Below are 72,089 nucleotides of genomic sequence, written 5' to 3'. Positions count from 1 at the left end.
CCCCAGCGGTGATTGGTGTCTCCTGGTATTTGATGCTCCCCACCAGATTTGATTTTCCTATAGGCCTGGCCTTTCTCTTTTGAGATATTATATCGGATGTCCGTCCATTGATTCTTGGACCTGTTTGTGTTAGATATGTCTGTCTGTCAGCATTAATCATACATAAACCATGTATATACATGCATAATCATAGCATTCAAATATTCATGTTGCATTCTTTTCCATATATCTTTGCTTGTTATCTCCTTCTATTGGTGAAATATTCTTCCCCAAGCAGATGTTTGTGTCTGATCTCTCTATTTAGAGTCAACCTCATAAGCAGAAAGTGTCTATTTTTCCCTCTTTATTCCCCACTGAGTTATGTCCTCGTGGATGATTATTGTTTCAGTTTCCTCCCTAATTGTGTATTGGGATGGAATTACTCCCCTGAGTTATATCCTCATCGGGTTGAGTCTCGTTTGATTGTGTCTTTCTAGTTTGTTCCTACACTGACTCCTTTCTTGTTATCCCCTGCAGTTCCCTGTGGATCCGTTGTTCAATTGCTCAGTAACCAGTAATTTTTTATCCTTTCCCCAGTGGAACTTTGTGGCCTTCTACCCAGTAACCGGTACTTGTAAGTCATATATATGTGGTTTTCTACCCAGTAACCGGTAGATGTAATCCCCTCTTTGTCGGTTATCAATATCCAATATTCGGTGTTGATATTCCTTCATTTTGAGTATATCACCCAGTAACCAGTGATATCTCTCTCGGATGATTGCTGTTGTCAAGCAATTTATCCCCTGCGAGTCATCTTTCATTTACCCTTGTTTGGTAATGATTGTTTCTCCCTTTGATTGTTCATCATTTTATAACCAGCAATCGGTATCCCAATGTCCTTTCTTTTCGGTCGATTTATCCTTTATTAACCCAGTAACTGGTTATGGATAATCTTTCATGCGAGTATGTTATCTACGTTTCGACGGTAATAGATAATATATCTCATGCACTTTTGAGTCGATGTCTTTTTCTTTCCCAGTCGAGTAAGATTCATATTTCCTTATGGAATCGAATGTCCATTCTGTCAAGCAAGTTTGCTTTTTAAGCCCTCCCTTCGGATGATGAGTGTCTTGGATATGTTCCCAATTCACGCCTGGTTGGTCACCTATTATATGCCCAGTAACCGGTATCCCTGGTGTTCCTTCCTTCTACTCCCTATTATGACTTTTTTTTGTCCCCTGTGGAGTCAGATTTTCCTGAGATGAGATGTGCCTTTTGGGTCTTCCTCAGATGTTTCGGATGATTGATATCTCTCACCCTTATACCGGTCTTAGATACTCTTTCTCCGTGAGCGTGTTGTTCTCTCACCCAGTAACCGCTGTTTTGATAACATATCTCTTTTTGAGTTTATTACCCAGTAGCCGGTAATATCTCGTTGTTTCTTCCTCAGCTAAGTACTTTGTGGACATCCCCATCTGAGTCCGGATTTCTATCCGAAGTATCCTTTGTGGATAGTTTTGCTGTATTGACATATTCCCCAATACATGCATCTTTGCGTCAACTCGAGTCTTTCCATTGATTTATTTTCATGGAATCCCTTCGTGTCTCCCAGCAAGTTTTCTAGTCGTGACCTTCTCACGCATTCTACCCTGTTTTTCCCCAGAGTCTCTGTCTCCCTAGTGCGTGTGTTACTCCTGTGGACTTTCAGTCGTTTCTCCTGATTTCTTTTCCTTTGTGTCCATATTCCCCCACAGAATATTCAGTTTTCCATGCATACATTTGCATCATGAGGTCTCTTAGGGACCAAAATTCGTCTCTTTGTTATTATTTAAGCTCATTCTACCTCCTCGAGACGAAGATTTTAACCTTCATATCTCCGGCTAGAATGACCTTAAATAGGGGCATTTGTAAGACCCTAATTTTGACATTAAGATCCCTCATGGCATCATATCATTGCTCATTGCATTGCCTCAAGGATCCTAGCATGTGTGGCTCCTTAACCCTAGGTTTGGGACTTGTGTGAGTTGGTTTGAGACCCCTAAGCATGCTTGAATTGTATATTATTGCTTTTCTTATTTTGTTATTAACCAAAAGCACAAAAATATGTCACTAACTCTTTTTGTTTTGAAGCTCAAGTGATCACATGTGCCCTTGCTCCTAGGAGGCTCCTATGCTTAACGAAGTGGCTAGATGAGGACGAAAGCAAGCATGATAGTGGTTCCCAAAGCTATCAATCATCATATATGTCTCCCAAGTATCTCAATTTTCCAATTTGATCAAGATGAACCAAAAGGCTTGAGGATTGTTTCTCAAGGAAACCCTAATTCAACCTATGATCAAATTTAATCAAGGGAAATTCTTCCATTCATTATTTTATGCATATATGAGCTTATATGAGTATTCTAAATCATTCATTCATCAAGATTTGAAGTTTGGCCTTCAGAAGTTGACCAGTCAAGTCATCTGACTAAATTGAGATCCACTGAGACCTAACTTTTGATGTATTTGTCAAATGAAGATGACCCCAAGCGGATAAATGTTCTTAAGAACCATATGAACAACTTTCAAGTTCAACAAAAATTCATTTGAAACTTGGAAGGTCATCATTCATTTCAAAACATTATAGGTCATTTTGACTGAAACCCTAATTTTGGGTCAACTTCCCAAAGACCTAATTTCTTCATTTTTATGTTTTTGAGGTGAGACCAATTGCATTGGAAATCTTAAGTTGTCTAATTCAAATGTTATGTTAGACAAAATTTCATAATCCTAAAATAAACACATGTGATGATACATAACATTATAGGTCTCTTTGGACCAAAACCATTGAATTTTGAAAATATCCAACTTCAAGTGCCCATAACATTCTCATCAAAGATCCAAATGATAAAACATTTGAGTCTAAATTGATCATCTTGAAAAGATATACAACTTTTATGTTGGAGTTTTTTCCATTTGAGGCTTACATCATTGAGACATAAGGTCTTGAAGTTGGGTACTTTTGGCAAAAAATTTCAATGGGAACTTATACATGTTTTGTACCTCAAACTTCTAGGCCAGTTTTCACAAATATCGAAACTATAAATGGATTTTTGCCCAACATAGATTTAGTTCCTTATGTCAAGGTCTTTCCAACCATTACTCACATGCCTATGTTTGGATTTTCTCTGTTTGACTTTCGAAGAGGTGAATATTTATGTCCAATTATGCATTTCACTTTGAATCTTCATGCACAAGCAAATACAAGGCCAATTGCACGTCTATTTCACTTCAGAATGATATCAACTTGCAAATTCATTCAATTTTTGGCCTCACATGCACCTGTACAGGCCCATGCATGGAGGACCCAATGATCATGCACACGAGTATTTTCCCTCATTGCTTGCAGTTCAACTATAAATAGAAGCCTTCCCTTATTCAAATCTCAACCTTAAGGCAATCCGAAGCTTTACTGAAATCAAAACCCAACCATACTCAAAAGAATTCTGATTTTTATTTCTCAATTTCAAACTTGAATTTCAACATAATCAGTTGATCTTCAAGTTCTAATTCCTAAGCCTTGCATCATCATCATCTCCTGATCAAAGCATAAGCTAGAATTTGAGTGGATCGTGCTGTTTAAAGCTGCACTTCAAAGGTTTATCATCTAACTGTTTTAATTTATATCTTGCTCCATGCTGTGAATTGCTTGTGTTCAAACTCTTTTCTGAAGTCCTCGAGGAAGAGGCAGGCCAGTGTTGGTCTTGTTTTCATGTTTTGAAGCATTTCAGTTTGCACCTTGAATTTCAAGCTCAGATTTCTCACTTGATAGAAATCTTGAGGATAATCCAAGGTTACAGGGGTGACGTACATCACCCCAGCTTCATTTTGGTACCTGGCTCATGCATTTTGGTTGAGGTTCAAAAACCTGCAACTGGTGGTCGGAGTTGGTTGGTGCGCCGGAGAAGATGGTGGTTTCCACCACCATCCCCACGTAGATGAGTCTAATCCCTTGGATCTCCTTCCAACGTTTTAATCATGGCCTTTGATCTATTTGACTTATTTTAATTCAGTGTGTGGCGCGCTTGACCAAGGCCTATGGTAGGATAGCGCTTCTGAGCGCTTGGATGTTGCCACGTCAATTAATGAAATTGATCCAAGGGGCGCTGACTTTTCATATTTTCTATTTTCTGTTTTATTTTCTTTTAATTCCATTTATTTTCAAAAATTCATAACTATTTTATTTGAAGTCATAAATATATGAGACCAATGGCAAAAAATTTCTTGAAAAATCTAGTTTCATAATCTGATTTTTAATTATTTTTGTGACTTCATTTAATATTTTTTGTGAATTATTTTGTTTTTAATAGTTTTTAATTCATTTTAAATATCTTTTGATATCCAAAAATTCCAAAAATATTTTCTTAACACATATGGATCATGATAAGTCTGTAAGACCCTAATTTTGATCCTAAGATCCATCATGGCATCATGTCATTGCTCATTGCATTTGCCTCAAGTATCATAGCATCTTGGTTCCTTTACCCTTGGGTTGGGACTTGTGTGAGTTGGTTTGAGACCACCAAACATACTTGAAATGTATATTATTGCTTTTCTTGTTTTGTTTACTAACCAAAAGCACAAAAATATGTCACTAATTTGTTTGTTTTGAAGCTTAAGCAATCATGTGTGCCCTTCCTCCTAGGAGGCCCCTTTGCTCAATGAAGTGGCCCGATGAAGATGAAAGCAAGCATGAAAATGGTTACCAAAGCTCTCAATCATCATATATGTCTCCCAAGTATCTCAATTTGTCAATTTGATCAAGATAAACCAAGGGGCTTGAGGATTTTTCCCAAGGAAACCGTAATTCATCTGTGCATTGACTATGCCTTGCTCATGAAGCATACTCAAGCTATGATCAAACCAATCAATGGAAGTTCTTTAATTCATTATTTTGTGAATATATCAGCCTATGTGAGTATCCTCAATCATTCACTCATCAAGATTTGAAGTTTGGACTTGAGAAGTTGACCAGTCAAGTCGTTTGACTAAATTGAAATCCATTGAGACCTAACTTTTGAAGTGTTTGTCAAATGAAGACGACCCCAAGAGAAACAATGTTCTTACGAACCATATGAACAACTTTCATGTTCATCAAAAATTCATTTGAAACTCGGAAGGTCATGATTGATTTCAAAACATTATAGGTCATTTTGACTAAAACCCTAATTTTGGGTCAACTTCCCAAGGACCCAACTCCTTCATTTTTTATGATTTTGAGGTGATACCATGTGAGTTGGAAAGATTAGGATGTCTACTTAAAATTTTATTTTGGACAAAATTTAATAATCCTAAAAGAAGTACATGTGATAATACAAAACATTATAGGTCACTTTGGACCAAAGCCATTGAACCTTGAAAAAGTCCAACTTCAAGTGCCCATAACATTATCATCAAAAATCTAAATGATGTAAAATTTAAGTCCAAATTGATCATCTTGAAAATACCTACAACTTTTTTGTTGGAGATGTTTCCATTTGAGGCTTGCATCATTGGAACAGAAGGGCTTGAATTTGGTCACTTTTGACAAATTTTTCAAAGACATGTTTTGTACATCAAACTTCATGGCCAATTTTCACAATTTTCCAAACTTCAAATGGATTTTTTCCCAACATAAATTTTGTTCCTTATGTCAAGAACTTTCCAACCATTACTCACATGCCTATGTTTCGATTTTCCATATGGGACTTTCGAAGAGAGGAATATTTGTAATCAATTATGCATTTCACTTTGTAACTTGATGCACAAGCCAATGCAGCTCAGAATGCACATCCATTTCAACTCCAAGTGACTTCGGCTTGCATTTCCAATTGGTTTTGGGCCTCACATGCGCCTTTACAGGCCCATGCATTGAGGACCCAATGATCATGCACACGAGTTTCTCCTCACCTTGCCTTGCATTCCAACTATAAATAGGAACCTTACTTCATTCAATTATCTACCTGAAGGTGCCTAAAGCTCTGCTGAAATCCATACCCAACCTCACTTAAAAGGAATTCTAAATTTTTTCTCTCAATTTAAAACTTGAAGTTCGACTTCCTTGGTTGTTCTTCAGTTTATAATTCCTAAACATTGCATCATCATCATCTCAAGATCAAACTGCAAGCAAGAATTTGGCTGGATCGTGCTCATCAAAGTTGCACTTCAAAGGTTTACATCACAACTGTTTTGATCCAGAACTCATCATATATTGTGATTTGATTGTGTTTGTTTGGTTTTTTGAAGTCCTCGTGTGAAAGGCAAGCTAATGGTGGCTTTAATTTTGTTAATTGATGCATTTAAGATTGAACACTTGGATTTTCCATCTCAGATTTCTCCTTCCATAGGGATCTTGAGAGAAATCCAAGGTTACAGGGGTGATGTACATCACCCCAACTTTAATTGGGTATAAGGCACGTGTGTTTTAGTTGAGGTTGCAAACCCTACAACTGGTGGCCGGTTTCTGTTGGCTTACCGGAGAAGACGGCGGTTTCCACCACTGTCCCCACGTCGATGAGTTATGGCCTTTGGATCTCACTTCTCCGTTCTAATCGTGGCCATGAATTATGTTTACTATTTTTCATCCAACGTGTGATGCGTTTGATTGAGGAACACCATGTGCGCGCGCTTCTGGACCACTTGATTGTCCACGTCAATTAATGAAGATGAATCATGCGCTCCTGATTTTTTCAATTTTCCTAATTTCTGTTTTATTTTTCTTTTCTTCCATTTATTTTAAAAAATCCATAACTCTTTTATTTGGAATCACAAAAATTCGAGACCAGTTGCAAAAATTTTCTTTTAAAATCTAGTTTCATAATCTGATTTTTAATTATTTTTGTGATTCCATTTAATATTTTTTGTGAATCATTTTGTTTTTAATAGTTTTAAATTCATTTTAATTACTTTTTGATATCCAAAAATTCCAAAAATATTTTCATAACATCTTTGGATCATGATAAGTCTATGAAAAATATTCTCATCAATTTCTTAATTGATTTGGAATTTATTTGATATTTTAGTCCATTTGTGTTATTTTCCTTCATTTTTAATTGTTTGAAAATAGTTTCTGGTTTCAAAAAATGTTGAAAAAATTTGTCAAACCTTGTTTGACCATGTTAGACTTATGATAATTCAATTACACTTATCCAAGTTGATTTGAATTGAATTAGAAGTTTGACCATATTTTGTTCATTTTATTTTATGTGTTATTTTAATTCCACAGAAATACCAAAAATATGTTTGACCTTTCTTGACTTCTAATCTTCATTTCACTTTTGTTTACCATTGATTGATGTTGATTCCATTCACATTTTATCTTTGTGTTTTGTTTATGTCATTTGATTTCTCATTTTCTATTCATTTCATTTCATCTTCATCTTCTTCTTTTTATTTTGACCAATGAGTTAATGATTTGTGGTTAACCTGGACATATGAGAGACTTAACCTTCTTTGATCCAAATCAAATTGAACTTGATCAAGATAGGTTGCTCTTGGTCAAGCAAAAAACCTAGAATCCATACAAGGTCATTCTTCTTTTCTTTTGGCATGGCAAGTTGTAGGAGCTTGGCTTACTAGTCATGATCTCTAACATATGTTTATTTGCCTATAGTTTTATTGACCGGTGTCAGATAGGTGTGACTACTACATTAGTCCACTTACTGCTCATTTATTCATATTGTCTTTCCCCTTTGCTCATTTGAGCTCATGTTTATGTTTATGCCATTTTGCTTTTGCTCATTTGAGCTTACTATTGTATATAATATATTGTTGCTTTGTGTTTGTTTTGTGATTGTTTGTGTGAACCTAATGCAAAAATGAGAATGTATTTAGAATTAGGACCTTACATATGCTTAATGGAGTTCAAGAGCAACTAGGCCTCATGCCTTTAGAATGCTAAACTTGTTGAAGAGCAACTAGGCCTAATGCCTTTTGAATGCTAAATCTTGAAAGTTGACTTGAAAGGACCTCTAATCTAAACTCATTCTTTCTCCATTCCTCTTATTGCATTATGAACTTTTTGATTGTTTATTCTTGTGTGATAGGGATTCCAAACTTGAAATAGTAAGAAGGACCATTGTCATGAATAACCAAGTTAAGAGAAAGACAAGCCAATTGGAGATCCTAGGAGCTTGAGTATTTAATTGTTTTGATTACTGGTTGCTTGCTAAGTCCAAAGGAAAGGAGCATCTTGAATCATCTTTATGATCTCAAGAAAGGAACTCCAAGGGTTTGATCTCTTCTCTCATCTTTGTATGCTTTAGGAATAGCTAGTTCTCTTCTTATCCTCACTCTAACCAAGCCAAAATCTTTTCTTCCAAACTTTGACTTTGTTTCAAACTAGAAACCTAGGCCTTATGCCTTTGACTTTTCAAACTCTTTTCATAAATACTAATTGTGAATAAATCTTAATCCAACCTTGACTTCATTTTGTAAATACGTCTAACTTTCAAATTTACTCATTTCAAGTTGATTTTTTGGTTCCAATAGCCACCTTTGTTAAGACCTCTTCATAAACTTTAGTCATAGGTTTGAGTTATCATAGTGGTTGATGTAAATCTCACCTCATCCTTAGTGATTAGATTGTAAGTCTTCCATACTTATTATAGGGTGGATACCTCACTAGTATGTTGATGATCTCCTCACATGCTGGATTCTATGTTTAGGTTGAGTTTTCTCCCTTTGATAACAAAAGACCTTAAGGATTTTGATCAAATCAATTCACCAATCTTTGAGATTTTTACCCCAAACTACGAGGTTTTGATCCTACCTTTGTGATGGTACGTAGGCAATGGGTTTATCCATTCAAACAACAAAATTGAAAATAATGTATATTGTTCTGTCATCTCCCCAATCATGTTTGCACAAATATTTTCACAAATACCAACCTATCATACTACTTTGCAAAAAGGGCTCCCTTAGAGTACTAAGGATGTTTTGGGTGCGTAAAACCTTCCCATTGCATAACCAAACGCCTTACCCAGATCTCTGACATTTTTATTAGTTTTTGATTTGATAAAACTTCTTGGTTTTTATTCGCTTTCTAACTTTTCCTTTGGAAAAATAGAAGTGCGGTGGCGACTCGAATTATATGATTTACTTTTGATTTAGTCAATAGATCTAAAGGTAACGAATACCCCGCTACAAAGTCTATGAAAAATATTCTCATCAATTTCTTAATTGATTTGAGATTTATTTAAGATCTTAATTCATTTGTGTTATATTTTATTGTTTTTAATTGATTTTAAATATTTTATGTTTTCAAAAAATGTTGAGAAAATTTTGCAAACCTTGTTTGACCATGTTAGACCTATGATGATTCAATTGAACTTGTTGGAGTTGATTGGAATTGAATTTGAGGTTTGACCATTTTTTAACCATTTTAATTTTGCATTTATTTCAATTTCAAAAATACAAAAAAAATATGTTTTATTTTGTTGACTTCTAATATTCATTTTTTTTTCTGTTTTACATTGGTTGATGATGATTTGATTCACATTTGATCATTTTTTTTTATTATGTCATTTGAATTCTCATTTTGTTCATTTCATCTTCATCTCACTTCTTCTTTTTATTTTGGCCAATGAGTTAATGATTTGTGGTTAGTCTTGACATATGAGAGGCTTAACCTTCTTTGATCCAAATCAAACTCAACTTGATCAAAGATCAAGTGAGTTTCTCTGTGTCCAAGATAGGTTGCTCCTTGGTCAAGCAAAAAACCTAAAATCCATACAAGGCTTTCCTTTTTTCTTGTGGCATGAAAAGTCATAGGAGCTTGGCTTACTAGTCATGATCTCTAACTTGTGTTTATTTGTCTATAGTTTTACTAGCCGACCTCAAATAGGTGTGACTACTACATTAGTCCACTTATGATTGCTTAACATAGCGCTAAATTGTCTTATGACACACTAACATTAACTACTAACTACTAACTTTAAATTCAAGCATTTAATTTCATGCAATTTATTTTAATGCACTTTATTTCTTGCTCATTTATTCATATTGCTTTTCCCTTTGCTCACTTGAGCACATATTTTATGTTGATGTCATTTTCCTTTTGCTCATTGGAGCTCATTATTGTATATAAATATATTGTTGCTTTGTGTTTGTTTTTGTGATTGTTTGAGTGAACCCAATGCAAAAAGGAGAAAGGACTTAGAATTAGGACCTTACCTATGCTTAAAGGATTTCAATAGCAACTAGGCCTCATGCCTTTAGAATGCTAAACTTGTTGAAGAGCAACTAGGCTTCATGCCTTTAGAATTCTAAATCTTAAAGTTGAATTCCAAGAACCCCTAATCTAAACTCATTCTTTGTCCATTCCTCTTATTGTGTTGTGAACTTTTTGATGTTTGCTTTTGTGTGATAGGGATTCCATCTTGAGATAGTAAGAAGGACCATTGTCATGAGTAGCCAAGTTAAGAGAGACAAGCCAAAGGAAGATCCTAGGAGCTTGAATATGTATATTTGCTTTGATTGATTGTTGCTTGCTAAGTCCAAAGGAAAGGAGCATCTTGAATCATCTTTATGATCTTAAGAAAAGGACCTCCGAGGGTTTTATCTCTTCTCTTATATTTGTATGCTTTAGGACTAGCCCTTCTCTTCTTCTCCTCACTCTAACCCAAGCCAAACTCTCTTTGTGCAAACTTTGACATTGTTTTCAAATTATAAACCTAGGCCGTATGCCTTTGATTTTTCAAACTCCTTTCATTAATACTCATTGTGAATGAACCTTAATCATGTTTTGACCTCATTTTGTAAATAATTCTAACTTGTAAATAACACTCACTTCAAGTTGTTTTTGTGGTTCCAATGGCCATCTTTGTTAAACTTCTTTTCATAAACATTAGCCATAGGTTTGAGTTATCATAGTGGTTGATGTAAACCTTACCTTATCCTTAGTGATTGGACTATAAGTATTCCATACTTATTATAGGGTTGATACCTCACTAGTATGTTGAAGCTCTCCTCACATGGTGCATTGTTGGTTTAGGTTGAGTTTTCTCCCTTTGATAACAAAAGACCTTAAGGCTTTTTATCAAATCAATTCACCAATCTTTGATATTTTTACCCCGAACTACGAGGTTTTGATCCTACCTTTGTGATGGTACATAGGCAATGGGTTCATCCATTCCAACAACAAAATTGTAAATATAATGTATATTCTTTTCTCATCTCATCAATCTTGTTTGCATATATTTTTCACAAATACCAACCTACAATACACATTTGCAAAAAGGGATCCCTTAGAGTACTAAGGATGTTTTGGGTGCTTAAAGCCTTCCCATTTCATAACCAACCCCCTACCCAAATCTCTGACATTTTCGTTCGCTTTTTAACCTTTCCTTTGGACAAATAAAAGTGCGGTGGCGACTTGAATTGTATGCTTACTTTTGATTTAGTCAATAAATCTAAAGGTAACAAATACCCCGTTACATTATCCAAGCGCATCACAGTGATATTGGGGACTTCATTCCAATATTTCACCACAATCATTGAAGCAAGTGTAGAAAGAGCATCTGACATCCGATTCCCATCTCGAGGAATATGATGGAAGTCAACCTTAGTAAAGAAAGTTGAAATCCTCCTCGCATAATCTCTGTATGGGATGAGGCCAGGCTGATTCGTCTCCCATTCACCCTTAATCTGGTTAACAACAAGAGCCGAATCACCATAAACATCAAGATGTTTGATCCTAAGATCAATACATTCTTCCAAACCCATAATACAGGCCTCATACTCTGCCATATTATTCGTGCATTTGAAAGTTAGTCTTGCTATGAAAGAAATATATGTGCCCTGAGGAGTAATAATCATTGCCCCAATACCATTTCCATATTGATTAACAGCACCATCAAACACCATGCCCCATCGGGAACCAGGCTCTGGCCCTTCATCGAGCGTAGGCTCATCGCAATCTTTCATCTTCAAATACAGAATCTCCTCGTCAGGGACGTCGTACTGCACAGACTGATAATCCTCAATTGGTTGGTGCGCCAAATGGTCAGCCAAGATACTACCTTTAATAGCTTTATGAGCTCGATACTCAATATCATGCTCAGACAACAACATCTGCCAACGGGAAATCCTCTTGGTTAAAGCACATATACTGGCGTAAACGCTTAGCGGCCCAAACCAAAGCACAACATATCTTCTCAAGCGTTGAGTACCGAAGCTCACAATCAGTGAACTTCTTACTCAAGTAGTATATTGCATATTCTTTCTTCCCTGACTCATCTTGCTGACCCAATACACAACACATGGAGTCATCAAGCACAATCAAGTACATAATCAATGGTCTCCCTTCAACAAGCGGAGACAAAATCGGAGGCTCAGACAGATACTCTTTGATACTGTCAAAGGCCTTTTGGAAATCCTTGGTCCAATCATGACGCTGATCTTTCCGGAGGAGCTTGAATATAGGCGCACATGTGGTAGTCATGTGGGATATAAAACTCGAAATGTAATTCAAGCGGCCAAGAAAACCTCGGACTTGCTTCTCGGTTTTGGGCACAGGCATCTCTTGTATTGCTTTGACCTTGGAAGGATCAACTTCAATACCTCTTTCACTTACAATAAAGCCCAATAACTTGCCGGAATGGACTCCGAATGTAAACTTGTTCGGATTCAAGCGGAATTTGTACTTCCTCAAACGCTGAAAAAGCTTTAACAAGTGTTCTACATGTTCAACATCCATTTTAAACTTCGCAATGATATCATCAACATACACCTCGATCTCCTTGTGCATCATATCATGAAACAAGGTAGTCATAACGTGTTGATAGGTGGCTCCGACGTTCTTAAAACTGAAGAGCATGACTCGATAACATAATTATCCCCAAGGTGTGATGAATGTTGTCTTCTCCATATCCTCGGGTGCCATTTTAATCTTATTATAACCGGAAAATCCGTCCATGAATGAGAAGACATTGAATTTAGCTGTATTGTCTACCAACATATTAATATATGGTAGAGGAAAATCATCTTTCAGACTAGATTTATTCAAGTCTCAATAGTCCACACACATTCGGACTTTTCCATCTTTCTTAGTGTCGCAGCCTAAAAAAATAGAAAGCGAAAAAAAATCAACCGGCGAACAAAGGAAATGACAGAAGAGTCTCCACCGTGCGTTATTTATCCCAAAGGAGGGAAAGGAAACGCTCGAAGTAAACCTGGAAAAAAGACAGGAAAAGATAAGGTCTCGCAACCAAATCTTGGGTTCGGGAGTCGATTATGCGAAGGGAAGGTATTAGCCCCCCTACGGGATCCACTCTTGTTACTATTGTCTAAAGGGTGCGGGTTTATCTAATGTACTATTTACTAAAAGAAGGGTCAAAAGAAAATGACTCGCACGGATGTCGTATCCACTGCATACGTATCTCGTCTGAATATGAGAATCAGAGTCTTCGTAGCTCGGCTACCTATGGGTTAGGGGGATGTGTGCTCGGTAAGACGTTGCGTCTTATGCCTAAGTATCTCATCTAGAATGAGAATCAGAGCAAAACGTAGTTCGGCTAACTACGGGTTGGTTTTGGGCAAACGACGTTACTACGCAATCTACCGGATGCTCGACCTTTAGAGACTTACTCGCCTGTAGTAGAAGGAGTAAACGTGTTATTAGGGGAAGAAAAATCAATGAGTTTGTTTGTTTAGGGATGCTCACGCAAAAAGGAAGTCCTAGACGAAGGAACCGCGCTACCTTACTTGACATGCAAACGAGAGACTATACGAAGCCTAGCAATCCTATGGGGAGACGATCACACCATACAAAACAATCATGCATAAAGTAAACACGCCAACAAAAGGGGCTCAAACATACATGGGTGGGGGTTTAGTCAAGAGGGGTCATATCAACCTCGACAAACAAGCCATGGGAGGGTAATTGAATGGGCTCTTAATCACTGACACTAAACGTCGGGGTGAGAAGATCAAAAGGGTAATGAGGATAAGACCTCATGACAAAAAGTGGGGATTCAGAAAGGTGGAACCCTCTCCACTGACCGACCGGACAAAAGATCTTGGGCTTTTGTTCTGAAGCATCGACACGTAGTGTGATCTTAAAGAACGACGCACTGAATAACGGGGGATTGACTACTAATCCCTTTTATCCGTCATTTGTCTCTTCATGGAGGTCTTTAGCACTGGTGCCTCTTCTTGGAGGTCTTTAGGCACAAAAATAAACACACAAAAAGATTGCCTCCTATCGAGGTCTTCCAGCTAAGAAAGCGGTGAAATGTGGGAAAAGTAAAGGGATCAAGAGATCTACCGCACGGATAAAAATCTGAAGTAATAGCAACTAACGACACAAGAAACCCGGAGATCCCTCAAGCTAGCACCATCAAAGAAAGCGAGTCAGTACAGGTAATCGGAATAAACCTCTAGGTGGTATCCCACAAATAAAGTGGAATACCAAGCAAGCCATCTCTTCTAAAGTCATGTGAGCCCTCATAAAAACTCAACAAATAGGTTAGAGTAACAGGATGGAATAAGGAGAAAACAATGCCATGACGAACACAAAGCAGATTAGAGCAAACAGAAAAAACAAATGTTGTCGCGATCGCTGCTGCTTCGCTTAGCGAAGCTTCGCTGCATGCTCGCCTAGCGAGGTGCTAGCGAGCGCCTGCGGGTTTTGCGTTCTTCATGGATAACAGTATGATCTCGAAAACCCCAAACCCCGTGGTCTCCATTTTATAAATTAAGTGATTAAACATTCAAGGTATTGCTTTATACATTCATGCATATCTAAACCCGTGGGCAAAACCTAACGATACCTCATACATTCAGAGAATTCAAATTGAAAGCATAGAGTAATGGGAATAAGGGCAAAGCTGATTAGAGAGATCGATTAAAATCGAATGGCACGGCTGGGTTTGCAAAGCAATGTTAGGGTTTGCGTGAGACGGAGGTGAAAAAGTGTGTGAGTCAGGGTGAACCTTTCAGAGCTGTCTGAAGGTTGCTGCAGATTAGTTCGTCTCTCTCCTTCTCTGCCTCTTTTTTCCTTTTCGGTTTTATTCCACTGAAACTCTAGAATTTATAACCTGATTTTCGTGGCTTGGTGGGCTCAAATAAGGGCAACTCAAGCCCAAGATTTTCTGTTATTTTTCTCAAAACGCGTGGGCTTCGCCTAGCGAAGGATCTGCTCGCCTAGCGAGCATGACAGTTCAAGGTTCGCTGGGCGTACCATGTTGCTCGCCTAGGGAGCATGACAGCTCAGGGGAAGATTTTTGCTCCTTCGAGATTAGCGTTCTGAATGATGAATAGACCCCATTTGAACCTGTTGGAAGTAACTCAAGTCTTTCCCTTGTGTTGACTGATCACCCGGATAGAACCCACAAAGTGTCTTGGATGATGTTCAAGCTTCTTGGATCTGATTCTCATTGACATGATGAAATGCAATACGAAATATTAAATGACCTAAAAATGAATGCATGAATGAGGAGGGAAAATTTTGGGGTGTTACAGCTGCCCCTATTTAATCATAAGCTAACCCGAGTAGGATGAAAGCGAACAACTTATCAGACAAACAGGGTGAGCTGTGATTGAATACCAAAGACAGACCGAAAATTTGTGCTCTGAGAACACCACAAAAAAGCCGAAATACACCGCGCTGTTTATTTCTCTTCCGATCCTCTGGCTGAATCTGGATCAGTCTTCTGACTTAATCTTGAGTTTCGATCCTTTGGCTGAATCTATTTTCGGTCTTCGGGCTAGACCTGACTTCGATCTTCGGGCTAGATCCTCTCTGATCTTCTGGCTAGATCTTCTTTCTTTGATTCTCTGGCTGAATCTATTCCGATCTTCTGGCTAGATCTTCTTCGTTTCGATTCTCTGGATGAATCTATTTCGGTCTTCGGGCTAGACCTGCTTCGATCTTCTGGCTAGATCCATTTCGATCTTCTGGCTAGATCTTCTCCGATCTTCTGGCTAGATCTTCTCCGATCTTCTGGCTAGATCTTCTCCGATCTTATGGCTAGATCTGGATTGATTTGATGATAAATTCCCATCATCAGGATCTCACATCTGAGGCATGCGCTGGTTGACCCTCTTTCAAAATCTACACCCAATCTTCATGTTAGATATGCAGCTTTGAGAATATTCCACTTTTTGGGCTTCGTACATATTCTTCAGGCTAGAACATGTTGTAACGACTCTTCAATTAGACTTTGTTTTTAAATTTCGATCCACGGGCTGGATCCCCTTGTATGTTGATTCTCTGTTGAGCTTTCAATCTACTCCTCTAGCTGGCTTGCTGGGGAAATAACACTTGTAGGCGACTGTTTGGTTGAATCTTCAAGTTGAACCTTAGGCTGGCTCATTGGAAAATGATTCCAGGCTGAAACTTCGAAATAACCCTCATGCTGGATCACAAACACTTGATCCTCTAGCTGAATCTCATGACTTTGGTTGTAAAGTAATTCTTCAGTATGCTTTGAAGAACCTGTTTATCAGCTTATGTGTATGCTTGATATGCATGCAAATGCAAATGTTATGCATGGTGCAAAAATAAATCTGCTTGGGGAAGCAAACTCCGGTAGGGAACGAATCGCTGCATCAATCCTTGAATGCTCTGTGGGGAATGATCCGTCTGTCGGGACCGGGGAGCCACCAAAAATAAATCAACTTTTTTATTATTTTTTTTATTTTATTTTATTATTATTTTTTTTGGAAAGTTGACCTTGCTGGGGGAGCATCAACTATGGGAACTTTGTTTGGCGAGGCTCTGTGAGGAGAGTCTGTAGGGAATGCACTTCCTCGGGAAATGTCGTAGGAATCGACCTTTGCGGGGGATATGAACTTGCCAATCGTCCTCAGGCTGGGGATCAAAACAAATCTGTTAAAAATAATCGGCTGGGGAATGAGATGAACACTGGGGACACCACCCTCTTGTTTGTTGGGTATGCAACTGCTCCGCTGTTGCTAGGGATACTAGGTGCAACTCTATTGGGGGACATGCTCTGTTGAGGAGAGACTTTGTCAACCGCTTGGGGATGAGGATTTATGAATTGGCATCTGGTTCCTGTGACCTACAATCACACACGTATGTCCCGGGGGAATTACTCGGTTTGAATTCACCGTCCGGGATTAAGCACATTCAAAGCAATTTTAAATGTTTTCTTGTGCAAATCATCTGCAACAGCCACCATTATATTCAGATGCAATATATTTTATCAAAAATTCAGACATCTTTTGCAAACAAACTGATAAATAAAAAATAAAGAGGCTCTTTATCTGATTTATTCGACTTTTATTGGCTGAAAAATTTGTGCCAGGAATAGGCGAGTACATCAGGAAGCTGATCCCTGAAAAGAGGCGATCGCTATAAATTGAACAAAAGAAAACTATCCTAATGGCAATGTGGATACGGGGTCCCACTGAGTTTTGACTCCGCTATGGCTCGTATGACCTCAAGACGCTCTGCTCATCTTGCTTTCTGAAGTGGATGATTAGTCGATCTTTAACCTTCGAAGATTGCCGGATTGAATGAAATGGTGATATAACACGGATGAACTCAGATTGCAGTCATTCGCTTATTCCTTTTTTTGCGTGGACCGCCCCTTTGGGTTTTCAATCCACTGGGATACCCTTTTTTTCCTGAGCCGCCCTTTCGGGTTTTCGACTCACCGGGTGTATATTTTATTATTATTTTTTATATCCCTAATTTTTGCCTGAACCTCTTTATTCTGTTTTTTTTGGTTCGTCAGGATGCCCTTTTTTCTGCCTAGACTCTTTTTCTTTTTGTCCAGCAGATCAATTATGCGAAGTTTTTTTTAACTGCGTCTAAGTTGACAGGGGATGGGAAGTCTTCACTATCCATGGTTGTTAGCATCAAAGCTCTTCCAGAGAAAACCCTTTTAACCTCGGGGCGATCTGTGTTGGGAGGAAGAATTCTTTTGAGTACCAATTCACCGACTTGATACTCCCGAGGGCGCACTTTCTGATCAAATGCCCTCTTCATTCGTCTCTGATATAGTTGGCCATGGCATATAGCTGCTAGTCTCTTTTCCTCAACTAGGCTCAGCTGATTTTATCGAGAACGGACCCATTCTGCTTCGTCCAGCTTAACTAGGCTCGGCTGATTTTATCGAGAAGGAATTTCAACTTCAACCGGAAGAACTGCTTTCGTGCCATATACAAGCTGATAAGGTGTTGCCCCGGTGGATGTTATAATTGAAGTTCGATACCCTTGTAATGCGAATGGTAACATCTCATGCCAGTCCTTGTATGTTACCACCAGTTTTTGCGCGATCTTCTTAATATTCTTGTTAGTTGCCTCAACAGCGCCATTCATCTTTGGCCTGTAAGGAGAAGAATTGTGATGCTCGATTTTGAAGTCCCGGCAAAGCTCTGCCATCATCTTGTTATTGAGATTCGAACCATTATCAGTAATGATCCGCTCGGGAACTCCTTATCTACAGATGATATCTCTTTTCAGAATTCTGGCCACCACCTGCTGCGTAACATTCACATAGGATGCTGCTTCCACCCACTTAGTGAAGTAATCAATAGCGACCAAAATGAATCTATGGCCGTTGGAAGCAGTCGGTTCGATCTTGCCAATCACGTCAATGCCCCACATTGCAAAAGGCCAAGGTGACGACATGACATTCAATGGGCTTGGAGGGATATGCACTTTATCTGCCTAAATCTGGCACTTGTGACACTTTTGGGCGTATGCGCAACAGTCTGCCTCCATTGTTAACCAATAATACCCCAATCTTAACAACTTCTTAGCCATTGCATATCCTCCGGCATGGGTACCGAAAGATCCCTCATGTACTTCTTGCATTAACATGTCCGCTTCCTGCTTGTCCACACATCTAAGCAAGACCATGTCGAAATTTCGCTTGTCCAGCGTATCATCCGAGTTCAGAAAGAAGCTACCGGCTAATCTCCTCAACGTCCTTTTATCGTTCGAAGACGCCCCAGTTGGGTACTCTTAACTCCTCAGGAAACGCTTGATGTCATGATACCACGGCTTATCATCAGATACTGCATCGACAGCAAACACATAGGCGGGTATATCAAGTCGAGATACATCAATTATGGGTACGTAGTTCCAACATAGCACCTTAATCATTGAAGACAAGATAGCCAAAGCATCAGCAAATTGGTTTTCTTCACGAGGAATGTAATGCAGCTTCACCGTCGTAAAGAAAGTCAACAATCTTCTCGTATAGTCTCTGTAAGGAACCAAATGAGGCTGATGTGTATACCATTTCCCGTTGGTTTGATTGATGACCAAACTTGAATCCCCGTATACATCCAGGGTTTTGATCCGTAGGTTGATGGCTTCCTCAAGTCCTAGGATACAAGCTTCGTATTCGGCTTCATTGTTGGTGCAGGGAAAAGTAATTCTGGCACAAAATGGCATATGAACCCCCTCCGGCGTTGACCGCCCCATCAAACATCATAATCCATTTGGATTCAGGGTCAGGCCCCTCCTTCGGGAGTGGTTCCTCGCGATCTTTCGATTTGAGAAACATGATGTCCTCATCAGGAAAGTCGAACCTCATAGGTTGGTAATCATCAATCGGTTGCTCTGCAAGATAGTCTGACAAGACACTTCCTTTGATGGCTTTTTGTGAAGTGTATTGGATGTCATACTCTGTCAGTATCATTTACCACCTAGCAACCCTTCCGGTAAGCGCTGGCTTTTCAAAAATATACTTGACTGGATCCATCTTTGATATCAATAGAGTTGTGTGAGTCAACATATACTGTCTTAGTCGGCGAGCAGCCCATGCCAAAGCGCAACAAGTTTTCTCGAGCAGTGAGTATCTTTGTTCAAAGTCGGTAAACTTTTTGCTAAGGTAGTATATTGCATGCTCTTTTCGACCTGACTCGTCATGCTGACCGAGCACACAGCCCATTGACCTTTCTAACACCGTCAAGTGCATGATCAACGGTGTTCCCTCTACTGGAGGCATTAGAATCGGGGGCTCCTACAAATACTCTTTTATTCTTTCAAAGGCTTTCTAAAAATCATCATTCCACCTGACCTCTTGCTCTTTTCTCAGCATCTTGAACAATGGCTCGCAGGTGGCTGTAAGATTAGATATGAACCTTGAAATGTAGTTCAATCTGCCCAGGAAGCCACGAACCTCTCTTTCTGTTTTAGGTGCAGGCATTTCTTGAATAGCTTTTACTTTCGCAGGATCTACCTCTATCCCTCTTTCACTTACAATGAAAGTAGCAGCTTACCAGTTCGCACTCCAAAAGTGCACCTGTTCGGATTCAGCCTTAACTTGAACCTTCTTAGACGTTCAAACAACTTCTGCAGATTGTCCAGATGTTCTTCTTCTGTTCGGGACTTGGCAATCATATCATCCACATAGCATTCAATCTCTTTGTGAATCATATCATGAAAAAGTGTTACCATAGCCCGTTGGTACGTTGCCCCTGCGTTCTTCAACCCAAAAGGCATGACCTTGTAACAGAAGGTACCTCACGGTGTGACAAATGTCGTTTTCTCCATGTCTTCCGGTGCCATCCTGATCTGATTATAACCGGAGAAACCATCCATGAAAGAATATACAGAGAACTGAGCTATGTTATCAACCAAAACATCAATGTGAGGTAATGGGAAGTCGTCTTTTGGACTAGCTCTATTCAGATCTCTGTAATCGATGCACATTCGTACTTTGCCATCCTCCTTGGGTACTGGTACGATATTGGCAACCCATGGTGGGTAACTGGTCACACCGAGAAACCCTTGCGTCCCACTGTTTCTGAACTTCTTCTTTAATTTTCATTGCCATGTCAGGATGAGTTCAACGTAACTTCTGCTTCACCGGCGGCATATCTTCATTCAACGGTAACCTGTGCACAACGATGTCTGTATCCAAACCTGGCATGTCTCGATAGGACCAAGCAAAGATGTCGACGTACTCACGAATCAAACTGATCAACTGTTCTTTCACCTCGGCCTATAGACTGGCCTCGATCTTGATCTCTTTCTTGTCGTCTTCGGTACCAATGTTGACGGTCTGAATCACCTCCTGATAAGGTGTAATAGCTCGGTCCTCCTGTTTCAACAACCTGGCTAACTCTTCAGGCAATTCACAATCTTCCTCAACTCCTTCATCGGCTTGATAGATAGGATTGTCGAAGTCATACTTGGCCATATCAGTGTCGTTAGCAGTGAGATCCGGGTGATCTTCTCTGCATGATGGAGGACCATGCTTTACCTTAGAACGAGAGATTTTTTTTGGAAAGAAAAACGAAAAAGAAACATTGCCATTTTTTTTTTACTGTTTTTTGTAAAAGAAAAATAATTGAAAAAGAAAGAGAACACAAAATTGTTTGCAAAAGCTGTCCTTTATTGATGATGAAAATAATTGCGAAATGTAACTAAATGGATGGCCCTACAGATGAGTCATTACAGCTTGGGCAAAGTGTAAGACTTTATTATGCATGTAATAAAAGGAAAACAGTAAAAATTACTCTTTCAGTAGAGTAACCCGGACGAGTTTTTCAGACGACCAATTGTTGAGCTTTTCTCCCGGGACACACGAGCGAATCCAGCTATCTAAGTCACTGTCGCTGTCAGCCTTGCAACATTGATGATGTGGGGAGAAACCAAACCCCCGCTGGAGAAAGTGCTGGCTTCATTCTTCCGAGACCCCGGAATAAACCCTAATCCAAACTTGTCTTCTTTGATGACTGGCTCCACAAGTTTGCCCCAGCCTAGGGCATTACCAGCTTTAACCACTTCAACAGCTTGCTTATATGAAGAGATGGAAGTTCCGACCTTCTCGGACTTAGGTGAAAAGACAGCTTCGGGCGCGATCTCACCGATGTTTATGGCTTCAAAGCCCTGACACAGCATCTCATGCATCTCGCCATCCATCCCCACATACTTGAATGTAGACAGGTGGCTAACAAAAATATCCTCTTTACCACAGACAGTGATGACCTGACCTTCTTGTTCATATTTGAGTTTCTGGTGGAGAGTAGAAGTAACAGCACCGACATCATGAATCCAGGGCCGACCTAGCAGACAGCTAGAGGCAGGCTGGATATCCATCGCATAAAAGGTGCTCTTGAACACCTGCGATCCAATCTTAACTGGCAACTCACCTTCGCCAAAAACAGATCTCTTAGAGCCAACAAAAGCCCTTACAACTAAATTACTTGGCCTCAGGATGATGCCATCGCAATCTAACTTCATTAAGGCTTTCTTTGGAAGAACATTCAGAGAAGAGCCTGTATCAACCAAAACATGGGAAAGCACCGCCCCTTTGCATTCCATTATGATATGTAAAGCCTTGTTGTGATTCCTGCCCTCAAATGTCAGGTCATAGTCGGTGAAACCTAGCCCATGGCTAGCGTTTACATTTGAAACTACCGACTCCAGCTGGTTAACAGTTATCTCTGGTGGAACATAGGCCATATTCAGTACTTTCAACAAGGCTGCTCTGTGTGCCTCAGAGCAATCAATAGTGAGAGAATAGAGATCTTTGAGGGTGTCTGATTTAGCTGGTCGACTACCTTGTAGTCACTTTTCTTGATAATCCTCATAAACTCATCCACTTCCTTCTCGAATGCGGTCTTAGGAGGAGCTTCCCCAGTAGTAACCTCTTCGGCGGCTACCTGTTTTCCTTTAGCCTTGGCAGCTGGCTCAGCTTCAGTATTCGTGCGCAATGTTGATGGTGCAAATAGGCGTCCACTGTGAGTGAAGCTACCAACCCCTCCAACATTGTCTACAGCGGAGTTACCAATGTCAATGTCTTCATCGTTAACTTTCTTCCCCTGGAAGTAGATATCAACCCCATAGTGCCACGGGATAGCACTGTCTTTCTCATACGGAACAGGTCCTGGTACCGTGATGGTGACCGGACTAACCAAAGCCGGTTGAGGGTTGTCAGAGTATATTGTAACTGGTGCTAGGCTTTCGATGCCCACCGTTGCTGGTTCTGTACTTTCTGGGAAATATATTGTTGTCGGAGCGGGTCTCTCGGGAACATATATTTCTTCAGGAGTGAAATAGATCGTCATTGTCGACACATCATTCTTCACTGGACGGGTCTGATCGAACTGAAGACAACCTTCATCTATCATTTGCTGAATACCCCTTCTCAAACTGTCACATCTATTCTCGGCAGCTTGACAATTTCTACACTCTTCCCCACAGCCCGGGAAAATCTGTCCTTTCAAGAGTCGGGTTTTAACCACCGATAGCGAAGTCTTCACTTTAGTCACATCAGAAACCAAATTCAAAGTTTCCGCACTATCAACAGCATTAATCCTCTGCCCTCCGTGGGTTGGCATCGGGTTTTGGATAACATTAGGCACCGGAGAAAAATTGATAGCCTTGGCATCTCTTAAATCTTGTACCTTTAGCTGGAAAGCCTTGCAATTATCTATAGTATGGCCAGGTGCGTTGGAGTGAAAAGCACATATGGCGTTGACATCATAACTCCTAGGCAAATTATTGGGATCGATTGGCGGAGCCAGAGTTCTTAACGTAACCAGATTCAGGTCAATCAGCCTTGGAAGTATTACAGAATAAGGCATTGGGATTGGCTCAATGACCCGGTCTGTCTGCCTTGGACGTTGTTGATAGTGTCTCTACTGACCCGGATTACCTCCTTGTTGTTGATTGTTGTACCTGGGTTGCTGTTGCGGATGATACTGCGGTTGTTGTTGTTGTTGAGAAGCAGGTGTTGGAATAGTGACTACGGCCACTTGATCTTGACAATAATTAGGGCGTCCTCTGCCCCTGCCTCTGCCGGCATACATAACGCTTGTCTCGCCTTCTCTTCTTCGCTGACCGTTACCAGCAAACAGTTTCTTGGGACCTGATGTGCTGGAAGCCATGTTGTCTTGAATTCGGCCCATCTTCAACAGACTCTCGCTTCTTTCTCCAGCAATTACTATCTCTGCAAAGCTGATTGACGGGCAAGTAGCCAATCTCTTAATATAATTGCCTTGAAGAGTGTTCATGAACATGTCCGCCATCTCCCTTTCGGACATAAGGGGTTGGACGGACGCAACAATTTGTCTCCAACGCTGAGCATATTCTCTAAAGGTCTCCTTGGCAGTCTGAGACATTCCTTGCAACAAGGTCCGATTTGGAGCCATGTCCAAGTTGTATTGATATTGCTTGACAAAGGCCTCTGCCAAGTCTTTCCAGCTCTTGATGGTAGTGTAGCGGTGTATTCGTCGCTATATGATCTATTGATTAAATCATAAGCAAGGTATACAAAGATTTCGAGTCGCCACCGCACTTTTATTTATCCAAAGGACTGGCTAAAAAGCGAACAAAAGCCTAAGAAGTTTTACACGTAGAAAACTAATAAAAAGATCAGAGAGTCTGGGTAAGGGGTAAATTACGCAATGGGAAGGTGTTAGGCACCCATCACGTCCTAGGTACTCCTAGGGAGCCCTTTTCACACTTGTTGTATAAAATTGTTATTTGTTATGACATAAATATTGTGCAAACATGATTGGGATGATGAGAAAAGAATATACAAGTTAGTTATTTTTGTGTTCGAACGGATGAACCCGTTGCCTACGTACCTTCCATCAAAGGTAAGGATCAAAACGCCGTAGTTTGGCTAAAAGATTTCCAAAAGTTGGTGGATTCAATTTTAAACAATAGCACTGAGGCTTTTCATTATCAATGGGAGAAAACTCGACCAAGACCAACATCCACCATGCGAGGATAACTTCGACGTACTAGAGGGGTTAGCCCTGTTTTCAGTACGGAAGTCTTATAGTCGACTCACTAAGGATAAGGTGAGATTTACATCAACCACAATGATAATTGAAACCTATGGCTAATGCATGAAAAGATTTAACAATGGACAAAGTCAAAACAAGTGAATGGGTGAAGTTAATTGATTGTGATTATGAAAGTGGAGTCAAAGTATGATTAAGATTGATTTGAAAGAAGTATTATGAAATGAAGTTTGAAAAAAGTCAAGGACTTGGGGTCCAGGTTTTTTAATTTGAAAGCATGAAGATGTTTGCACAATATCTATGTCAAGTTTGAAAAGCAAAGTGTGAAAAGGTTTAGGACATAATGGGAATGAATGGATGAGGATGGATTGTAAAACTTCTTAGAAGGTTCACCTCTTGAAATCATATAGAAGATGATTCAAGTGTGTCCTTTGGAATGGGCAATGGATAATAACAAACAAACAAAGAAGAAAGTCAACAAAAGCGGATACCGGATGCCAATTACTGGGCTTATACCAATCTCCTAAAACAAAACTGGATATCAGAGGCCACTCTATGGACTTACACTAATCTCCTCAAACAAAGAAATAAAAGATGGATACCGGATGCCAATCTATCTGGACTTATACCAATCTCCAACAACCAAGACAAAATTTGGATGTCAGATGCCAATCTGTCTGGGCTTACTCTAACCTCCACAGTATGGTCATAGAAATACAAATGCCAACTTGCAGGGACTTACAATTGTATTCTCACATACAAACAAGTGCAACATATGATCACAGGAAAGCAAATGCCAACTTACAGGGGCTTACAATTGCATCCTCACATACAATCAAACAGAAGCAAATCATGAATATCAGATGCCAATTTATCTGGGCTTACTCTAACCTCCACAGTATGGTCCTAGGAATACAAATGCCAACTTGCAGGGACTTACAATTGCATCCTCACATACAACAAACAAATGCATCATTATGGTCATAGGAAAGCAAATGCCAACTTACAGGGACTTATAATTGCATCCTCACATAAACAAATAATGCAACATATGATCATAGGAAAGCAAATGCCAACTTACAGGGGCTTACAATTGCATCCTCTCATACAATCAAACAAATGCATCAAGCAAAGATACAATGAGTGGCCAATGAAATGGTCTTACAACTCACTTCCATATCATAGGAACAATAGCCAAAGGATGGTCTTACAATTGTCCTCAATGGGTAAACAACAATGATAATGTCACAAAGACAAATGAGATGATCATGCACTAATGAGCAATCAATGATGATAAATGCATAAAGCATACAAGCAAACATGTGCATATGAAACAACAATCAATCAATGAAAGCATTCAACACACACTATAACCACACAAGGAGGCTCATACAAAAGGGTTAGGCATTGAAGCCAACTGGAATAGGTTGATGGTGCTCTTAACCTTGCCATTGAGGGGCTAAGGTGAAGGAGATGAAAGGTGATGAGGGGTGTGCCTCATTGCTCTTATCCCTGGTCAGGGAGAGCATTTGAATATCAGAAGGTGTGGGAGTTCAGAAAGTAGGAACTCTCTCCACATATTAGACTCTATAGATCTTGGGTTTGGATCTCAATGCTACAACCATGTAATGGGAGCAAGGAAAAGACTCACAGAATAGTAGGAGATAGGTTACATATCTCTTTGATCTACCAATTGCCTTATTTGAAGGACTTTTCCTGCTTGGGACAAATATAAACACACACAAGCATTGCCTCTTAAGGAGGACTTCAGACAGTTGCCTGGCCAAATAACAGGCCAGGTCTTCCAGACTACATGAAGAAAAGGGATTATACCTCAATGCAAATTGCTATAAAGCAAAGCAAAGCAAGTTCTTAAGAACTAAGCAACTAAAGGTACCTGAAATAGTCAAACAGAATCAGTACACAACTCAAAGTTTAAATCAAAAGGAGATAAGGATTAACAGTCAAAACAAACAGACAGATGTGCAATTCACAAGACTCAAGGCATATGAGCCAAGCAACCTACAAAACAAAGAGGTTAGCTCATGATAAACAAATCAATCTCAATCAATTTGTATGATCTCTTTGGAGCATTGTTGCTTAACCTGAAAACATGAACTCAAACATAAGCAATAAGACCACTAGGACAAGCCTAGGGTCAAAAGAGAATGAGAAAGTCAAAACAGCAAGTGATATCCAATCAAAGTCAAGTTTAAACAATCAAGAAGCAAACTCAATTGGTTTCATGTTCATATCATGCATCATCATCATTTCATAAGCAAAAGAAGTCAAAGCATGGCAAATGAAAGCTCATAGAAGTCAACAGCAAGACTTAATTCAAAACCAATCATAAACAATTCCAAAAATCATCAAATAATTCATGATCAATCATAATCCATAACATGACATGCATATAAAATTTAAGCTCAATTGGATCATGGGAAGATAGTCAATGAAAATCAGGAAGTCAAAACAATTTCAAGCATGCTCAAAGAAGTCAACCAAACATGCATCAACTTCAAAAATTCATAAATCAGTGATAACATATGATAAATGAATGGGATAAACACCATGGCAAAGCTTAAGATGTCTAGTAATCACATACCAAATTTCATGTCCATCTAATAAAGTATGAGAATTTCACAAATGAAATGGCATGGAGTGTCACAAAAAGTCAACATAAGACCAAACAGGGGAGAAAAATCTCAATCAATTGGAAAATGCCACAAACAAATCCACAAAAAATCACATGTTAGCTAGACATACTCAAGTGAATTCATGCAAAAAATCAGAGCATTTTGAGGTCAAGAGGCATGGTATAAAAATCATGAAGTTGCACATCAATAGTGTGACACAAATTGTCACACCCTACTTCAAAAAGTCATAACTCAATGACCAGAGATGATAAATTCATAAACTCTATACCAAAATAACCATGAATGTGTCTAGTTTGTGCACAAAAAATTTCAAGGCCATAGGATAATGCATCACTATTTCACAAAGGATTTGGCAAAACGTACAAAAAATGGATACATGTCACAAACCCTAGCATAATAAAAAATCTACTCATCCAAAAATTCTGGAAAAATCATGATAAAATAATAGAGATCCAGATGAACACAATGCAAAAATTCCCATGAATTTTGGATTTAAAATGATGATGTTATGAATTTTGTAAGTTGATGCATCAAATGGAATTAAAATTGCAAACAATAACATGAATTAATGGTCAATTAGGCACGGAATGGCAATTTGGTAAATACCGGACCAACTTAATGAAACGGTGCGCTTAAGCTCACAGGCGTGGCAAGTCGTGATAGGTCACATGGCGATGAAACAGGAACCTCATGCAAACAAAATTCAAAAAAAATGCAGAAAACGCGATTTCTGGGTTTATGGTTAGGGTTCGCTACAGTACTCATCTTCTTCACCAAATTCGATTCAAAATTTTTCCAGAAATACAAATTGAAACCAACATTCGAACCAGCCAAGCATCCTCATCAACACTTTACCATTTATTTTCAATAACATAAACTAACACAAGAGAAATAAGCAAAAACAGCTTTTAACATGAAACTTCAACTCAACAATATTCACTCAATACTCGACCATTTTTATGGATTCAAGGCTCAATAGAATCAGCAAAACAAGGCCTACCTAAAGCATGGCATGGTTTAGAGAATAATGAAAATCGAAAACTCACCAAACTTGGAGGACAGTGTCGATTCAGTGCTTCTCTTGTTGCAAATGCTCAAAACAGATGCTCCTTGTGGTTTGAAATGATGAATGGAGAGTGACTTGTAGCTCAAAAGCCTTTGGAATGTCTTCAAACCAGATCTGCCATGGAAGTGTGCTTGGTGAAACAGACTCGAGAATGCTGTTCCAGCTGGTGTTTTTGGTTTTCAATGGGCTCAAAAGTGATGGTATATCATGCAGCAACCAAGGCCAGCTCGAATCCTTTTGAGTTTTTTAGCAAAAATTCAAAGATGAGGAAATGAGGTTTTTTTTGAGAGAGAGTTTTTCTGTCTTCAATTGATGGCTGCTAGGGTTGCAATTGACAGAAAATGAGCTATATATTTGCTGTTTTGTGTTGGCTAATGGAGTGTTAATCATGATTTGCTAAAACTGACAATTTTGCTAATTGGCCAATTTTGCTTAAGGGGTGAGGTGTATGATGGCTGCAGCTCGAATTGGGCTTTGTAACATGTCTTAAACAACATTTCAGAACTTATTCAAATGGCAAAAATGGCTGGAAGTGGTTAATTCAAAATTTCACTTTTGCACCACACTTTAAATCAATTCATGTAAGTTCAAAAAGGCCATTTTGATTGGTGATATTTTGATGAATGATGATGACATTTTGGAAAGAGGGGATCAAATATGACTTGTTGCAAAAAACCCCACCCAATTTGGCCAAAAGGTTTGAGAGATATGGCCTTTTGAAGTTCAAAAATTTTTGAGAATGTTTTGATCATAACTTGCCAACCATACATGGGAATTGAGTGTTCTTGGACTTTTTGGAAATGGGAGAACAAGATCTTCAACTTTCATGTTGGGCAAAAATTCATTTGAAGCTTGTATCATGATGCAAGTTTAGGATCAAGAAGTTTCCATTTTTGGCAGGTGAAAATTACAGGTCAAGTTTCTATTTTTGGAAATTTTCTGTTTGACTTCAAATTCTTCCATGATGATGTTTGACATGATATATGAGGCCTATATGGACATGAATGAGCTCCCTCAAACCAATTCCCACCATCAAATCACTGATTAATTGGACAGTTGACCAAGTTTGACTTTCCTAGGGTTTTGCTTGATTGAACCACTTCTGATGAATTCCAAACCCTAATTCCTTGAGATTTTGATTCCAAATGATATCACAACATATATGAACTCTTGATTATTGATCATGGTGCCCAAATTCTTCAAGAATGGCCACCATCCACTGTTTAATGGCTGATTTGACTGATTGACTGATGATTGCTTCAGCTGCAAGTAACAAGGTTAGATGACAATATTTTTGTACTTTTGGTTAACAAATAGATGAAAAGCAATGGTATACAAATGCAAAACATGCTTGGTGATCAAGAACCACACTCACAAGGTAACCTACCCACTAGGAGGGAAGCTAGGGCATGCAATGATCCTTGAGGCCATGGTATGATATGATATGGGCCATGAGGGATCTTAGGGCCAAAATTGGGGTCTTACAGATGCCCCTATTTAAGGTCATTCTATCCGGAGAAGTGAAGTTTAGAAATCTTCATCTCGACGCGGTAGAATGGGCTTAAATAACAGTAATGAGACAAATTTTGGTCCCTAAGAGACCTCATGATGCAAATGTATGCATGCAAAAGACACAACTTCTGTGGGGAATATGATTCACACAGAAGAAAAGACGATCCATCGGAGTAATACACTCACCAGGAACATAGACTCTAACAAAACTCTAGTTGGGGATAAACAAAACTGACACAGCGTGAACAAGACACGACTCTGATTAGGGAAACAGAAATCAGATTGGAGACCTCACAAGGGAGTGAAGGACTCACACTGGGGAAAAGAATTCCAAAGGAAAATAAATCCATTGGAGAGACACAAGCCGACTCCTGGGGAGAAGCAAGAGGAAACTTCACTGAGGAAGCACCAAAGAATGAGGTGTTACCGGTATAAGGGTAACAAACTCAGGAAGAATGAATATCTAAGACCGGTATAAGGGTGAGAGATATCAATCAACCAAACATCTGAGAAAGACCTGAAAAAGGTACATAAACTCAGGAAAATCTGACTCCACAAGGGACCGAGGTCAATAATAGGGAGCAGAAAGGAAGGAACACCAGGGATACCGGTTACTGGGTATATAATAGGTGACCGACCGAATACGTGAATTGGTGTGTGTTCCAAAACACTCATCATCCTGAAGAGAGCGAAAGCAAACTTGTTTATAGGATGGATACTTGATTCTGTAAAGAATGCAAATCTTACTCAGTTGGGGAAACAAACAAAGTGTTCGACAAAAGAGTGCATGAGATATATTATCTATAGCCGTCAAAACGTAGATAATGTACTCGCATGGAAAGTTATCCTGAACCGGGTTGTAGGTTGTTTATAGGATAAGATCCGAAATCGTGAATTGGTTTGTGTTCCAAAACACTCATCATCCTGAAGAAAGCTAGAACAGCAGACTTGTTTATAGGATGGATATTCAATTCCACAAGGAATATGAATCTTACTATGGAAGATTATCCTGAACCGGGTTGTAGGTTGTTTATAGGATAAGATCCGAAGACGTGAATTGGTTTGTGTTCCAAAACACTCATCATCCTGAAGAAAGCTAGAACAGCAGACTTGTTTATAGGATGGATATTCAATTCCACAAGGAATATGAATCTTACTCTGCGGAGAAAACAATCAAAAGATTGACCCAAGAGCGAACGAGATATAATATCCATTACCGTCAGAACGTGGATAGAATACTCACAAAGGAAGATTATCCTGAACCGGGTTGTAGGTTGTTTATAGGATAAGATCCGAAATCGTGAATTGGTTTGTGTTCCAAAACACTCATCACCCTGAAGAAAGCTAGAACAGCAGACTTGTTTATAGGATGGACATTCGATTCCACACGGAATGCGAATCTTACTCGACTGGGGAAGATCAACAAAGGACTCCAACCAAAGAGCGCATGAGACATATTATTCATTACCGGCAGACCGTGAATAATATACTCGAAAGGAAAAGACACCAGAGATACCGAAGTATATAATAGGTGACTAACCAAAGACGTGAATTGGTATATATGCAAAAACACTCATCCGAAAGGAGGGCTTAAAAAAGCAAATCGACTTACAGGATGGACATTCGAATCCACAACGGGAAAAACGAATCTTACTCCACTGGGGACACAAACCCAAAGAGTGCATGAGATACAATATCCATTACCGGCAGACCGTGGATAAGAATACTCGCATGAGATATATTATCTATTACCGTCAGAACGTAAATAATAAACTCGCATGGTAAGAAACACCAGAGATACCGGTTACTGGGTATATAATAGGTGATCTACCAAAAACGTGAATTGGTATATATGCCAAAACACACATCATCCAACACACAAATTGGTTAAAGGATGGACATTCGATTCTACAAAGAATACGAATCTTGCTCAGCTGGGGAAAATCAACAAAGGATTCCAACTAAAGAGCGCATGAGACATATTATTCATTACCGGCAGACCGTGAATAATATACTCGAAAGGAAAAGACACCAGAGATACCGAAGTATATAATAGGTGACTAACCAAAAAAGAGAGACAATCGATACCAAGCATCCGGGTAAACGAAAGACAACTCAAAGGGATAAATTGCAAGCATCCGGCAATTATCCAACAACAAAGAAATATTCGATTCCACAAAGGGAAATAACGAATCTTACTCGACTGGGGAAACACAAAAGGCTTCGACTGAAGAGTGCATGAGACATATTATTCATTACCGGCAGACCGTGAATAATATACTCGCATGGAAGATCATCCACAACCGGTTACTGGGTTAATAAAGGATAAATCAACCGAAAAGAAAGGCATCGGGACACCAAACTAGGTATATAATGATGACCAATCAAGGAGAAACAAACATTACCAACAAGAGGGTAAATGAAAGGCGATCTGCTGAGGATTCACTGGTGAAAATCAATGATCCAGGGATGAATTGCATAAATAGCAATTATCCACAACAACAGGCTGGGGATACAATGATGACAATCAACTATCCGGGGAACGCAATCACTGACAAAAGGTGAAAGGACCCACTGGGGATAAAATTGCTAGCATACGGCAATTATCCACAAAAGATTTGCTGGGGATATAAGTGCTTATCTGAGCAACTTATCCGAGCAAAGGAAACTCAACATCAAGAACTAGATGGAGATAACCACAATTTTAGGGTTTACATCTACCGAATACGGGGTAGAAGACCAACAACTCTGCGTGGGGACAGAACAAATCACAAATCCGCACGGGAAACCAAGATAGGGTTTATAACAAACCACAAACTACTGGAGAGCAGGAAAATAAGGTTTACCACTACCGACTGTTAGGTAGAAAACCAACAACTTTGGCTGGAGAATAAAAGGTGTATAACCACAAATTCTGTCAAGAAAGCCAGGAAAAATAGGACTTATAACTACCGGTATGAGGGTAGAGGCCCAAAACTATTCCGCTGGGGAACAACCCACTGGGAAGCACAAGACATTTGACAAATAGCCAATTCGGGAATAATCCGAAAAGACGGACTGAATCAAGACATGTCCTAATGAGGATGTAACTCAAATAGGAAAATCCATCCCAATATATGTGTTGGGAGGAAACGGAAGAAACCGTCATCCACGAGGATATATCTCAGTGGGGAACTGCAGAAGGAAAGATAAACATTTTCTGCTTATGGGCTGACTCTACATGGAGAGATTTTAACACCCGACATCTGCTTGGGGAGATTTGTAAAGAGATCTACATCACCCAAAAGCAGGGAACAACAAACAAAGGATACATGGCAAGAAATGCAACATGAATATCTGATTGTTTTATGAATATGCATGAATATGCGTGATTTATGTTTGATGAATGCTGACAAAACAGACAATTCTAACACAAACAGGTCCAGGAATCAAACGCCCGGTATTATACTTCCAGGGGAAAACCAGCTGGAGAGCCAATATGCGGAGATCCATATGCTGTAAAGCAAAGATCTGCGGGTACTGCTGGAGAAGCAGAGGATCAGAGATATCAGGAAACAACCCAATCCAGGTACAGAAAGTCACAACGGGCAAAGCAGCCACCAAGACAAATCTGTAGGGGAACAAGAGAAGTCCCAAAGTATCTGCAGGGGATCCCAGTGTCAACTGAGAAACAAAGGGTGCATTGCACAAGCAAGAACTGCTGTAGGAGCAACTCCACACAACTCCGCTGGGGGATAACCCACTGAGGGAGAATGATATCATCCAAATAGAATCTAACTGCATAAGCAACTCTACTGGGGAAAACTGTCGGCTACTCTCTTGGGGAACAAACCAACTGAGGGAGGACAGATCAAACAAGTAGATTCTGCAACAAACCACTCTATTTGGGGAGAATACACACATCACAAACTGATTACAACAAGTAGATTCTGCAATATAAGCCACTCTACTGGGGATCACAAACAGTCAGGAAATCAATCCATTCTCTGGATGCTAGAGCCATCATCCGACCATACTGGGGATTGAAGGAGTATTCAGCAGGCGAAACTGCCACAACAAACATTCTGCAGACTACGCTGAGGAAAAGATGGATGAAATACTGGGATGTCAACCCAAATCAACCACTGAGTAGGAAAATAAATCCTGCTCTGCTGGAGAGAATAACTCTGATGGAGAGATAGCAACAAATCCGCAGATGACTTCGCCCGGGAAAAGGTAAGGTACCGGGTATCAAACCACTGACTTACCGAGTCTTTCAAAAGGAAAGCGATCGTGCTGAGGAAACAGACAATTCTGCTGGCAACTACACTGGGAAGAGTGACAACAACTCTGCTCGCGACTCCGATGGGGATATAAAAAAAAAACAGCTCTACTCGCGAATGTGCTGAGGAGACAAATAAAGTCTGAGGCATGCGACCCACTGGAGAAAGTGACGGGGCGCCAAGACGACAAACTATCAACCGCCGAAACTTCTACAAGAAAAACACCCATGCTAGGGAGGATTGCTGCTGGAGAAAACGAAGTCTTCAACAACGCTCTGCTCGCGACTATACTGGGGAATAACCCCAACAACAACTCTGTTTGAGGAACAACCCCAACAAAGATCTGAAGAAAGAAGATACCACCAAACCAGGAATATGAACGAACGTCTTACCTGTTAGAAATCATGCCACCCTCGGGAGAGCACTGAGATATTCTTGAGTATCCTTTCAATATTGTGAATGTTCACTTTGTTTAAAACAATATTTTTGAAAATTTGATTTGTTTAAAACAATGACATTTTATCAATTTAAAACATGCAAAACATTTGTTGAATTGAAACAAATAAGAGTGCAAATAATTGGATAAAAAGCTCAAATTGATTTGATGGAATGGTAGCCTGCAAATGGCAAGACTCCATAGATCTGTACAAATTTGAAATCAGTGATATATATTGGAAGAGGGCTACATTGAACATAATGATCCTTTCTCTACCAATTTGAATCTCGATGTATCCAAAGCTTCGGTTGACGACGAATCGAGAATCTTCTGACGAAATGACGACTGGTAAACAGAAAGTCTTGTCAGGATGCAGTTACTTGCCAAATCCCTAATTTTTGCCTAGATTGCCCCAGGGTGAGGTACTCAATCTAGCGGGATGCAAATATTCTCTTTTTTCAAGTCTCTAATTTTTGCCTAAATTACCCTTGCGGGTTCTCCACCGAGACGCTCATTTTTGCCTAAGTCGCCCTTTCGGGTTTTCAACTTAGCGAGCTATTCTATTTTTTTATTTGCATATACTTTTTTTTCTAGGCAAAGTATCTCTTGACTGCATCTGAATTCACAGGACGAGTGAAATCCTCCCTATCCATTGTTGTAAGCATCAAAGCTCCGCCTGAAAAGGCTCTCTTAACAACATATGGACCCTCGTAGTTTGGAGTCCACTTGCCCCTGGAATCGGGCACGAAAGACAAAACTTTCTTGAGCACGAGGTCACCTTCTCGGAACACACGAGGCTTGACCTTCTTGTCGAATGCTTTCTTCATTCTCTGCTGATATAACTGACCATGACACATGGCAGTTAATCGCTTCTCTTCAATTAAATTCAATTGGTCGTAACGACTCTGAATCCATTCAGCATCAGTCAACTAGGGACCTGAGGGTATAATTTTTCTTTTTTTCTTTTGAAATTTTTTTCCTGATTTTTGATTTTTTCTTATTTTTTTCCCCCCTCTTCTTTTTTGTTTTTTTTTTTTTGATTTTGTTTTGATTGCATTTGCAATGCCCCAGTTTGACTGTTTTGCTGATTCTCATGATACAGCTGGATGAGCTCCTTTGGTGCTCAAGAAGTCGGGTAATCTCGTCAGGAATCCCTTTCAACATCATCTTCCTCTGCTTCGAATACAAAGAATTCAAGATTAGGAGATGGCGTTGGATCATTATGTTCAATGGGTTTAGAAATCCCTGCATAATGATTTTGGATAATGAAAAACTTCAGAATTTAAACAAGCAAATCATTATGCAGATGAAAAATGTTGTTTTTGTTTTTCAGGGTTTTTTGTGATCACTGATTTCATGACGAAAAGCAAAAAGTGAAAACAAAGGAAAAACAAATGTTAAACAATGCATTAATTGAATGAAAACATCATTGTATATATGCTTTGCCAACAATGTCATCACTTCTCCTTTTGGCATGGGAGAAGGGTTTTAAACAAAGTGAACAATTCACGCTGTCTTATGAATGACCGTAGGAACATCCACAGCGACCCAATTGTGGCAGACACCACCAGGTATGATAAAATTGTTCATATCTTCTGCATCCTCTTCCAAGATAGCAGCAGCCTCTTCTTCAGGTTGATCATCATGGATGAATCCTCCACTTGTGAACAAACCTTGCTCATTACATGCCCCAGAACAGTAGCCAATGCCAGCCCGGGATCTGTTAACCAGGAATAAATCCATCAACAGTACTAAGTCTGGCAAAATCCTCTTCGAGTTCACAACTCTCTTGCTCAAAATGATCCATAAATCTGGCAGAATCGGCTCTGGTATAGTACCGGCAAAGTGCGTCTTCAAAATAAATGAAGATCGCAGGGTCAGACCACAGGACGGGAGACCGGAACAAAACACCCGCTTATGCAAATGATGCATGAAGTGTTTATGCACATGCTTGTTTTTTATTTCAAAGAAACTCGAAGGTTTTATTTGCAAACTTTGAAATATTTAAGCATTTTGATCATACATGAGAATATCTCATCAGATATATCAGGTGAAAAAATTTTCCCGGTTTTTCCATGTTTGAATTTTTTTGCAAATAAACTCCTTTGAGTTCCTTGAAAATTTTCTTTTTTCTGATGACATGGATGTAGATGAATGCATGAATGTATGAATGCAACAATCACACTCAAGGATCAAACAAGGCACACCAAACAAAGGTCGTGGGAAAGCTCATTGTATCCCTAATATCAATCATCCATTTTGGTGGATTTAGGTTTTCACCTTATCGACACCCAAGTTCCATTGATATTAACGGTACATGAACCGGCTCGAACATCCTTAATATCAACCAGCCGCTTTGGTGGATTTTAGGTTTTACACCTGATCCGGGATCCATTGATATTAACAATGTTTGAACGACTCAACCACGAATCAGGGGTTTGTTGAGAGTCACGAGCATGGAGTCTCGGTTAAGAACCACCCAAAGGGAGTGTACTAGGGTTTAAACCTGCCAGACATGTTCTATCAGAGGTTCCCATAATCCTCGTTCCATCTTTCGAATATTATCGGAGGAACGAATACTAGTATTCCAAGAATATTCTCAAGAGAAACTCTCATGAGTGTAGTATCGCGTAACAATCGCATCAGAACTTACATCTGAACGACCTCCGCACTACGTTCCTAAAAATAGGCCAAGATGGGTTTGGTAAACTACGGTCCTTGGCTTCTACAGAACATGATTGAAAGAATAATGCCTAACCACAAATAACTTGTGTGACATTATTAGTCCAACATGACCTCCACCAAGTGAATGGGCTCGCAAGTCAACTGGCTAAGGAATACTCCACACCAGTCAACAAGACTATGCCATTCTCCTATCCTAGAGTGCACTCGAGTTCGGGTACAGAACTCATCTCACAGAGATCACCAAAGCAAACAGCATTTGTATATCAAGCAATTCAAACATTACAATCAATACAGTGATCCCAAATGATACAAAAATATGTCATACAACAAATAACAATATAGCACACAACAAGGGTGAAAAGTAGGCAATACCACCAAGGATCCCTTTTCCCCAGCAGAGTCGCCACTTTTCTGTAGCGGTGTATTCGTCGCTATATGATCTATTGATTAAATCATAAGCAAGGTATACAAAGATTTCGAGTCGCCACCGCACTTTTATTTATCCAAAGGACTGGCTAAAAAGCGAACAAAAGCCTAAGAAGTTTTACACGTAGAAAACTAATAAAAAGATCAGAGAATCTGGGTAAGGGGTAAATTACGCAATGGGAAGGTGTTAGGCACCCATCACGTCCTAGGTACTCCTAGGGAGCCCTTTTCACACTTGTTGTATAAAATTGTTATTTGTTATGACATAAATATTGTGCAAACATGATTGGGATGATGAGAAAAGAATATACAAGTTAGTTATTTTTGTGTTCGAACGGATGAACCCGTTGCCTACGTACCTTCCATCAAAGGTAAGGATCAAAACGCCGTAGTTCGGCTAAAAGATTTCCAAAAGTTGGTGGATTCAATTTTAAACAATAGCACTGAGGCTTTTCATTATCAATGGGAGAAAACTCGACCAAGACCAACATCCACCATGCGAGGATAGCTTCGACGTACTAGAGGGGTTAGCCCTGTTTTCAGTACGGAAGTCTTATAGTCGACTCACTAAGGATAAGGTGAGATTTACATCAACCACAATGATAATTGAAACCTATGGCTAATGCATGAAAAGATTTAACAATGGACAAAGTCAAAACAAGTGAATGGGTGAAGTTAATTGATTGTGATTATGAAAGTGGAGTCAAAGTATGATTAAGATTGATTTGAAAGAAGTATTATGAAATGAAGTTTGAAAAATGTCAAGGACTTGGGGTCCAGGTTTTTTAATTTGAAAGCATGAAGATGTTTGCACAATATCTATGTCAAGTTTGAAAAGCAAAGTGTGAAAAGGTTTAGGACATAATGGGAATGAATGGATGAGGATGGATTGTAAAACTTCTTAGAAGGTTCACCTCTTGAAATCATATAGAAGATGATTCAAGTGTGTCCTTTGGAATGGGCAATGGATAATAACAAACAAACAAAGAAGAAAGTCAACAAAAGCGGATACCGGATGCCAATTACTGGGCTTATACCAATCTCCTAAAACAAAACTGGATATCAGAGGCCACTCTATGGACTTACACTAATCTCCTCAAACAAAGAAATAAAAGATGGATACCGGATGCCAATCTATCTGGACTTATACCAATCTCCAACAACCAAGACAAAATTTGGATGTCAGATGCCAATCTGTCTGGGCTTACTCTAACCTCCACAGTATGGTCATAGAAATACAAATGCCAACTTGCAGGGACTTACAATTGTATTCTCACATACAAACAAGTGCAACATATGATCACAGGAAAGCAAATGCCAACTTACAGGGGCTTACAATTGCATCCTCACATACAATCAAACAGAAGCAAATCATGAATATCAGATGCCAATTTATCTGGGCTTACTCTAACCTCGACAGTATGGTCCTAGGAATACAAATGCCAACTTGCAGGGACTTACAATTGCATCCTCACATACAACAAACAAATGCATCATTATGGTCATAGGAAAGCAAATGCCAACTTACAGGGACTTATAATTGCATCCTCACATAAACAAATAATGCAACATATGATCATAGGAAAGCAAATGCCAACTTACAGGGGCTTACAATTGCATCCTCTCATACAATCAAACAAATGCATCAAGCAAAGATACGATGAGTGGCCAATGAAATGGTCTTACAACTCACTTCCATATCATAGGAACAATAGCCAAAGGATGGTCTTACAATTGTCCTCAATGGGTAAACAACAATGATAATGTCACAAAGACAAATGAGATGATCATGCACTAATGAGCAATCAATGATGATAAATGCATAAAGCATACAAGCAAACATGTGCATATGAAACAACAATCAATCAATGAAAGCATTCAACACACACTATAACCACACAAGGAGGCTCATACAAAAGGGTTAGGCATTGAAGCCAACTGGAATAGGTTGATGGTGCTCTTAACCTTGCCATTGAGGGGCTAAGGTGAAGCAGATGAAAGGTGATGAGGGGTGTGCCTCATTGCTCTTATCCCTGGTCAGGGAGAGCATTTGAATATCAGAAGGTGTGGGAGTTCAGAAAGTAGGAACTCTCTCCACATATTAGACTCTATAGATCTTGGGTTTGGATCTCAATGCTACAACCATGTAATGGGAGCAAGGAGAAGACTCACAGAATAGTAGGAGATAGGTTACATATCTCTTTGATCTACCAATTGCCTTATTTGAAGGACTTTTCCTGCTTGGGACAAATATAAACACACACAAGCATTGCCTCTTAAGGAGGACTTCAGACAGTTGCCTGGCCAAATAACAGGCCAGGTCTTCCAGACTACATGAAGAAAAGGGATTATACCTCAATGCAAATTGCTATAAAGCAAAGCAAAGCAAGTTCTTAAGAACTAAGCAACTAAAGGTACCTGAAATAGTCAAACAGAATCAGTACACAACTCAAAGTTTAAATCAAAAGGAGATAAGGATTAACAGTCAAAACAAACAGACAGATGTGCAATTCACAAGACTCAAGGCATATGAGCCAAGCAACCTACAAAACAAAGAGGTTAGCTCATGATAAACAAATCAATCTCAATCAATTTGTATGATCTCTTTGGAGCATTGTTGCTTAACCTGAAAACATGAACTCAAACATAAGCAATAAGACCACTAGGACAAGCCTAGGGTCAAAAGAGAATGAGAAAGTCAAAACAGCAAGTGATATCCAATCAAAGTCAAGTTTAAACAATCAAGAAGCAAACTCAATTGGTTTCATGTTCATATCATGCATCATCATCATTTCATAAGCAAAAGAAGTCAAAGCATGGCAAATGAAAGCTCATAGAAGTCAACAGCAAGACTTAATTCAAAACCAATCATAAACAATTCCAAAAATCATCAAATAATTCATGATCAATCATAATCCATAACATGACATGCATATAAAATTTCAGATCAATTGGATCAAGGGAAGATAGTCAATGAAAATCAGGAAGTCAAAACAATTTCAAGCATGCTCAAAGAAGTCAACCAAACATGCATCAACTTCAAAAATTCATAAATCAGTGATAACATATGATAAATGAATGGGATCAACACCATGGCAAAACTTAAGATGTCTAGTAATCACATACCAAATTTAATGTCCATCTAATAAAGTATGAGAATTTCACAAATGAAATGGCATGGAGTGTCACAAAAAGTCAACATAAGACCAAACAGGGGAGAAAAATCTCAATCAATTGGAAAATGCCACAAACAAATCCACAAAAAATCACATGTAAACTAGACATATTGAGGTGAATTCATGCAAAAAATCAAAGCATTTTGAGGTCAAGAGGAATGGTAATAAAAATCATAAAGTTGCACATCAATGGTGTGACACAAATTGTCACACCCTACTTCAAAAAATCATTACTCAATGACCAGAGATGATAAATTCATAAACTCTATACCAAAATCACCATGAATGTGTCTAGTTTGTGCACAAAAAATTTCAAGGCCATAGGATAATGCATCACTATTTCACAAAGGATTTGGCAAAAGGTACAAAAAATGGATACATGTCACAAACCCTAGCATAATAAAAAATCTACTCATCCAAAAATTCTGGAAAAATCATGATAAAATAATAGAGATCCAGATGAACACAGTGCAAAAATTCCCATGAATTTTGGATTTAAAATGATGATGTTATGAGTTTTGTAAGTTGATGCATCAAATGGAATTAAAATTGCAAACAATAACATGAATTAATGGTCAATTAGGCACGGAATGGCAATTTGGTAAATACCGGACAAACTTAATGAAACGGTGCGCTTAAGCTCACAGGCGTGGCAAGTCGTGATAGGTCACATGGCGATGAAACAGGAACCTCATGCAAACAAAATTAAAAAAAAATGCAGAAAACGCGATTTCTGGGTTTATGGTTAGGGTTCGCTACAGTACTCATCTTCTTCACCAAATTCGATTCAAAATTTTTCCAGAAATACAAATTGAAACCAACATTCGAACCAGCCAAGCATCCTCATCAACACTTTACCATTTATTTTCAATAACATAAACTAACACAAGAGAAATAAGCAAAAACAGCTTTTAACATGAAACTTCAACTCAACAATATTCACTCAATACTCGACCATTTTTATGGATTCAAGGCTCAATAGAATCAGCAAAACAAGGCCTACCTAAAGCATGGCATGGTTTAGAGAATAATGAAAATCGAAAACTCACCAAACTTGGAGGACAGTGTCGATTCAGTGCTTCTCTTGTTGCAAATGCTCAAAACAGATGCTCCTTGTGGTTTGAAATGATGAATGGAGAGTGACTTGTAGCTCAAAAGCCTTTGGAATGTCTTCAAACCAGATCTGCCATGGAAGTGTGCTTGGTGAAATAGACTCGAGAATGCTGTTCCAGCTGGTGTTTTTGGTTTTCAATGGGCTCAAAAGTGATGGTATATCATGCAGCAACCAAGGCCAGCTCAAATCCTTTTGAGTTTTTTAGCAAAAATTCAAAGATGAGGAAATGAGGTTTTTTTTGAGAGAGAGTTTTTCTGTCTTCAATTGATGGCTGCTAGGGTTGCAATTGACAGAAAATGAGCTATATATTTGCTGTTTTGTGTTGGCTAATGGAGTGTTAATCATGATTTGCTAAAACTGACAATTTTGCTAATTGGCCAATTTTGCTTAAGGGGTGAGGTGTATGATGGCTGCAGCTCGAATTGGGCCTTGTAACATGTCTTAAACAACATTTCAGAACTTATTCAAATGGCAAAAATGGCTGGAAGTGGTTAATTCAAAATTTCACTTTTGCACCACACTTGAAATCAATTCATGTAAGTTCAAAAAGGCCATTTTGATTGGTGATATTTTGATGAATGATGATGACATTTTTGGAAAGAGGGGATCAAATATGACTTGTTGCAAAAAACCCCACCCAATTTGGCCAAAAGGTTTGAGAGATATGGCCTTTTGAAGTTCAAAAATTTTTGAGAATGTTTTGATCATAACTTGCCAACCATACATGGGAATTGAGTGTTCTTGGACTTTTTGGAAATGGGAGAACAAGATCTTCAACTTTCATGTTGGGCAAAAATTCATTTGAAGCTTGTATCATGATGCAAGTTTAGGATCAAGAAGTTTCCATTTTTGGCAGGTGAAAATTACAGGTCAAGTTTCTATTTTTGGAAATTTTCTGTTTGACTTCAAATTCTTCCATGATGATGTTTGACATGATATATGAGGCCTATATGGACATGAATGAGCTCCCTCAAACCAATTCCCACCATCAAATCACTGATTAATTGGACAGTTGACCAAGTTTGACTTTCCTAGGGTTTTGCTTGATTGAACCACTTCTGATGAATTCCAAACCCTAATTCCTTGAGATTTTGATTCCAAATGATATCACAACATATATGAACTCTTGATTATTGATCATGGTGCCCAAATTCTTCAAGAATGGCCACCATCCACTGTTTAATGGCTGATTTAACTGATTGACTGATGATTGCTTCAGCTGCAAGTAACAAGGTTAGATGACAATATTTTTGTACTTTTGGTTAACAAATAGATGAAAAGCAATGGTATACAAATGCAAAACATGCTTGGTGATCAAGAACCACACTCACAAGGTAACCTACCCACTAAGAGGGAAGCTAGGGCATGCAATGATCCTTGAGGCCATGGTATTATATGATATGGGCCATGAGGGATCTTAGGGCCAAAATTGGGGTCTTACAGGTAGTACGAGACAAATGAGAATACCATTCACGAGAAGCTCCAGTTAGACTGTCTCCAAAATAGTACATCCACAGCTTTTCGTCTTCCGTGTGAGCTCCCAACCTTCCCAACTAAGATTGGAGATGAGTGCGTGGGCAAGAAGCCCCGTTGTATTTCTCAAAAGTAGGGGGTTTGAACTTGTGAGGAATCCTTACTCCCTGAACCAGACCAAGATTTGTGACATAAAAACCTAAGGAATTTTGAGACTCCAAAGCTCTGAGCATCTTAGCGAGCTCATCCATACGACGAGTGGTCTCATGGGCTTCGTCGTGCAAAGAGAATCGATCATACTGATAATGTTCAGTAACGGGGCACCCGTTAATCCGAATTCCTAGATTCACATTGTACCTTCCGCCAATACCATTTCCAACATTCCACGTGTTACCAACATTACACGGGTTTCCATCAGCATTTGCGTTACCCGTATTACCAGTGTTCACAGGGTTATCAGCGTTCCCAGGGTTACCAGGGTTTCCCTCAGCATTTGGTATCTCTACCGCTGGATCGGGCCTCGGTTGCTCAACCAATTCCCTCAGCTTTTCCTGGCCTTCTGCCATACCAGTCATCAATGTCATGAACTGATCCATCCTTTCACGCATATCAGCAAGCTCTTTCTGTACCTGGTCCATCGCTAGTTGCGGACGATTTTCTTTTGTCGGGTACCTGTGGACTCGCTTGGGACCAATAATGCCTGAAACAGGGAACAAACATTAGACATTACGATGACACCTGCAAAACAAACAAGGGTTAATATGCATGGTATGCGATGCACTGCTTTTTAAACTTTACGGCACCCCCCTCTCAATTCCGGTTTGACCTTCCAGAACAACGTGTACAACTGCAATCAAACGGGCAAATAACAATATCGAGGAGAGGTGATAAGAAGCTTTGGACACAGACGAAATAATCAAAGAGAATGAAACGTCCGAAAGGTGACATAGTCAAAATACAAGCTGTTCTGAGAGTGATGAACAAAGAAATGAGAAACCATCAACAAGCCTGATGGTGAACTCTACAAAAACAAAAGGAGTCAAATATCTAGCCCAAACGAGTCTTCTCGAACTTCCTTAAGAAGCGCCTCTATAACTGGGTCAGTAGGGTGTTCTGTAAGGCCTTGAATCAACAAATTCGTCGTTTTGACCGCTTGTTCCAATTTCCTGTACTTGTCTTGTTCTTTTATTCTCTTGACCCCTGCTTGAATCTTTAGTTCGACGATCTCTTGTTCAGCCAATCGAAGTGCTTCATGCCGCTCGTTCTCCCTACTCTTCAACCGCTCATTTTCTGCTCAGATTTCTATCTCAACCTGTCTCCGGCGATCAGACAATTCTTCCCACCTTTGCTGGCGCTCAATAAGCCTATATTCAGCTCTTCCTAACTGCTCCTTAGCAGCCTTGCAAGCTTTCTTCAGTATATCCTCACCTGAACAGACTTTACGGATATAATCAACATCTTCAGCAATCCTCTCATTGCTTTGTCTTTGTAGCTCATTCAATCTTTGAACTTCTCTCTCAGCTTCTTTCTTAGCGCACAATGTTTTCTTGAGGCCTTCACTCAGCTTCACATTCAACTTATCGGCTTTTCCCTTTTCTTGCTTCAAACTGTTATACTCAACCATGCTGACAGACTCAACAATAACCGGATCAGATGGTTCTCCCATAGAGAAAGGTAGAAGAGTAATTCGAGCTCTTTCTCGCAACCAACTATCATACTGGGAAGAAGAGATGTTGTTACATTTTCCATAGATAGTAGCACCTTTAGTCTGAATATTCCTCCAAGCTCCAGTAGCTTGCTTAACCAGTTTTAGATTATCTTGCACTGGGAAGTAAAAAGATTCCACCAGATCTTGATCCTTAGGAGCGTGAGTCAAGGCATACCCTAATTGTCTTCTCAAAAGAATTGGGTTATAGTTGATACAACCCTTCATACCTAACAATGGTTCATTAGGGCATTTCCCACAGCTAACAACAAAATCGCCACCCTTGGTATTCTGATTGCACCATCTAATGTCTTTAGCAGTCAAGGCAACCAACCTTCTAGCCTAATTCCTTGCTTGATGCGGATTCAGAAAAGCATCGTTATTTGGCAAGTGCCCCACGAGCCACTTATGGAACAATGGAGCGCAACATCTGACCAATCTCCCTCGTCGTTTCTCATTCTTATTGTGCACCGAAAAATAGAAATCACCAAGAAGGGTGGGAACCGGGTTCTTTAGCAGAAAGATATGAATAGCACTCATACTCCTGAACTTTGGTTCATCGGCGAATAGCATAATACCATAGACACTTAACGCTAACAGAGCACACACAGCCTCCCAATTGCCTTGAGCAGCACACTCTTCGGCTTTGTTTACCACAAAATCCAGATGAAAACCAGACAGACCTCCCTTAGAAGAGAGATTTTCCTTCACAACAAACACTTCCAGATGAAGAGCCTTAGCAATATCCTTATGCTCTGGAGGAGGTATGTCGGAGTTGAAAGGGACACAATGCTGTAGAGGAACACCCAAGATCATAGCATACTCTTCCAATAAAGGAGCCAACTGGAAATCTTGAAAAGTGAAGCAACGCAACTGAGGATCATAAAACTGCAAGCAAGTATGTATCAGACTCCTCTGAGAAGCATCCAAGTCTTCAACCATAGGCAAGATGTGGCCATAAGTATCCCGGAATAAACCCACATGGTCAGGAGTAATCAAAGCTTTTATCTGACGCAATGGGCCGATCTCAGTATCAAAGAAATGACAGGTCACATTACTCTTCATGGGAGCCTCCATAATAAGCACATATCAGCCAAACCAAACCGAGAAAGGGAATACCCTGCAAATGAATAAGCATGAGATGTTGGATGCAAATATGCAGATGATGTTATGCAATGCAAAGGACATGTGACCGGCTCCGACCATATATACTGAACCATGGGCTGCTCTCTGTGAAGAAGTACTCAAAAGTCGGTAGTCCGGGTATGCAGGTTTAAAGGTTTAGATCCACAAATAAAACCAGTGCCAGAGGTTCGGATCCAGGTAATAGAACCATGAGGATCAAGTACCAGGTATCAGATATCAGGGTATGATGAGGTCAAGGGTTCTTGCACACCTGTAAACAACCCACCCAACTCACATGCGGAGGCTAAAGGGTAGAGACATTGATATCACAGACTCTCAGGCCGAATAGTAATAATACGTCCACCGTTTCCGGTTTGGCACTACCACTATAAGAGGAGCGTCTCAGCCAAGTTCCCATGAAAGTAAGGTAAAGGTCATCCTAAAGGTCATCCAAACTTAACGGTTCTCCCAGATAGCTCTAGCACTGTAGGAGATCCACAGCACAGAATTCTCTAGAAAGATCCACATCTAAATTGTGTTTTCATATTCCAACATCGGACCGAGACGGAACGTAAGGGCATGTGAAACCACGCTAGTCCTAAGTGCACTCAAGCCTGTGTATTGGGCCTATCTCACACAGAACATCCCACTCCCACAAACAAACAACCCAACAGAGCCAACAGACACGACAATGATATGTACACAAGTCCTGAAAAATAAATAATTGTACAAAAGAATAAACACCCAACAAACAAGAAACCTAAAAAAGCTAGGAGGGACTCGCTTAGGGAAACGGCCGTCCCCAGTAGAGTCGCTAGCTGTCGCAGCCTAAAAAAATATAAAGCAAAAAAAAACAACCGTCGAAAAAAGGAAATGACAGAAGAGTCGCCATCGTGCGTTATTTATCCCAAAGGAGGGAAAGGAAATGCTCGAAGTAAACCTGGAAAAAAGAAAGGAAAAGACAAGGTCTCGCAAACAAATCTTGGGTTCGGGAGTCAATTATGCGAAGGTAAGGTATTAGCACCCCTACGCATCCGTAGTACTCTACGGGATCCACTCTTGTTGTTCTTGTCTAAAGGGTGCGGGTTTATCTAATGTACTATTTACTAAAAGAAGGGTCAAAAGAAAATGACTCGCACGGATGTCGCATCCACTGCATACGTATCTCATCTGAATATGAGAATCAGAGTCTTCGTAGCTCGGCTACCTATGGGTTAGGGGGATGTGTGCTCGGTAAGACGTCGCATCTTATGCCTACGTATCTCATCTGGAATGAGAATCAGAGCAAAACGTAGTTCGGCTAACTACAGGTTGGTTTTGGGCGAACGACGTTACTACGTAATCTACTGGATGCTCGACCTTTGGAGACTTACTCGCCTGTAGTAGAAGGAGTAAACGTGTTCTTAGGAGAAGAAAAATCAATGAGTTTTTTGTTTAGGGATGCTCACGCAAAAAGGCAGTCCTAGACTAAGGAACCGCGCTACCTTACTTGACATGCAAACGAGAGACTATACGAAGCCTAGCAATCCTGTGGGGAGACGATCACACCATACAAAACAAACATGCATAAAGTAAACATGCCAACAAAAGAGGCTCAAACATACATGGGTAGGGATTTAGTCAAGAGGTGTCATATCAACCTCGACAGACAAGCCATGGGAGGGTAATCAAATGGGCTCTTAATTAGTGACACTGAACGTCGGGGTGAGCAGATCAAAAGGGTAATGAGGATAAGACCTCATAGCTCTTAACCCTGGACAGGGCGAGCTCATGACAAAAAGTGGGGATTCAGAAAGGTGGAACCCTCTCCACTGACCGACCGGACAAAAGATCTTGGGCTTTTGTTCTGAAGCATCGACACGTAATGTGATCTTAAAGAACGACGCACTGAATAACGGGGAATTGACTACTAATCCCTTTTATCCGTCAATTGCCTCTTCATGGAGGTCTTTAGTACTGGTGCCTCTTCTTGGAGGTCTTTAGGCACAAAAATAAACACACAAAAAACATTGTCTCCTATCGAGGTCTTCCAACTAAGAAAGCGGTGAAATGCGGGAAAAGTAAAGGGATCAAGAGATCTACCGCACGGATAAAAATCCGAAGTAATAACAACTAACGACACAAGAAACCCGGAGATCCCTCAAGCTAGCACCATCAAAGAAAGCGAGTCAGTACAGGTAATCGGAATAAACCTCCAGGTGGTATCCCACAAATAAAGTGGAATACCAAGCAAGCCATCTCTTCTAAAGTCATGTGAGCCCTCATAAAAACTCAACAAACAGGTTAGAGTAACAGGATGGAATCAGGAGAAAACAATGCCATGACGAACACAAAGCAGATTAGAGAAAACAGAAAAAACAATTGTTGTCGCGATCGCTGTTGCTTCGCTTAGCGAAAGCTTAGCGAAGCTTCGCTGCGTGCTAGCCTAGCGAGGTGCTAGCAAGCGCCTGCGGCTTTTGGGTTCTTCATGGATAACAGTATGATCTCGGAAACCCCAAGGTATTGCTTTATACATTCAAGGTTTTGTGATTTTGTGATTAAACATTTAAGCTTTATACATTTGGGTTCTCCATTTCTGTGATTTTGTGATTAAACATTCAAGGTATTGCTTTATACATTCATAAATATCTAAACCCGTGGGCAAAACCTAACGATACCTCATACATTCAGAGAATTCAAATTGAAAGCATAGAGTAATGGGAATAAGGGCAAACCTGATTAGAGAGATCGATTAAAATCGAATGGCACGACTGGGTTTGCAAAGCAATGTTAGGGTTTGCGTGAGACGGAGGTGAAAAAGTGTGTGAATCAGGGTGAACCTTTCAGAGCTGTCTGGAGGTAGCTGCAGATTAGTTCGTCTCTCTCCTTCTCTGCCTCTTTTTTCCTTTTCGGTTTTGTTCCACTGAAACTCTAGTATTCATAACCTGATTTTCATGGCTTGGTGGGCTCAAATGAGGGAAACTCAAGCCCAAGATTTTCTGTTATTTTTCTCAAAATGCGTGGGCTTCGCCTAGCGAAGGATCTGCTCGCCTAGCGAGCATGACAGTTCAAGGTTCGCTGGGCGAACCATGCTGCTCGCTTAGCGAGCATGACAGCTCAGGGACAGATTTTTGCTCCTTCGAGATTAGCATTCTGAATGATGAATAGACCCCATTTGAACCTGTTGGAAGTAACTCAAGTCTTTCCCTTGTGTTGACTGATCACCCGGATAGAACCCACAAAGTGTCTTGGGTGATGTTCAAGCTTCTTGGATCTGATTCTGATTGACATGATGAAATGCAATATGAAATGTTAAATGATCTAAAAATGAATGCATGAATGAGGAGGGCAAATTTTGGGGTGTTACACTTAGGCACAGGCACAATATTGGCCACCCATTGAGGATATGTAGAAGTCACCAGAAACCCCGCATCAATTTGCTTTTGAACTTCTTCTTTAATATTTACTGCCATATCAGGATGAGTTCTTTTGAGCTTTTCCTTCACAAGCACACACTCATACTTCAAAGGCAGGAGATGTTGCACGATATCAGTATCTAGACCAGGCATGTCTTCATACGACCAGGAAAAGACGTCGACATATTCTCGTAGCAACTCAATCAACCCCTTCTTAACAGACTCTTCAAGGAGTGCCCCAATCTTCACTTCGCGAACACAGTCTTCAGACCCCAAGTTGACTGTTTCCAGATTCTCAAGATGTGGCTGAATAATCTTCTCCTCGTGCTCAAGCAGACGGGTAATCTCATAAGGAATCTCTTCAACATCATCTTCTTCTGCCTCAAATACAGGGAACTTAAAGTTGGGAGATGGTGTTCAATCATTATGTTCAATGGGTTTGATCAACCTACATAATGATTTTAAGTATAAAAGAGATTTCAGAATTCAAGCGAGGCAAATCATTATGCAAATGAAAAGATTGACATGTGATTATTGAATGGATATCATTGTATTAAACAAATATGCCACCAATGTCATCACTTCTCCTTTTGGCATGGGAAAAGGGTTTTCAAACAAAATGAACATATTACGTGGACTTGTGGATAACTGTTAGAACATCAACAGCAACCCAATTATTGCAGATTCCACCCGGAATGACAGAGTTGCCTAGGTCTTCCTCTTCATTATCTTCAACAATGGCAGCAACTTCCTGATCTTCAACCGTGTGGATGAAACCACCACTTTGGAACAACCCACGCTCATTGGAAACACCAGAAGAATACCCTATTCCATCTCGGGAGTTATTATCTTCAAATTTGATCATTTTCCCCAAACCAGTAGTTGCACCATGCTCAATGGCCACTTAGCATCATTGTAGGAAGCAAATGAAGAAAGTTCTTTCCTTGAAGGCTCAGCAATAGACAAGGCTTGGAACGGAGTCCCAACCTCATCCTCAGCGTCAATATAGGAAAAGGAAGATAAATGGATAACTAAGAGAGCCTTCTCTCCCCCTATCACCACTAACTTCTTGTTTTTGACAAACTTCAACTTCTGGTGTATGGTGGATGTCACGGCGCATGCCTCGTGAATCCATGGTCTTCCAAGCAAACAGGTGTATGATGGATGAATATCCATGACCTAGAAAGTGATATGGAAATCACTGGGTCCAATATTGATCGGGATTTCTACTTCGCCGATCACATTTTTCCTTGATCCATCAAAAGCTTTCACAACCACTCCACTCTGCCTCATGGGAGGCCCCTGGTAAGAAAGTTTAGCCATAATGAATTTTGGCAACATATTAAGCGATGATCCTGTGTCTACCAACACATTAGACAAAGCATCATCCTTGTAATTCATTGAAATGTGTAGAGCCAAATTGTGGTCGTTTCCCTCCTCGGGAAGATCAGCATCACATAAACTTAAATTGTTGCAAGCGGTTAAGTTTGCAACAATGCTATCAAACTGCTCTATTGTGACATCGTGGTCCGTGTATGCCACGTCCAACACCCACTAAAAAGCTTCGCGGTGTGGCTCAGAATTCATCAACAAAGATAACACTGATATCTTTGATGGAGTTTGTACCAGCTGATCAACAACATTGTATTCACTTCTCTTGATGAGCCTTAGCATCTCATCACAGTCCTCTCTCAAAATGCTAGACTGGCCAACCGGGATAGGAGCGTTTTTATTTTGAACAACAAAAGGGTCAACACCCTTCACAGCAGGATTAGAAGAAGAAGTCCCCACGGGACTGGCAGGATTAACCACATCTTTCCCCACAACGTCTTCGTGGGATTTCGGTGGAGCCGAGAAAACACAACCACTACGGGTCACGCCACTGATGTCTGGGATGCTCACAACAGAGGTTGAGGGCAACGACACCTCATTCCCATATTCTAGCATCACATCATTGTATCTATAGGGAACAACTTTATTAGATACATACGGGACAGGGCCCGCTGGCTTTATCACAAGAGCTGGAGATACCTTCTTCTTGCTGCCATCATATTTGATGACAACAGGTTCAGGAAGATTAAACACTGGGTTATAACATCAACTTTGTCCTCATTACAATTCTGATGTATTTCGATCATCCCCTGATCCAGCATCTCTTGGATGTCCTTTCTAACTTGCTGGCATCCTCTTTCGTTGATAGTGCACACCTGGCACCTATCATGGTCATGCCCATAGTGATTGTATCCACACAACAATTTATGACTCTCGACCAAAGACTCCCTTATGTCATTGACATACAGGACTTTATATTTACCAAGGCAACCCTGGACCATATTCACAGCAACTTTCCCATGCTCGGGTAATGGGTTCTTCTTCACATTAGGACCTACTTCCTCGAAAAATAATATACCTCTTTTCACAAGGTCTTACACCTTGGTCTTCAACGGGTAGCAATTTTCCACGTCATGTCTGGGAGCACCGGAATGATATACACAATGTAGTTCAGGCTTAGACCACCACTGACGGTTGGTTAGTACAGCGGGAGGGTCTCGTGGAGTAATCAATTTTCTATCAATCAGAGAAGGATAGAGTTCAACATAGGTCATTGGAATCGGATCAAAAGTGACCTTCTTCCTCTCTTAATTGGTGCCGGTATTATTGTTGTTTCTAGGATGGTAGGCCTGTCGTTGTGGACGATGTTGTTGTTGAGATTGTTGTTGTTGACGATGTTGAACTTCTCTAAAGGCGGGTGATATATGAGCCACCTGGTGTTTGTTAACGGCAGGGCGCATGTTCTTCCTCTTCATAGAGGGTCTTCTCTTGATATGGGAAGACACAACATGTGCCTCTCCCTCCTTCTTCTTCGCAAAGCTTCCATATCTCTTTGCTGAAGAGCCTTCATCCTTGGATACACGTCCCTCTCAGACCCCTTCTTCCAGTCTCATTCCCATATTCACCATTTCGGTGAAGACCGAGGGAGCACTAGCGATCATCCTCTCATAGTAGAAAGAAATCAAAGTCTTCAAAAAGATCTTTGTCATTTCTTTATCTTCAAGGGGTGGCACTATCTGAGCTGGCAACTCGAGCCATCTCTGGGCGTACTTTTTGAAAGTCTCCTTCTCTTTCTAGGACATTGCCCTCAACTGGTCCCTATCAGGAGCCATATCCACATTATATTTATATTGCTTGACAAAGGCATCGCCAAGATCATTGAAGGAGAGGATGTTCGCACTATCCAAACCCATGTACCACCGGAGCATGGCACCTGATAAGCTATCCTGGAAGTAGTGGATTAATAGCTGGTCATTATCAGTTTGTGTTGACATCTTGCGAGCATACATCACAAGATGGCTGAGCGGGCAAGTGTTTCCCTTGTACTTATCGATGTCAGGGACTTTGAACTTAATAGGGATCTTCTCCTTGGGCACAAGGCACAACTCAGCAAAACTCTTACCGAAGAGGTCCTTACCCCTCAGAGTCTTCAGTTCCTTGCACAGCTTAAGGAATTGATCTTTCATTTCATCCATCTTTTCATATACGTGTGGGCCCTCAGATTGCTCGAAATGATAGATGGTGTCTTCAACTCTTGGCAAGGTGTGCAAAATGGGAGGTGGCACAGAAAGGACCGGGCTAGATGCCGACAGAGTAGCGAGAGTTGGAGCAAAACGCTCGGGCACAAAGTTGGCAGGCATTCCCCTGGGTCGACTGGCATGGTTGAAGCAAAATGGGTTGTGGCAGCAGGCACAGTAGAAGAGGCTACCTCTGATATAACAGTCCTTAAGGGAGGAGTTGCAGAAGTTGGCGATGGTTGGCTCTGGGCAGCCAGTACTGAATCCATCATGGCGTTCAGCCTAGCTATCTCTTCCTTTAATTCCCGGTTCTCTTGTTCTAGATGTTCCATGATGCTTGGAAGATTGGCTCTCGTGTTATACCGGTGCGTCAGCTTGTCTTCAAAATAAATGAAGAGCAAAGAGTTACACCACTAATCAAGAGGCTCAAAACAAAACCTGCTTATGCATATGATGCAATTATTGTTTGTGCATATGGTTTGTTTTTATCAGAGGAACCTTATAGAAATCTATTTGCAAATATTTGAAAATATTAATCTTTTAAGACATATACGGAATACTCATAGCAATAATATTTGGAAATTTTTTACACTAATGAAGTAGTACAGTTTTGGTAACCAAATACAATACAAGAGGAAAGGAGAAATAAACATCCTATGGAGCCCTAGAAGCAATCATCCAAAGCTCTCGATATCGGAAGATATGCTGCACGAAGCCTTTTCACCTCTCTCTCATAAGCTGTTCCATATCAGCTTTCTCCTTCGCGAGTGGATCATACTTCCTCTTCCCAAACCTGGATGACTGAGGAAGAAGAGAAGTAACCACGTCATTAGGCTCATTAATAACCTGATGCTCTAAAAATTCTATCACTGAATCCTTATCTCTGAGCTGCTGAAGAAGTTCCTCTCGCTCACGAACCCAAGCACGCGAACGGTCTTCATCTCTCAACTCCTCTACTCCTTGGTTAGGGAGGGTTGAAGCCCTAACCATAACCATAGGGGTAGGTCTCGGATAGTCATATGGCATGCGGTACCCAAAAGCTCTCTCCCTCACCCAAGCGGTGTATGGTTCCAAAACAATACAATTCTTCGGACCAAGCTCTTTCACTCCCTTCCTATGAACCTTGCACCAGGCGTGGACCATTCTGCCCTTCATGTTCTGGGGATCTTTACCCTCTTGAAAGAACACACCTTCTAACATAATGTTGTTAGGTTTATACTTTAAGGGGAACCTAAGCTGACGGCGAGCCAAAATAAGGTTGTGGTTAATTCCACCACATGTACCAAGAAGAGGCACATTGGAGAATTCACCACAAGAATCAATAATCTGCACACCATCGTATACACGATTATACCAAAAGATATCATCATTAGTGAGAGACATAAGTCTCGTAGACCACCGTAGACATCCCTTGTTCTCCTTGAAGGCAAGTGCAAAATAAACCACTGGTACAACAGAGGCAAACAACATACAATGGATCCACCACCCTTTGCATTCCTCATATGCAAAGAAAAATAAGTGTCGGAACGGGATTATGAGTAGAGAAAATCCTAATAGCGTTCACATCAACAAAGTTGTCGATGTTGGGCAATAACACTAGCCCATAGATGAGAAATACAAATATGGCTTCAAAGTCGCCCTCAGTCATGGCCTTCCCAAACAAGATAGCTTGGGCAATGAGAAAATCAGATGGGAGACCTTGAATTCCACCTTTGGTAGTCATATGAGCCACAATGTCAAATACATCTATATGAAGCATATCAACAATCTCTTGGGAAGAAGGAACCCTCTCCAAACCACTGAACGACAACTGATCCAAGATAGGTATACCCACATGATATGCATACTCCTCAAGTGTACGCGAAAGCTGGAAATCTGGAAAAGTGAAGCAACAATACAGAGGATCGTAGAACTGCACCAACACACTCATCAAACCCTCATCCACCTGAGTAGACAGAATAGACAGAAGCTTCCCATGGCGAGCTTTGAATTCCAAGGGATCTAATACATAAGATGTTAAACTCCTTAGCTCTTTCAAGTCGGGTTGTCTGAAACTGTACTCCTTCGGATATTATCGGATAAAACGACTACTTGTATTCCAAAAATATTCTCAAGAGAGACTCTTATGAGTGTAGTATCGCGTAACAATCGTATCAAATCTTACACTTGAACGACCTTCGCACTACGTCGTAAAATAGGCCAAGATAGGCTAGGTAATCTAAGTTCCTTGGCTTCTAAGGTTTTTATTGGAAAGAGTAATGCCTAACCACGACTACTCGTGTGACATTATTGACCCCAACAAGACCTCCACCAAGTGAATGGGCTTGCAAATCAACTTGCTAAGGAATAACTCCACACAAGTCAACAAGACTATGCCATTCTCCTATCATAAGTGCACTCGAGTTCGGGTATAGAACTCATCTCACAAGAGACCACCAAGCATACAAGCAATTGATATATCAAGCAACTCATACATTACAAACAATACAGTCATCCCAAATTTAAACAAAAATATGTCACAAATAAGTATAAACATATAAGACATACAAGCTAAATGTAGGCTATACCCACTAGGAAAGAGATTTCATCCCCAACACAGTCGCCACTTTTCTGTAGCGGGGTATTCGTTACCTTATGTCTTACTGACTAAACCAAAAGTAAGCATACAATTCGACTCGCCACGACACTTTTATTTGTCCAAAGGAAAGGCTAAAAAAGCGAACAAAATCCAAGTAAGAAGTTTTATCAAATAAAAAAGACTAATAAAAATGTCAGAGATCTGGGTAAGGGGGTTGGTTATGAGATGGGAAGGTTTTACTCACCCAAAACATCCTTAGTACTCTAACGGAGCCCTTTTTGCAAATGTGTATTGTAGGTTGGTATTTGTGAAAATATGTGCAAAAGATTGTGGAGATGAGAAAAGAATATTATATTTACAATTTTGTTGTTTGAATGGATGAACCCATTGCCTACGTACCATTACAAAGAAGGATCAAAACCTCGTTGTTCGGGGTAAAAATCTTAAAAGATTGGTGAATTGATTTGACCAAAAACCTTAAGGTCTTTTATTATCAAAGGGAGAAAACTCAACCTAAACCAACAATCCACCATGTGAGTAGAGCTTCAACATACTAGTGAGGGGTTAACCCTATAATAAGTATGGAAGACTTATAATCTAATCACTAAGGCTAACGTGAGGTTTACATCAACCACTATGATAACTCAAACCTATGGCTAATGTTTATGAAAAAAGGTTTTTAACAAAGGTGGCCATTGGAACCACAAAAAAAAATCACTTCAAGTGATTTGTATTTACAAGTTAAGTGTATTTACAAAATTAGGTCAAAGTTGAATTAATGTTTATTCACAATGAGTATTAATGAAAATATTGTGAAAAAATCAAAGGCATAAGGCCTAGGTTTCTTATTTGAAACAAAGTCAAAGTTTTCACATAAATGAGTTTGGCTTGGGTTAGAGTGGAGAGAAGAAGAGAAGGGCTAGTCCTAAAGCATACAAAGATAAGAGAAGAGATAAAACCCTTGGAGTTCCTTTTCTTGAAATCATAAAGAAGATTCAAGATGCTCCTTTCATTTGGACTTAGCAAGCAATAAGAAATCAAAACAAATATACATTCAAGCTCCTAGGATCTCCATTCGGCTTGTCTCTCATAACTTGGCTATTCATGACAATTGTCCTTCTTACTATCTCAAGATGGAATCCCTATCACACACAAGAACAAACATCAAAAAGTTCACAGCACAATAAGAGGAATGGACAAAGAATGAGTTTAGATTAGGGGTCCTTTGAAGTAAATTTTAAGATTTAGCATACTAAAGGCATGAGGCCTAGTTGCTCTTGAACTCCTTTAAGCATAGGTAAGGTCCTAATTTTAAGTCCTTTCTCCTTTTTGCATCGGATTCACACAAACAAACACAAAGCAACAATACATTTATATTCAATAATGAGCTCAAATGAGCAAAAGGAAAATGACATAAACATAAAATATGTGCTCAAGTGAGCATAGGGAAAAAGAAATATAAATAAATGAGCAAGAAAGTAAATTGCATTAAAGTAAATTGCAAGAAATTAAATGCTCAAATTAAAGTTAGTAGTTAGTATGGTTAATGTTAGTGTGTCCTAAGACAATTTAGCGCTATGTTAAGCAAGCGTAGGTGGACTAATGTAGTAGTCACACCTATCTGAGGCCGGTCAATAAAACTATAGGCAAATAAACACAAGTTAGAGATCATGACTAGTAAGCCAAGCTCCTACAACTTGCCATGCCAAAAGAAAATAGGAAGACCTTGTATGGACTTTAGGTTTTTTGCTTGACCACGAAGCAATCTATCTTGGACACAAAGCAACTCACTTGATCATGGATCAAGTTGAGTTTGATTTGGATCAAAGAAGGTTAAACCTCTCATATGTCAAGACCAACCATAAGACATTAACTCATTGGCCAATATAAAAAGAAATCAGATGTAGATGGAATGAAATAGATAAAGAAGCAAAGTGTCAAACATAAATGGTCTAATGTGAATCAAATCATCATCAACCAATGGTAAACAGAAGAGAAATGAAGATTAAAAGTCAACAAATTAAACATGTTTTTTTGGTATTTTTGGAATTAAAATAAAAGCAAAATTAAAATGGACAAAATATGGTCAAACCTCAAATTCAATTCAGATCAACTTAAACAAGTCCAATTAAATTCTCATAGGTCTAACATGATCAAACAAGGTTTAACAAAATTTTCCAATTATTTTTGAAATCAGAAACTATTTTAAATCAATTAAAAAAATGAAAAATAACATAAATGAATTAAAATCTCAAATAAATCTCAAATAAATCTCAAAGAAATTAAGAAATTGATGAGACTATTTTTCATTGACTTATCATGATCCATGTGTGTTAAGAAAATATTTTTGGATTTTTCAGATGTCAAAAAGTATTTAAAATAAATTAAGAACTATTAAAAACCAAATAATTCACAAAAAATATTAAATGAAGTCACAAAAATAATTAAAAATCAAAATATGAAACTAGATTTTTCAAAAATTTTTTTGCCATTGGTCTCATATTTATGAGACTTCAAATAAAATAGTAATGAATTTCTGATAATAAAAGAAATTAAAATAAACTAAAACAGAAATAAGAAAATATCAAAAATCAAGAGCGCTTGGATGAGTTTATTAAATGACGTGGCCCATCACATGGCTCAGAGGCGCGGTCTCACCATGGTCTCAAGTCAAGCGCATCATATTTGGAATTAAAATAAGTCAAATGAATCAATGGCCACGATTATAACATTTGAAAGAGATCCAAGGGATCTGAAGCATCCACGTGGGGATGGTGGTGGAAACCACCATCTTCTCCGACCAGAGAACAAACTCCGACCACCACGCGCAGGGTTTTCAACCTTAATGAAAATGAAAAATAATGGTATCAAAATGAAGGTGGGGTGATGTACATCACCCCTGTAACCTTGGATATTCCTCAATGTTTCTATTTAAAGAGAAACAAGAGCTTGAAGATCATGGTGTTTGATCTGAAATGTCTCAATTCATGAAATTAAGACCACCACTGGCTTGCCTCTTGCTCGAGGACTTCAGAAAACAGTTCAAACTCAAATAATTCACATTGTATTTCAAGATCCAGATCAAAACAGTTGAGTGATATACCTCTGAAATGCAACTTTGAACAACACGATCTCTTCAAGCTTTTGATTCCAATTTGATCTGGAGATGTAATGAGGGTGCAAGGCTAAGGAATTAAGACTTGAAGATCAACTAAGGATGTTGAAATTCAAGCTTGAAATTGAGAAATGAAAACTGAAATTCCTTTTAGTGAGGGTGAGGATTCAACTCAGCAGAGTTTCAGATCTCCTTCAGGTTGGTTTTTGAATGAGCAAGCACATGTATTTATAGCAGATCTTGATGCAAGGAGGTGTAATGCTCATGTGCATGAATTTTGGATCCTCCATGCATGGGCCTGTATAGGCGCATGTGAGGCCCAAAATTGAATGGAATTGCAAGCTGAGATCATTTTGAAGTGAATTGGACGTGCACAAGTTATGAATGGAGTTGCAAGCTGAGATCATTTTGAAGTGAATTGCAAGTTGAGGCCCAAAATTGTTTGTGATTGCTTGCATTTCAAGTTATGATGTGAATTGCATAATTGATCATAAACATTAAGCCCTTTGAAAATCACACATGGAAAATCCAAACATGGTCATGTGAATAATGGTTGGAAAGCTCTTGACATAAGGAACAAAAGCTATGTTGGGCAAAAATCCATTTGGAGTTTGGAAAATTACGAAAATTGGCTTTGAAGTTTGAGGTACAAAACATGTCTAGGTTTCCTTTGAAATTTTTTACCAAAAGTGATGAACTTCAAGTCTTTCTGTTCCAATGATGCAAGCCTGAAATGGAAAAACCTCCAACATCAAAGTTGTAGGTATTTTCAATATGATCAATTTGGATTTAAATTTGGTATTTTTAATGAGGAAGTTATGTGCACTTGAAGTTGGACATTTTTCATATTCAATGGTTTTGGTCCAAAGTGACCTATAATGTTTTGTATTATCACATGTGTTTCTTTTAGGATTATGAAATTTTTTCCAACATAACATTTGAATTAGACATATTAAGATTTCCAATGCAATTTGTCTCACCTCAAAATTATAAAAAATAAGGAAGTTGACCTAAAATTAGGGTTTCAGTCAAAATGACCTATAATGTTTTGAATTGAATGATGACCTTCCAAGTTTAAAATGGATTTTTTATGAACATGAAAGTTGTGAATATGGTTCTTAAGAACATTTTTTTCTTTTGGGGTCATCTTTATTTGACAAACACATCAATATTTGTGTCTCAGTGATCCTCAGTTTAGTCAGATGACTTGACTGGTCAACTTCTCAAGGCCAAACTTTAAATCTTCATGAATGAATGATTGAGGATACTCAAATAGGCTCATATATGCATAAAATATTGAATGAATTTGATCATAGGTTGAGGTTGCTTTATGAGCAAGGCACAGTCAATCCACAACTGAATTAGGGTTTCCTTGAGAAACAATCCTCAAGCCCTTTGGGTTATCTTAATCAAATTGGAAAATTGAGATGCTTGGGAGACATATATGATGATTAGGAACTTTGAGGACCATTGTCATGCTTGTTCTCATCTTCATCTGGCCACTTCATTGAGCATAGGAGCCTCCTAGGAGCAGGGGATCCCATGATCACTTGAGCTTCAAAACAAACGAGGTTAGTGACATATTTTTGTGCTTTTAGTTAGTTAAACAAATAAGAAAACCAATAATATACAATACAAGCATGCTTGGTGGTCTCAAACCAACTCACACAAGTCCCAACCCTAGGGTTAAGGAGCCACACATGTTATGATCCTTGAGGCAAATGCATTGAGCAATGATATGATGCCATGAGGGATCTTAGGGTAAAAATTAGGGTCTTACACCTATAATCTATGCACATACTACATCTGCCTTCTATGCTTTTAGCGACATGCTCTCCTTTTTTGTTCTGCACGACTGTGATGCCTCCCTTCTTGGGTACCACATGTACAGGACTTACCCAATTACTATCAGAAATATGATAGATTATACCAGCTTCCAGTAGTTTAAGGAATTCCTTTTTTACTACCTCGGTCATCACAAGGTTGATTCTTCTCTGATATTCTCGGGAAGGTTTTGAATCCTCCTCTAGTGAGATCCTATGGATCCACACGGATGGGCTAATACCTTTTAAATCAAAGATGTTGTACCCTAAGGCAGAGGGGTATCTTCTTAAAATATTTAAGAGTCGATTTTTCTCCTTTTGGTTTAAGGTGGCACTAACTATTACTGGGCGGTTCATTTCTTCATCCAAGAACTCATATCTTAGGTTCTTGAGTAGTTCCTTAAGTTCTTGGGCTGGTTTTTGAGAATTAGGTGGAGGGTCTGGAGTAAGATCCAGACATTCGTTAGTGTGAGGTTTTGTTTCCTCTAACTCTTCATCCTTTTCATTCAGGTTTGAAAATGGTTCGATCTTAGGTTCTTCTTGATCAAATTCTCTTATGCACTCATCTATGATATTGATCGCATAACATGCGTCTCCTAGAATTGGTGCCATCAGGAATTTCGAAAGAATGAACTCGATCTTTTCGTCCCCTACATCGAAGGTTAATTTCCCTCTTTTGACATCTATTATGGCTCCAGGTGTTGATAAGAATGGTCTACCTAAAAGGATAGGGATATCTTCGTCTTCTTTTATATCTGTAGCACCTCAAATTTGCACCCCCCATTCATGCATTCATTTCATTTTTAGGTCATTAACATTACATTCACATCACATTAACATTGCATAGTACATTGCATCTCATCAGTCAAGACTGGCATCAGGAGAATTCATCTGTGCAAAATACCAAGCATTTATTTGAGTTGGAGGCCACATGAGTATTTTAGAGAGCTTACAATGAACCAAGGATCATGTTGAAGCAACTTGACCAAGTGTTAGAGGCTCAAAGTCATCAGTGCACTGCCAGGTCATCTGGGGCCCATAAAAGTCAACTGCAAGTCAACTGAGGGCTAGGAGATGGAGAAATGGTTTGAGACACTTCATTCATGTCCCAAAGAAGGTTATTCAACATGTCAAACAGTTATCTTGAAGGATTTGAAGCCGGATCAAAAGTTTCCAAAAATGGAAAATGACCTGTAATTTCAAGTTTCCAAAAATGGCAAGTTTTTAGACCAACTTCAACTCAACTTTCCAGCATCAAGGAGGCTTCGAATGAAATTTTGTTCAACATGAAAGTTGAATATATTTCTCTCCCATTTCCAAAAAGTCCAAGATCATGAATTTATGATGAATGGTTAAGGAGTTATGATCAAATCATTGCAAAGTGTGCTTGAAACTTCAAATGGCCATATCTTTTGAACCAAAACTCCAAATTTGGTGCCTCTTTTTCTAAAATGCTTGTCATGACATGAAGTTTCCAAAACATCCATCACATTGCATGAAACATTATCACATGATCATTTGCATATCCATGCCCATTTTGGAGGGAAATTGCAAAATTTAAAAATGGTGCATTACATGAACTTTTTACCATTGCCAATGTGTTTTAAAAATGATTTTAAGTACATTTGAGCTGGTAAGGGTTACTGTTCACGTGTGCATGCTTCACACACCCTCCAATTTGTCATTTTTACCATGCACCTTATCTTGATTAATTTTAACTAAACCATGCCTAATTTGGATTAAGAGTGGATTAGTAAAGCATATATATTCCTAATCACAATAGAATTGGGGTTTTTTTGGATCTAGATCTCACAATTTTCTCTCCCTCCAAATTTTTCTCATAATCAAAATTCAAATTTCTTCAACATAACACCTTGTTTTTGTTGAAGATTCATGATCAGTGAGTGTGATTCAGTGTGAATCCAGCATTTGTTTGAAGAATTGGAGCCATATTCGAGCATTGGAAGTTCAAGAACATTGCCATGGAAGTTGATTGGTGAGCTAGATCTACACGTTTCCAAGCCTCAAATTCTTCATCAATCGTCACTACAAGTATTCTGGAGCTGATTTGGATCATTACAAGCGTTGAATCGTGCGAATCCAGAACCTGCTCTTCAAGAGGTAGGTTTTTCAACCTTCATAATTCTCAAATCTATGTACATATTTGTGTAGATCTTTTAACACTGATGAATCTGGTGGAAATTTCATGAAAAATAGTGCATTATTGAGTGAGTTATGTGTGATTCAAGTTTGATGCACCATTTTTATTTTGCTCGATTCTCTCTGGTTATGTTGAATTAGGATTAGATGTTGATTGATCTATAATCTCCATTGCATGAGCTTTGATTTGGTATAATTTTTGTGGAATTCTGGAAAAATCTGGAAAATTGTTCATGAAGTTCATACTGTTCATCTTCATCTTCGTGAGGAAGATGAAGATCTTCGTCCTAGCGTCCGTCTCAGTGTCCGCCTGGTTTTGCTGACGCTAGCTAGGGTTTGGTCCCACTCATACGCCACATGCGCGCTTACACAGCAGTTTGGTTGGTCCAGCTTCGTTTGACTGCGCCACCTAAGCGCTGACTGCCACATGCCTTGCCCGGTCATAAATGATACGCATCGTTTCAATGCAAGGCGCGCGCTCAATTCAAATTCGTACCGTGTTCCATCCCCAGCGTGCTCATTTTTTCAAATGTTTTCACATTTTAGCCTTTTTCCCTCCACATTTCACATGCCATGCTTCATTTTGATTTCATTTTTTTAGCCAACTTCTAAAATTCATATCTCCTTGAATATTAATCCAAATGATCCCCATTTTTTTGCCAAACGATCCTTGTGATGTCTAGTTTTTTTTTGGTATGATCTCCTGATTTTTACCATGCCTGGATTTTGAACTGTGTTAGAAGATGTGAACATGTGTACACTTATGACCTTGCCTTGCTCTTTCTATTGTAAAATGCTTGATATTGATCCAAATGCATTGAAATTTTGCATGATTGTTCCTAACATGTTAATGGATGTTTGAGGCTTGGTTTGGTATTTTTCTCATTTGCCATTTCTGTTTTACACACATGTTTAAAAGGTGTGACAATTTGTGTCACACATTTGGTTGATCAACTTGTGCAATTTAATTTCCACATCAAATGATCTTTGTTGATTCTGATTTTTTGTATGATGATAATGTTGGATGTGTTGAATGCTCATGAATATTTCCAGAACTATTTGAATCATTATCTGATTTTTTGTATCATGATAATGTTGGTCTTTGACTTCTCTTGCTCACCACATGACCTTTCTTATTGATTTTGGTTTGGTCCTTTTTAGGACTTGTTCTTGATTGAATAAACATGCTTTGTGTTGATTATCAAGCTCTGTTTTTTGCTTTTTGATCCACTTTTGACCCTAGGCTTTGACCTAGTGATTTGGACTTACCTTTTGAGTTGTGCATTTCAGGTGCAAGCCATAAGTCTTGATGATTGATGTTAGTCTCATAAATTGAGATGCAAAGTGATATGTTCCACTAACATTTGCTGTTTTGTAGGATCTTTGAATGATGAGATTGAGTTGCTTGCCTCTTAGGCCTTGTCTGTTTGTTGTTGACTGTTGTCTGTTTGTCTGAACACTGTATTGATTTGTTTAGTTGTTTACACAGGTACCTAAGTTGCTTTAAGTTCATTTGAACTTTGCTTTGCTTTGCTTGTGGTTGGCATACCGGTTAGGTATAATCCCTGATCTTCATGTAGTCTGGAAGACCTGTCATGTTACTTTGGCAGGCACCTGTCTGAAGCCCTCCTTAAGAGGCAATGCTTTTGTTTGTTTAATTTTGTGCCAAGCAGGTTAAGTCCTCTTAAGAGGCAATTGGCAGATAGAAGGGATGTGCAATCCATCCCCTGCTATTCAGTTGTGTCATTCATTTTGCTCACACCATGTGTTGATGCACTTTGAATAAGAACCCAAGATCTTGTTGTGTCAGTCATGTGGAGTAGAGTTCCTGATTCTGGACTCCCACACTTTCATTGTTTCAAGCTCTCCCAGGCCAGGGATAAGAGCTATGAGGTCTTACCGTCATTCCCATTTCATCTGCTTCACCCTAACTCTCAATGTTAGGGTTAAGAGCTAACAACATCTTTTTCCAGTTGGCTTGTTTGTCGAGGTTGATATGACCCCTTGACTAAAGCCCAGCCTTATGTGAGCCAATTGTTTGCATATAGTGTGTGATACTTATGCTTGTGTTTGCTCATGTGCTGTTTAGGATAGCTTGCTTCCTGTGCAAGTTAGGATTAGAGACCTCAACATAGGGATCGTATGCATGATAACTTCTAGGCTCGAGTCGTAGTCTCCCGAGTAGCTTGTTATCTCCCTAGTCTCTGGTTAGGATAGAAGTTCTTTCCCTGTTAAGGGGAACTACGTCGCCCTGATCCTCATACCAGATGAGGTACGTAGGCAGGAGATGAGCTGATCTCTCCGGGCGCCCTTTTTCTTTTTCAACCCTTTCTTTTCTTTTTGTGTGTGTTTGCTTTCCCTTTCTGGTAGGAGTCTAATGTAAGTCCAGCGATTGGCATTCGGTCTCCTGTGTGTGTGTGTTAGGAGTCTGACCTAAGCCCAGCGATTGGCAGTCGGTTTCCTGTTTTGCTTTGTGTGTCTGGAGTTGGATGTAAGCCCATTGATTGGCATTCTGTTTCCAGTTGTGTGTCTCGTTTGACGTCTCAACATCTCCGTTTAGTGTCCTTGTTTGGCGTGCGTTAGCCGAGCTACGAGTCCTCTGATTCTTCTCTGGTAGGAGAAGATATGTATGCATAGGATGCGACATCCTAGCGAGCATGTTCCGCTTTCCCCCCGAACTACGTCGACTCTGATGTTTGTGTCTGACAAACTACGTAGGCCAGGATGCGATATCCTGCCGAGTCCCCTTCTTCCGTCTTTCATCTGTGTTCTATTCCAATTTTGTGCAGTGTTTGAGCAGTTTCTTTAGCAACTTTCTTATATTCTTTCTGAGCGTAGATCCCGTCGAGTACGACGGATGCGTAGGGGTGCTAATACCTTCCCTTCGCATAAACGACTCCCGATCCTATCAATCTCTGGTTGCGAGACCATTCCTTTCCAGGTTTACTTCGAGCGTTTCCTTTCCCTCCTCTGGGATAAATAAGGCACGGTGGCGGCTCTGTGTCTTTTCCCGCCGGTTTTTCGCGTAATGCGGCACCTGGCGACTCTGCTCGGGACAAGATAGAGGTTGACCTCTTGCTGGTCCATCTTCCCTAAGCGAGTCAATCCTAGCGCTCTCTAGGATAGTTTAGGTTGCTTTTGCTGTTTTATTTATTGCATTTATGATTATGATGTGATTGTATATATGTGCATTATGTGTTTGCATGCATCATATTTTCATTGTGTTGGCTGTGTATCTGTCTCTCTGTGGGGTGGGAATCACGAGAGGTAAAAGGCCCGATACCCAGGCTATGAGTGAACCCTAGGACACCTAGGAATAGAGTGATTCATGGGAAGCGGGTGGTGTGGCGCCACTTAGCGGAACATGATATCACGAGCAGTTCATATCCTGATGGGGTATTATCGTTGCATACATCTGGTGTGTATATGATGATATTCTTGAAAGGGTTGTTTATCCTGTGTTTCTCTTGACCTTACCCTGGCTAGATGATACCCGTGAGTGGGGAGGGTTTGAATCATTTTACAGGTACAGTTGGTGACTTGATCAGTTGGTGACTTGATCTGTTGGTGACCGTATTCTGTTGGTGACCGTATCTTGTTGGGGACTTCTGTTTGGTCCTGTTGGTGACTGGATTCGGAAGTATGGGTTCCAGATGACCTTGGGTTCCAGATGACCTTGATATGTGGTTTCCGGTTCCGAATTCATGCCGAAGTTCTGATCCTGTGCCTTGTGATGCACAACCAGCCAGTCATAGTTGCATCATTTGCATCATAGCATGTTTATTTTCAAAAGAAAGTAATGCAAAAAAAATGAATGAAAAAATGAATGATGAAAAATGCAAAAAAGGAAAACAGTTAACCCGCATACGCATATCCTTTCAAGGATCATTCATGGTAAACAGCATACGCATCATACGCATCATACACATATCATTCTTCCATTGCAGGTGTTCTTGAATAAGACTTCTCATTCTGGTTCCTGTCCTAGGCAGGATTGCTGATCATCGTCCGCACCGCACCGCTACGAGACTGAATCAACAGAGAGGTATGGATCAAGTTCAAGCTGAGTTGGCTGAGAAGAGGGCTAACATGGCCCAGTTTATGACCATGATGCAAGGAGTTGTTCAAGGGCAAGAGGAGCTGCGTGCCTTAGCCCAGAGACAGGAAGCTGTGATTCCACCGGCCCATCTTACTTTGCCAGAGGGAGGCCCAATCAACGACAACGTTGCTGCTGCTACTATTCTCGTCAACACCTATGTTGTGGGTGATGAGTTGAGGGGTATTAGAATCAACGGACAACCTATTGCTGCTGAGACTGTTAATGTCAGAATGACCCGTGCTCCAGTTCGTCATCCTACTCCGTTGGTTGATAGACAGGAAGATATGTTCACCCTTCTCAGTGATGATGATGAAGTTGTAAGAACTGAAGAGAGGGATAGGAAAGTTGACGCCCTTGCCGAGAAAATTCGTGCCATGGAGTGTCAGAACTCTTTGGGATTTGATGTAACCGATATGGGTTTGGTTGATGGGCTGAGGATCCCTTACAAATTCAAGGCGCCATCCTTTGACAAATATAATGGCACTTCTTATCATCGCACCCATGTGCAGGCCTACTACAGAAAGATCTCAGCATATACTGACGACGAGAAGATGTGGATGTACTTTTTCCAAGACAGCTTGTCTGGAGCTTCCTTGGACTGGTACATGAAGCAGAAGAGAGAATCCATTAGGAGCTGGAAGGATTTGGGTGAAGCCTTTTTGAGGCAATATAAGCATAATATGGATATGGCTCCGAGCTGAACTCAGTTACAGAGCTTGTGTCAGAAGTCTGGTGAAAGCTTCAAAGAGTACGCCCAGAGGTGGCGTGAACTAGCCGCAAGGGTGCAACCTCCGATGTTGGAGAGAGAGCTGACCGATATGTTCATTAGAACCCTGCAGGGTGTGTTCATGGACCGTATGGGAAGTTGCCCGTTTGGTAGCTTTTCAGATGTCGTAATTTATGGAGAAAGAACGGAGAGTTTCATCAAAGCAGGAAAGATACAAGATCCTGGCTCTTCAAGTTCTTTGAGTTCTAAAAAGCCATCCTCTAGGGCACCCAGAAGGGGAGAGAGTGAAACAAATGATGTGCACCGTCGGAGGAGTGTGAACAGAGGACAATATCGTCAGGCTGCTGCTGTGACTATTTCAGCAACTCAACCCCAACAGCAAAGAAGACCAACTCAGCAATATCAACATCAACAACATCGTCCTCAGCAGCAGGCTTACCAGCCTCACAATGGTAATCAAGCCAGTACGAGTAATGAGAGGAAGAAGATCATTTTTGATCTGATTCCTATGTCATACAAAGAACTGTATCCCTCTTTGATAGAGCGGAACTTGATTACTCCCAGAGACCCGCCGGCTATACCCGTCAACCCTCGGTGGTGGTATAAGCCTGATCAGCATTGTGTGTATCATTCGGGTGCTCCTGGTCATGATGTGGAAAGCTGCTTTCAGTTGAAGAATAAGGTGCAGGACCTTATGTGATCAGGGATTCTGAGCTTTGAGGACTTAGGTCCCAATGTTAATCGAGCTTGAAGATAACAAGCCCTGGGCTGGCGTTGGCTTTTCTTCTGAGGTCTTCAACGAAAAGGGTTGTTCAAGAGTGGAGGTTTTATCCACGCCAATCAGAGTGGGGAAGCTGCTGAAGAAGAGGATTCTGACATTTGTCATCCCTGGCGGGATCTGTCACAATTGGGTCGCTGTGGGTGTTCCTACAGTCGTTCATAAGTCAGAGTAATAATCACTTTGTTTAAAAACCCTTCTCCCATGCCAAAAGGAGAAGTGATGACATTGTTGGCAAAATAAATACAATGATATTTTCATTCAATAAATGCATGTTAAACATTTGTTTTTCCAATTGTTTTCCCTTTTCGCTTTCTGCATGAAATTGGTGATCACAAAAAACCCTAAAAACAAGAATAAACGCAATCTTTTCATCTGCATAACGATTGTCTTGTTTGATTTCCAAAAAGCTTTTCATATGAAAATCATTATGCAGGTTGATTCTTAAACCCATTGAACATAATGATCCAACGCCATCTCCCAATTTTGAATTCCCTGTATCTGAAGTAGAGGAAGATGATGTTGAAGGGATTCCTAACGAGATTTCCCGACTTCTTGAGCAAGAAAAGAAGATCACTCAGCTGCATCTCGAGAATCAGCAAAACTGTCAAACTAGGGCATTACAAATGTAATTAAAAAAAAAAAAAAAAGAGGAGGGTGAACAAAATCAAAATCAAAATCAAAATCAAAATCAAAATCAAAGTCAAAATCAAAATCGAAATCAAGAAAGAAAAAAGAAAGAAAGAAACAAAACAAAAATAGCACCCTCAAAGTCCCAAGTTGACTGATGCTGAATGGATTCAGAGTCGTTACGACCAATTGAATCCGATCGAAAAGAAGAGATAAACTGCCATGTGTCATGGTCAGTTATATCAGCAGAGAACTAAGAAAGCATTCGATAAGAAGGTCAAGCCTCGTGAGTTCCGAGAAGGTGACCTTGTGCTCAAGAAAGTCTTGTCTTTCGCGCCCGATTCAAAGGGCAAGTGGACTCCAAACTATGAAGGTCCATATGTTGTCAAGAGAGCCTTTTCAGGCGGTGCTTTGATGCTTACAACAATGGATGGAGATTTCACTCGTCCTGTGAATTCAGATGCAGTCAAGAAATACTTCGCCTACAAAAACAAAAAACAAAAAAAACAAAACAGCTCGCTAAATTGAACACCCCAAAGGGCGACTTAGGAAAAAAGGAGCGTCTCGATGGATTGAAAACCCGAAAGGGCGATCCAGGCAAAAGTTAGAGACATTGAAAAAAAAGAATTTGCATCTCGCTAGATTGAGTACCTCACACTGGGGCAATCTAGACAAAAATTAGGGATTTGGCAAGTAACTGCATCCTGACAAGACTGTGTTCTACATCTGTCATCCGCTAGAAATTCTTGATTCGTCGTCAACTGAAGCTTCGAATACATCGAAATTCGGAATTGGTAGAGAAATGGTCATTATGTTCAATGTAGCCCTCTCCAATACATATCACCGATTTCAAACTTGTACAGATCTATGGAGTCTTGCCCTTTGCAGACCACCATTCCATCAAATCAATTTGAGCTTTTATCCAATTATTTGCACTCTTATTTGTTTCAACTCAACAAATGTTTTGCATGTTTTAATTGATAAAGTATCATTGTTTTCAAAATAAACAAATTTTTCACAAATTGTTCTTAAACAAAGTGAACATTCACGATGATGGAAGGATACTTAGGAGATCTGCAGTGCTCTCTCGAGGGTGGTATGATTCCCAACAGGGTAAGACATTTGTTCATATCTCGAGCATAAATGTATCTTCCCTGTAGAACCTTTTCATGGTTTCTCCTCAGCAAGGTTGCTCAGTGCAGTGTTGGTTGAAGTTGTTCATCTCCCCCGACAGTGCAACATTTTTCCTCCAAGCCCTATTAGCACCTATGGTGGTTACATCCCCAGTAGAGTGTTGTTTGAGCCCTATTGTGGGGCATCCCCAGTAGGTTGCTGTTTGAACATTTTTGTGGGACAGTTCCCAAGCAGAGTGTTTGTTGAAGACTTCAATTTTTCCTCTCTCCAGCAGAGCAGTCTTCTCCTCTCCCCAGCATGGGTGCTTTTCTTTGGAAGATTCAGTATTTGGTGGATTGACATCCCAGTACCCCGTCATTTCCTCGGATAGATTCCTCAGCGGAGTTGTTGGCATGATGAGTTTTATCAATGCTTATCTATCCCCATCAGAGATTTGATTGCCCCCTGGTATCTCTGATGCCCATCATGAGTTGCTGTTGTGGCAGTGTCTGGCTGTGCTGTGAACTCTCTTCTCTGGTTGTGACTGATGATCCCTCCGGAAGCCTCTTGTGGCCTTCATCCCCTGCAGGATGTTGCTGTCCCCTGATATCCCAGTTTCCAGCAGATCGCGTTTGCTCTCTGGTGATCTTTAGCTTTCCCTCTGGAAGGGTAGTACCGGGTGGTCGATTCCTGGACCTATGTGTGTTAGACATGTCTGTTTGTCAGCATTCATCATGCATAATGCATACACGCATAATCATAACATTCAGATATTCGTGTGGCACCTTTTGCCATATATCAGTTGATTGTTGTCTCCTGTTAATTGGTGATACAGATCTCCCCAATAGATCTCCCCGAGCAGATGTTGGTGTGTCTGATCTCTCCATATAGAGTCAGCCCCTTAAGCAGAAAGTGTCTACCATTTCCTTCTGCACTCCTCACTGAGTTATATCCTCGTGGATGACGGTTGTTTCCGTTCCCTCCCAACACACGTAATGGGATGGGTTTTCCCTGTTGAGTTCTTTCCTCATTAGGATGAGTCTTGATTCAGTTTGCCTTTTTGGATTGATCCTAAATCGGCTTCCTTGTGGCTGTCTCTTGTGCTTCCCCGTGGTATAAATGAAGAGTTGCTCACTAACCGGCACTCATTCATCTTATCCTCAGCGGAATTTGCTGGCTTCTACCTACTAACCGGTAGTTGTAAGTCCTATCTTTACGGATTTCTACCTACTAACCGGTGGTTATAAATCCTACTTTCATCCCCTAGAAGAGGTAACCTTTGTGGTCCATTCTGGTTGTTGGCGGATTTTGCGGTCTTCTACCTACTACCCGGTAATTGTAAATCCTATTTTCTCCCCATTATGTTCCTCAGCAGATTATTGTGGTCTTCTACCTACTAACCGGTAGATGTGAACTCTCTTTTCTCCCCTTTGTGGAGTCAACCCTGGTGCTCATCCTAGTCGATGACGGTTACTTTTCCGTGGTTTTCTACCTACGAACCGGTAGATGTAATCCCCTCTTTGCAGTTATCATTATCCAGTTTTCGGTATTGGTAGTCCTTTTCCCTTTTGGATATTTGCTTTGATTAAGCAATCTTATCCCCAGCGGGTCTTCCCCTTCCTTTTGGATAATTGCTCAGAGTAAGCCATTTTATCCTCAGTGGGTCCTCTTTCATTCACCGTTTGCCGGTAATGTTTGTGGTTTCCCCTTTTGATTGGTCATCTTTACATACCTAGTCTGGTATCCCGATGCCTTTCTTTTCGGTTGATTTATCCTTTAACAAC

General features: G+C 39.9%; 1 protein-coding gene across 1 annotated transcript; it reads right to left on the bottom strand.

The window, feature by feature from the left end:
* Positions 1 to 44,782: 44,782 nt before the first annotated feature.
* LOC127095566 (uncharacterized) lies at positions 44,783 to 46,270 on the bottom strand. Its single transcript, XM_051034239.1, has 2 exons — positions 45,629 to 46,270; positions 44,783 to 45,484 (listed from the first exon to the last, which is right to left on the bottom strand). The coding sequence occupies exons 1-2, from the start codon at positions 46,268 to 46,270 to the stop codon at positions 44,783 to 44,785; spliced, it is 1,344 nt and encodes a 447-aa protein (XP_050890196.1).
* Positions 46,271 to 72,089: the final 25,819 nt, after the last annotated feature.

This window comes from Lathyrus oleraceus, chromosome 6 (genome assembly GCF_024323335.1).
Source record: "Lathyrus oleraceus cultivar Zhongwan6 chromosome 6, CAAS_Psat_ZW6_1.0, whole genome shotgun sequence".
NCBI classification, from domain to species: domain Eukaryota; kingdom Viridiplantae; phylum Streptophyta; class Magnoliopsida; order Fabales; family Fabaceae; genus Lathyrus; species Lathyrus oleraceus.
The sequence above is the reverse complement of the archived record's forward strand: the minus strand, read 5'-3'. Positions and strand labels throughout refer to the sequence as shown.

What these genes read in the sequence shown, in the direction of transcription:
- LOC127095566 (XM_051034239.1), bottom strand. Translation starts at nt 46,270, where the DNA reads ATGGAGGCTCCCATGAAGAGTAATGTGACCTGTCATTTCTTTGATACT. An exon ending in AGAAACGACGAGGGAGATTG is followed by an intron (nt 45,485 to 45,628) that starts GTCAGATGTTGC and finishes TGGTGCAATCAG; the next exon opens with AATACCAAGGGTGGCGATTT.